Source organism: Lactuca virosa, chromosome 1, assembly GCF_052849685.1.
Source record: "Lactuca virosa cultivar CGN04683 chromosome 1, Lactuca_virosa_CGN04683_v6, whole genome shotgun sequence".
Taxonomy (NCBI): Eukaryota; Viridiplantae; Streptophyta; class Magnoliopsida; order Asterales; family Asteraceae; genus Lactuca; species Lactuca virosa.
In genome coordinates, this window is record NC_136426.1 from 246,710,110 (window position 1) to 246,782,198 (window position 72,089).

Consider the following 72,089-nt stretch of genomic DNA (forward strand, 5'->3'; position numbering starts at 1 on the left):
ATTCATATCTACTTCCATCATATGACCGACTGTGGATGGTTTGAATAACTTAATCATTCAGGAAGAGCGACTTAGTTATTCTGGAAGTCAAAACATGCAAAGTGAAACACAAGAATAAATGAATCAAATATGGTATCAAACCCTATGAATATAAATAAACACTTTTATTTATCACCATACTGATTACTCATTATTCATTGTTTCGGTTTTATCAACTTTATAATTGAATTTAAAACAATAGGTGTCCCATGCTCCAAGCATGTACACTATGTTTTCTAAACACTAGTCATGCCATACACCAAGTATGCATACTATGTTTGTCTATGATCTTTACTTTGTAAAATAGATCAATTGAACATCACTCCAATGATCCTCTTTTCACAGTCCCAAATCCTTACTGCAAATGCAAGAATTCCAAATTCATGCCATTTACTGAAATCTGTTAGATTCTAAACTTATATGCATTGATCCTCTTAATGATTATGCACAAAGTCAGAAAGACTTGACAACAATCATTACAGAGCATTCCAAAGGAGATCAGCTCCTTGGAAACATCCTTCTTTCATTAAGTTTCCTAATCTTACACAGATTGAATAATTTCTAACTTTGAAACATTTCCATATTCCATTTTGACTATCACTTCTGAACAAGAGTTGCCTCCTTACAGATTATGTCAATATGGTCCTTCCAGAATTAACATTATACTTCCAACTGTCCTTGAGCAACCAATCTTTGGTAAACCTTAGATTGTCCTCGACAATTCCTTAATCATTTTAGTCATATCCAATTCTAGACCTTTTCCCTTCATAATGCCCCAGGCATTTGGAAAATTTTAGAAAGGATGAATATAGCACATGTAATCAATCCTATATCCGAAGCATATAGGACACGATTCATGATGTCTCACATAAAGACTAAACCAGTCTTTTGCTATAATATTTCCATTTCAATTTCCCAAGTTCTCAAAATTCAGATTATGAAAAGGGATGCCGTAATCATAATCGAATTTTAGAACGCAAATAATGGACCCATATATAGAATTTCCTTATGTTGAGCCATTCCAACATGAAATTCATATATATATCCTTGATTAAATACGATAAAAATCTCAATCTAAGCTTTTTAGAATTAAAATGAAGTATAATTTCCTCTCCCTTAATTATAGCAAAACAACTTTTCCAACCCCTGCAACCTCACGAATTGAAACTTTTGTTTTCTATAATTAACATTGCTAACTTGCAACCTTTGTCATAATTATCATGCTCCCACTAACATGATGATTATTAGCATAACACTTATGCTCCCACTAGCTTTGACATGTACTCAGAAATCAGCTGACTTTCTTACCAAAGTTCAGATTTCTGATACTAGATTGTTTTGATAAAACTTTATCAAAATCATACACCTCTCTTAGATAGCTCACATGTGTGTCTAAACAGTTTTAGAACTATGAAAAGGGATGTCGTAATCATAGTCTCAATTGTTTAGACCTTTGCCACTTCTCACAAGTCCATGTTAGTGTGCCGGTAAACCACACACGCTCCACTAACGACTTTGAGAATGCAAATATCACAATTGCTATCTAGCTAAAATCTACTTAGTGAAAGTGTTTCCTCACCATCATTTTCATGAATCGGAGAGAAACCTTATGACACCTAGATTTAATAGTGTATGTGTTCTTATCCATGTGAATTTGTCAAAACCATAATCACAAGACAAGGTTAGTGACAAATCCAAACTCATATTGATTAAACTTGTGCAATCTTAAATTCTTGCCATTTGGCAGCTCAGGTGCCTGCCATTGCTTCCAAGTAGTTGTGCAACCAATTTAGAACTCTCAGAACTCCTATGCAAAGCCAACTTGAATAGGCACAAAAATTTCAACACGATAGGTTATAAACCTCAAGTCGTGTGCTAGTGAAGGACTTTAGGTTTTATTCTTGATTAAGTCCTGAAACTTTCAAGAGCTTTAAGACTCCCACTGTCCTCTTGACATATAAGACTCCCTTGTCAAATATTCAAGAGATAGTGCGGATTCTTTATCAAGACTAACACTTTACACAATTGGCCTAAGTTGGTCTCTGTTTTATCCAAAACATCACAACTTACCAATTTCAAATGTACAAGAGTAGATAACCTTTTACTCTTACATTTGACTAGTGTTAACAAACCCTCTTTAAGATATGTCACTCAAGTTACAATCTTGGAGTATGACTCTAAGAATTGTTTTGGAACGAAGTATGACTCATCTTTTTGATTTAACCATTTCAACAATTCATGACTCCTCTTCTTGACTTTAGAGGACCAATTGTGATATGGTATCTTAATCATTAAGATGATCATAAACATGATACTAAAGTACTCTCCCATCTTTTCAGATTTGAGAAACTTTTATCTTTCTGCCATACTTTGATTCTTCTTATTCGTTCTGTCTCACATTGAAACTTCTCCAATGCTACAGACTTATATTTAAACTTATAAGTATAACCATATTTACTGAACTTAAGTAAATCATGACGAATAGTCTTCTTGATCTTTTGTGGTGGACTTGACCAGTGCACAAGAATGTGTACTCGATCCCTTAGTCTTTTCCTTATTCACATAAGGAATTAGTCTTAATTTTCCAAGCTGAAAGTTCTCATTGATCATACTATACAACTTGCATGATTCCAAGTTTCGGTCCAATTGAACCTTGGGTGATGAGAATCTTTCCTTATTTGGTAATATTAGACACTACCACAACCGAAAGAATCAAATCCAATTTTCCAATATTGCTATCAATGGAATCTTATAAGCAACAACTTTTCACAAATGCCATTGTAAGGATACTTAAAATAAATAAAATCAAAACCTTTTTCTTTTATTTTAAAACTTTGCGGAAAAACTTATCCTTACAATCCATATGAAAACCTTGTTGTTATCTATTCCTAAGAAATATAAATATCATAACTCTTAAGTAATAGCCCAAAATTCTGATCACCGAACCATGCGATTGAAATCCATCTTCGCGATCAGAATCAGCATGTACTTAATAGAGTTAGACAATGGACTTTACCTGAAGTAGAGCCAAACTTATTGACTTTAACATCCTTAGGTAAATTTCGCAGCTTCGTAACCAATGCCCCTTCCTTTGGCAATAGTTACCTATGGATCCTTGATAATGGGACTATCTCAGACTTCGCCTCTCTCTTTACCATTGGGTCAACATAGTTGACTATGGCTGATCCCTTTCCATTAGGAAGAGAGAGCTTTACTGGATATCGAATGTCATCATTGTCAATGTCCATAGCGTTTTAGGAAGTTGATCTTAGCAAATAGATAAGATCATTAAGGGTCTTGTCTTAGTCCGTTTCATAGGATTCCCAAAAGAACTCACTATGTGACTTAGAAAGTAGTTGAGCCACCAACTTTCTCAAGACTTTGACACCCAACTCTCCCGGCTTGTCAATATGTGACTACATCTCCAAGATGTGATCACACCTAGACCTTGCCTTGCCAATAGGGCTTGAGTGACCTTAAACTTTTTAGGAACTTGTGGGTTAGGGAGAATAATTGGAGGAGGTGAAAGAAGTATGATATCCATGGGACATCATCTTCATTTAGGAAAGCTTGTTTCAAGAGATTTGGGAAGATCATAAATGTCTAGACCAGACATCTTTTTGGGAGATATTTAAGATAGTTGATTTAAAGTCCTGAATATGACACCCAATATGAAATATTAAGGCTAGGACCCAACAAACTATTTTTATAACTTAGAAGAGGGATGCCGTAATCCAAGCTATAAAATATTTGAAGGTAGGTGAATGACGATTCACCAATTGCCACCATGAAAAACGAAATAATTTATTAGGTTTTAATTGGATTTGAAAGTCCTAGATCTTTGAGATTCATTGAACTGTTCAAAGGCATGTTTCAATCTCGAGTGTGCCCTTCAGGTTTTGTGACTGGGATGCCGAGGATCACAAAACAAGGTGTGAATAACCATGCAAATATACTTGGTACCCTTAATATTTACCCCTTAATCAGTGTGCCGGTTAACCACACACGCTCCACCGATACTATGATAAATATTAAGTTACCATTTGCCTACCTTGTTAAGTCCAGGTTAGTGTGCCGGTTAACCACACACGCTCCACTAACGACTTTAGCAAACTGCAAAGTGTAATTTCATGGGTTAGCACCAAATTCACATTTTCCTAAGTAACTAAGATTGGGTATTAATAAGAGTTTAGTTACTTAGTATTTATCATTAATACTTTTAATGAAAGGAGAATTATCGTCCTTGTCCTACCCGTTCGGCTAACGACCCTCCACCAGTCAAGGAAGCGGTGGGTGAGAGTGGAAACCCATTAAACTGCCATTTTATAGGCAGTAACCTTATACCCCCCTTATAGACCGGCTTCCTGAATGAGTCCTACTAACGGTAAGACTGACTTTACTCTTATACATATATATAAATATTATTAACTTATAATATTATAAAGTACAAGGGTTGAATTTTAACTTTTAAAATTCTAAGGGCTAACTTGGAATTAAAGTATTCATAAGTGAAAACTTTTCAAATTCCAAAACTTGAGGGCAAGTTTTGAAACTATTCAAAACTAATTAATTCCATAACTTATGAGTTTAAAGTAGTTTTAATTATAAAAAAAAAAAAAAAAAAAAAAAAAAAAAAAAAAAACGCTTCAAGTTCCATAACTTGAGGACAAGTTATGGAAGACTTTAAACTAATTAATAAAAAAAATACCTTTTTTTTATTGTAACTTATGGAACTAATTAAGGTTACACTTTTTTTTTTAATTTAATGAAGAGACTCTTGAACCTCCATAACTTGAGGACAAGTTATGGAGTCATAAAACCATTTAATTAGAACTAGACTCTTCATTTTGTAACCTTTGCCAACTTTTATGAGTTTTATGATTCTTAAATGTGAATTTTCATATAACTTGAGGACAAGTTACAAAAACACACTTTGGAATCAACTCTTAGATTAAAATGGATTGAAAACAACTATTTCACACACCTTTTCTATTAATCTAAGAACCTCATAAGAACAAGATAATTCAAATCATCAATCTTCAAGAAATTAGCATGAACATACAAACTAATACAAATCTTGAAATTATGACAATTATCTTAGAAATTGGATTAGCATGAACATTACCACATCAAAACAAGTTTATAAGTCCAAAAACATCTTAGGGTAATGTTCCTAGTCCAATTCCAGCCAAAACAATCGAATATATATGCATCCAACTCGATTTTTCAGCTACTTTTGCAAGTATAACAAGAAAACAAACCTAGGCTCTGATACCACTGTTGGGTTATGAGCATTCTAACACTCCTAAGTGTACATGGAACCCTAAATACCTTGGATCTATGTTTTCTCTATTATACATACAATTATGAACATCCAAGGTATTATCCTAATCTAGCATACAAAATAATAAATATAACAAGATAGAATACATACCTCTTTGATGTAGAATGTCTTTATGAAGCTTGAGTGCCTAGTGCCCCAAGTGTGACACCTCAAATGGTTCACACAACACCAAATACACTTGGAATAACTTGAGAGAAACTTGAACACTCCTTGAAATCGTCTAGCCCTCACACTCACACATTAGTGCACGATTTCTTGAGCCATGGGATTCTTTTATATGGTGGCTATTAGGGTTACACCATGTAACTCATAACTTTACCCATTCCTTATGCTCCATTGATTTTAACCTCCATGAAGTATCCATGGGTCACCCCATGGACTTAGTCCAACATAAGGAATCTTGGATCACAAGCCCACATATATAAGAATGAATGATTTACACAATCAACCCATATATTTAATTAGTCTCCTTTTGATCACTTAATTAATTCCAAATTAATTCTTGATCAATACTAATTAAATAACCTTATTAATATATTAGAACTTATAATATATTAACCAACCTTAAGTGTTATTTCTCTCATTATAGTCTATCCAAATGCATGATGCCATGCAACCCAAATGGACCATGTCGGGTCGGGTCAAGTCTTACCATTTATAGTTATGGACTTAGACATTAATCCAACAACCTTATGGATGGGGTTTTGTCAAACAGTTGGGGGTATTTTTCTTTCATCTGATCTTCACGTTCCCATGTAAATTCTGGTCCTCGTAAAGAGTTCCATCGAACTTTCACTATGGGAATACGACTTTGCTTTAATCGTTTGACTTCTCGATCCATGATCTCAACAGGTTCTTCTACAAAGTTGAGTTTTGTATTGACTTGTATCTCGTCGAGACGTATAACAAGAGTGTCATCGGATAGACATCTTTTGTGATTTGATACGTGAAAAACATAGTGCACATTATATTTAGAACAACTATATCTCGGTTAACATAACTTTCTACGTTGATACTAATATACTCTCATATAGACATAATAGTAACGTATATACAATATTTAGCATGCGTTTTCCCTCGAAAATATTAGAAATTATATTATTAATGCAATGGATGATGTTGTTGCTTGTTTACTACTTTGCATTGTTGTGATAGTGAACCTGACGTCCTCCACCCCCGAACGTTTCCGCCGTTCCGGTTTTGGGGTGTGACAGATTGGTATCAGAGCATTGTTTATAGTGAATCGAGTGTATCAACCCATAAAAGATATACGAACTATAAACACAACGGGATTAAAATACTCTGATAAAGAGTTTATACTTTTAAATAATAAGATATTTAACCAAGTATACATACCTGCATTCGTACTAAAATCAGTGTCACTAGGACAAAACAAAAGTATTACGATTGTTGGACAGCACAAGTAGACTTAGAGACATATAGTCAAAACTGGGAAGATATAGCCTGATCAACTATATTATTCGAGGGTTGACTAGCATGTGCCTAAGTGTGGTTGTGAGGTTGCAACAAGTCTAAAAACTTACCAACACTACTACAATGAGAACCGTAGAACAGATCATAAACTTAAAATACTATAGGAGTATTTTGTGTTACTATTAATTACTTATCTGAGAATTAAAGGTCTTTATTAGTATGTCAATACTTGTTGAGTGGATACACTAAGGTTATATGCATCTAGGATATCATAGACTTAGAATCTGTGATCTTTGCTTCACTTCTTGTTGCTTGTTTGGTTGTGGGCTTAGAGTTAGGGTCACTTATTCGAATGTCTATCCTGTCTTGGTTACATATGACTTTTATGCACTACGTAAATGTTGAAGTAACTGATAAAGATCATCTTATAATTATCTAATTAGTGCGTATATTTAGTTATTTCTTTATCCCTTTTCTCGCGTAGATATCATGGCCGGATTCCATATCCCCGGAGATCCGTACTACCCCAACAACGGCAATGCAGGATGGCTGGGGGAGGAGCCAGAAGATGATCACCCAATCTCATTGGATGATCACGAATCTGAAGGCTTTTCTGTGGATTCTGACTCAGAGACAGAAGTCAACAACCTACCCCCAACTGCTCAGGACCCAAATGTTGGATTAATGTCTAATTCCATAATTGTATTTGGTATGTACTTGACCCGACCCGGCATGGTCCATTTGGGTTGCACTTCACCGGCACAATTTATATGGATAGTCTTTTGAGAATAGTATATTTATGATTTATATTAATATATTATAAGTTCTAATATATTAATATCGAATCATATTATTTAGTTAGTATTGATCAAGAATTAATTTAGAATTAATTAAGTGATCAAAAAGAACTAATTAAATATGGACTCTTATATATATGCAATGGGCCAAGTTCATTTAGGTTGGGTTAAGCTTTCATGGATGGTCCATGGAGCTTTTAACCCATGGATCCTATGTAAATGAAAGGTCATGGGTATTAGGGTTTACATGGATGTAACCGTAATCCTCCATAATATATAAAGGGGTCCTTGGCTCACAAAATTGGAACAAGTGTGTGAAAATAAGAGTGGGCCGATTTTAGTGTGCATATATATTCTCTCAAGTTCTTCCAAGGTGTTTTGGTGATTTGTGATTCCATTTGAGGCTTCCACGCTATTGGGGCTAAGCTCTTAAAGCTTGAAGACATCAAGCTACATCAAAAGGTATGTCATCTAACTAGAACTTTGTAGTATAGGTGCTTCATAATATGCTAGTTAGGATGAAACCTTAGAATAGTTAATATTTGCATGTATAATAGAGAAAACATAGATCCAAGGTTTATAGGGTTGCATGTACACCATAGGAGTGTTAGAATGCTCAAAACCCAACAGTGGTATCAGAGCCACAGGTTGTTTTCTGTTATATTGATGCAAATGTTTTATTTTCAAAGTTGGAAAAAAAAGAAAAAAAACATGACGTTTGTCAAATTTTAAGATAATTACTTGTTTTTGTGAAAAACTAATTATTTGTAAAATTTGAATCATTTGCTATATGAGTTGAATTAGGTCAAATTTAGTAAAAGATAAAATGATATGATTATTTTATTAGTTTTAAAAGTTTCATCAAAAGAGTTTTTTGAAACCTCCACAAGTTATGGATATGGAAAGGTTTTTAAAAAAAATTGATTCAAAGTTTTTATGGAGTTACAAAACTTGGTCTTAATGTTTTAAAGAATTCCATAACTTGTTCTTAAGTTATAGAACATGAAAAGTTTCATCATAAAACAAGTATTTAACTCCATAAGTTATGGAATCCAAAAGTTTTCAAGAGTTACAAAACTTACCCTCAAGTTTTGCAATTTGGAAAAAGTTTTTTTATGATAAAAAAAAGAATTGAATTCTAAAACTCTTGGGTTCATAACTTAAACAATTAATTAAATGGTTTTAATTTTGAATTTAATAACTGGAATTATGATGTTTTTATTGAATAATTCAATTAACTCTTATGGACTTTATTAATAGATAATTAAAGTGTTTAATTAAAAGAGAATTAATAATTCCATAATGACATTGTTTAAATTTAATTAAATTAAGAGTATAGTTTCATTAATAGATTAAACCACCAAGTATTTTAAATGTCTAAAATACACCCTTATACTATTATAATATTAAAAGTTTAATATATTATATTTATAAGAGCAAGTCGTCTTACCATTAGTAGGCCTCATTCACGAAGCCGGTCTATAAGGGGGGTATAAGGTTATTGCCTATAAAATGGCAGTTTAATGGGTGTCCACTCTCACCCACCGGTTCTTTGACTGGTGGAGGGTCGTTAGCCGAACAGGTAGGACAAGGACTATAATTCTCCCTTCATTAAAAGTATTAATGATAAATACTAAGTAACTAAACTTTTTATAAATTCTCAATCTTAGTTACTTAGGAAAATGTGAATAAGGTGTTAATCCATGAAATTACACTTTGCACTTTGTTTAAGCTGTTAGTGGAGCGTGTGTGGTTAACCGGCACACTAACCTGGACTTAACAAGGTAGGAAAAGGCTAACTTAATGTTTATCATAGTATCGTTGGAGCTTGTGTGGTTAACCGGCACATCGATTGAGGGGTAAATATTAAGGGTACCAAGTATATTTGCATGGTTACTTCACACCTTGTTTTGTGATCCTCGGCATCCCAGTCACAAAACCAGAAGTGCACACTCGAGATTGAAACATGCCATTGAAAAGTTCAATGAATCTCAAAAGAATCTAGGAGTTTCAAAACTAATTAAAACCTAATAATACATTTCGTTTATCTTGGTGGAAATTGGTGAATCGTCATTCACCTACCTTCAAATATTTTATAGCTTGGATTACGGCATCCCTCTTCCAAGTTATAAAATAGTTTGTTGGGTCCTAGCCTTAATATATCATATTGGGTGTTATATTAAGGACTTAAATCAACTTTACGTGAATTTCTCCTATTGTTGATGTCTGATTTAGACAACAATGATCTTCCCAAACCAAGCTTTCCAAATGAATATGACTTCCCGAGTTTGGCTCATGGAAGTCATACTTTTCTTCCTCCACCTCCTCCAATTATTCTCCCTAACCCACAAGTTCAAGGTCACTCAAGCCCTAATGGCAAGCAAGGTCTATGTGTGATCACATCTTAGAGATGAAGTCACATATTGACAAGCCGGGAGAGTTGGGTGTCAAAGTCTTGAGAAAGTTGGATGTTCAATCACTTTCTAAGTCACATAGTGAGTTCCTTTGGGACTACTATGAAACAGACTATGACATGAACCTTAATGATCATATCTATTTGCTTGGTGCTGCTGAATCAGCAATGATTTGGAACGATAGTAAAGCAAATTTGATTAGAAGATCAACTTCCCAAAAACTTTATGGACAGTGACAAAGGTGACACTAGAAATCCATAAAAAGCATTCTCTTCCCAATGGAAAGGGATTGGCCATAGTCAACCCGGTTGACCAAATGGTAAAGAGAAAGGCTAAGTCTGAGATAGTCCCATTACCAAAGGGTCCATATGTTTATTTTGCCAATGGAAGGGGCGTTGATTGCAAAGCTGCCAAATTTACCTAAGGATGTTAAAGTCAATAAGTTTGACTCTACATCAGGTAGAGCCCATTATCTAACTCTGTTAAGTTCTATTCTGAGATCCTCATTACATGATGTACCTGGGTCACATGTTGATGTTTGAAGAATAAAAGAATAGAGAGAAATCTTAAAAGAAGTATATGCTGATTCTGATCGCGAAGGTGGATTTCGATCGCATCAGAATTTTGAGCAGTTGCTTAAGATGTTATGATATATTGCTAAGGAATAGATAACAACAATTTTCCATGTGGATTGTAAGGATAAGTTTTTCCGCAAAGTTTTAAAATAAAAGAAAATTGTTTAATTTTATTTATTTGAAGTATCCTTACAATGGCATTTGTGGAAAATTGTTGCTTATATGATTCCACTGACAGCAATATTGGAAAATGGATTTGATTCTTTCATTTGTGGTAGTGTCTAAATTTTCCAAATTAGGAAAGTTGCTCATCACCCAAGATTCAATTGGACCGAAACTTGGAATCATGCAAGTTGAATAGTATGATGAATGAGAACTTTCAAGCATTGGAAAATCAAGACTAATTACTTGTTCATATGGATGTGTAAGTCAAGTGAAGGACTAAAGGGATCGAGTACACATTCTTGTGCACTGGTCATGTCCACCACAAAGCTCGTTAAGACTATTTGATTTACTAAAGTTTAGTAAATATGGTTATACTTACAAGTTTAAGTATAATTCTGAAACATTGGAAAAGTCTCAATGTATGGCAGAACAAATGGGAAGAATCAAATTAGGCAGAAAGATAAAAGTTTCTCAAATCTGAAAAGATGGGAGAGTACTTTAGTATCATGTTTGTGATCATCTTAATGATTTAGAAATCATATCACAATTAGTCCTCCAAAGGTCATCTTAGTGCATTCTTATGAATAAGAAGAGGAGTCATGGATTGTTGAAATGGTCAGATCAGGAAGATGAGTCATACTTCGTTCCAAAACAATTCTTAGAGTCATACTCCAAGATTGTAACTTGAGTGACATATCTTAAAGAAAGGTTTAAAACACTTATCAAATGTAAGTGTAAAAGTGTCCTGCTCTTGTACATTTGAAATTGGTAAGTTGTGATGTTTTGGATAAAACAAAGACCAACTAAGGCCAATTGTGTGAAGTGTTTGTCTTGATAAAGAATCCGCACTATCTCTTGAATATTTGGCAAGATAGTCTTATATGTCAAGAGGATAGTGGGAGTCTTAAAGATCCTAAAAAGAATTTCAAGAACTAATCAAGAATAAAACCTGAGGTTCTTCACTAGCACACGACTTGAGGTTTATAACCTATCGTGTTGACATATTCTGTGCCCATTCCAGTTAAAGTTGGCTTTGCATAGGAGTTCTGAAAGTTCTCAATTGGTTGCATAACAACTTGGAAGCAATGGCAGGCCCTGTACTGCCAGGTGACAAGAAGTTAAGATTGCATAAGTTCAGTCCATATGAGTTTGGATTTGTCATTATCCTTGTCTTGTGACTATGGTTTTGACGATTCACATGGATAAGAACACATAAACCATAAAATCTAAGGGTCATAAGGTTTCTCTCCGATTCATGAAAATGATGGTGAGGAAACACTTCCACCAAGTAGATTTGAAGCAGATGGCAAAAGGTCTAAACAATTGAGACTATGATTACGGCATCCCTTTTCATAGTTTTGAAATTGTTTAGACACACATGCATGCTATCTAAGGAAAGGTGTATGATTTTGATAAAGTTTTATCAAAGCATCTCGTATCAGAAATCTGAACTTTGGTAAGAAAGTCAATAAAGTATTGATTTCTAGAAGTCCAGCTGATTTCTGAGTACATGTCAAAGCTAGGGGGAGCATAAGTGTTATGCTAATAATCATCATGTTAGTGGGAGCATGATAATTATTGTTAGTGTTGCAAGTTAGCAATGTTAATTATATAAAACAAAAGTTTCAATTCGTGAGGCTGAAGGGATTGAAAAAGTTGTTTTGCTATAATTAAGGGAGAGGATATACTTCATTTCAGTTCTAAAGGCTTAGATTGAGACCTTAATCATCTTTAGACAAGAATATATATATATATATGAATTTCATGTTGGATTGGTTCAACTTAAGGAAATTCTATATATTGCGTTCTCAACATTCGATTATGATTACGGCATCCCTCTTCATAATCAAATTTTGAAAACATGGCAAATAAAAATATTCGAGCAGAAGACTGGTCTAGAATTATGTCTTTATGTGAGACATCATGAATTGTGTACCATTTGCTTTGGGTACAGGATCGATTGCATGTGCTATAATATTTGTCATTTCTAAATTTTTCCAAATGCCCAGAGGCATTAAGAAGGGAAAAGGTCTACAATTGGATATGACTAAAATGATTAAGCAATTGTCGAGGACAATCTGAGGTTTACCAAAGATTGGTTGCTCAGGGACAGTTGGAAGTATAGTGCTAATTTTGGAAGGACCATATTGACATATTCTGAAAAGAGGCATCTCTTATTCAGAAGTGATAGTCAAAATGAGAATATGGAGTTGTCTCCATAGGTGGAAGTTATCTGTGTAAGATTAGAAAACTTAATGCAAGAAGCATGTCCAAAGCAATGTACTTTGAATATGAGACTTAGTTTCCATGGAGTTGATCTCCATTGGAATACCTTATAAGGACTGTTGACAAGTCTTTGTGACTTTGTACATATTCATTACAGGAGGGTCAGTGCATATAAGTTTAAAATCTAAACAGATTTCGATAAATGATAGGAATTTGAAATTCTCACATTTTTCGATAAGGATTTGGGAGTGTGAAATTAGAATCATTGAAATTATGTTCAATTGGTTTATTTCACAAAGTAAGGATCATAGACAAACATAGAGTACATACTTGGTGTATGGCAAAGCTATTGTTTAAGAAAAACATAGTGTACATGCTTGAAGCATGGGACAACTAGTGTTTTTAATTCAAGTATATAGTTGATAAAACCGAAACAATGAATAATGAGTAATCAGTATGGTGATAAATAAAAGTGTTTATTTATATTCATAGGGTTTGATACCATATTTGATTCATTTATTCTTGTGTTTCACTTTGCATGTTTTGACTTCCAGAATAACTAAGTATTGGATTCAACCCGCGCTCATTTGAATCACTTCATGGATTTTATCACGAGTGATCATGAGACGATAATATCTTGTATTCTTGAAACCTAGAGATATGAGTTGTTACTATGAGTTGGTTATACATTGATTGCACGAAAACGCATTTGGTAACTCGATGTTATAAAATGTGCCTTTGTGTATGATTCAACAAGTAGTAGAACAAGCCATATGAGTCGAAGTTTATCCATTCCTTTTACCTTCGGGATAAAAGCGATATATGTGGGCCCCTCGATGATTTAGCGATGACACATGTGAGTGCTTGGCCAAGCCAGGACTGATTTGATTTGTTCAATCAGTCAGTCATCATAAATCGAAAATCGAGAAACAACAAATGGACAGAGAGAATGATTATAATCCATGTCTCAGTCCATATGATATCTAGAATGGAGGAATATATGATCCCTTATCTAATGGACAAGTCATTGACAAGGTCAGAGTTCGACAGCGGCTTTAAGAGCTACGATTGCCAGTTAGGTTTTGAAGTCATACTCAATAATAGTTTTAGACTTATCCAAGTGGGAGACTGTTGGATTAATGTCTAAGTCCATAACTATATTTGGTATGTACTTGACCCGACCCGGCATGGTCCATTTGGGTTGCACTTCACCGGCACAATTTATATGGATAGTCTTTTGAGAATAGTATATTTATGATTTATATTAATATATTATAAGTTCTAATATATTAATATGGAATCATATTATTTAATTAGTATTGATCAAGAATTAATTTAGAAATAATTAAGTGATCAAAAAGAACTAATTAAATATGGACTCTTATATATATGGAATGGGCCAAGTTCATTTAGGTTGGGCTAAGCTTTCATGGATGGTCCATGGAGCTTTTAACCCATGGATCCTATGTAAATGAAAGGTCATGGGTATTAGGGTTTACATGGATGTAACCATAATCCTCCATAATATATAAAGGGGTCCTTGGCTCACAAAATTGGAACAAGTGTGTGAAAATAAGAGTGGGCCGATTTTAGTGTGCATACATATTCTCTCAAGTTCTTCCAAGGTATTTTGGTGATTTGTGATTCCATTTGAGGCTTCCACACTATTGGAGCTAAGCTCTTAAAGCTTGAAGACATCAAGCTACATCAAAAGGTATGTCATCTAATTAGAACTTTGTAGTATAGGTGCTTCATAATATGCTAGTTAGGATGAAACCTTGGAATAGTTAATATTTGCATGTATAATAGAGAAAACATAGATCCAAGGTTTATAGGGTTGCATGTACACCATAGGAGTGTTAGAATACTCAAAACCCAACACCAAACCTGAATCCTCGTCCAGCATTTCAAGGACCCACACCCATGTGGGCCACAAACTTGAATCGATGGAGTCAGGAACAGGGTCAACCCATTCCCTACAATGGACATAGAAGCTTCTACAACCTCACTGAGGAAGGTTCAGCTGACAGGGTCTTACCCATCATGGTTCGTAGGATTGCTCGGAACACCGAGCAAGGTCGAGCGACTATCGACCGAGTCGTGGAGATTGACGCCAACTCTAGCGTTAAGACAGTCCGCATTCTCCAACTTGAGTCTGCTCATGAAAGGACTCAGGTCCGCAATGCAGTTATGCAAAGAGAACTTGCTGAAACCCAAGCTGAAGTCAGGGAACTTCGAGCTCAGCAAGCAAGATCTGATAGGCGCGTGAGGGACATAGAACGTCTTCTGTCGGAGGCAAGAACTCACTCTAGTAGTTCTCGTCGCCGTTAGAGTCTCATCGACTTCTCTTTAGGATATAACCTAGCTTGTGTAAAAACTCTAGTCTAATTTCCTATCTTCGTAAATCTTAGACCCGTTAGGTCTCTATTAGGTTGTACTCTGTCAAAATTTTCCCATATTGGTTGATGTAAGACCTACTTCTAGGTCATTTTCCCCGAACTCATTACATCTGTAATTCCAGTGTTATTGACAGATATCTAATCTCATGGAAATTTGTATCCCAATGCTATCATCTGTTAGTTCTAGATCTACATTCAATCGTGCTATTCATTTGTGCTGTTGGACTATGGAGAGTTAGTCCATGAGTCATTCTCATCAATTTTCCTATTAAATTCTTATCAATGTCTTCATCTTTCTAAACTTATAGTTGAAAGATGCCTCCTCGTAAATCGACAAGACGCGATCCTCCGATAACTACAACACCGCCTGCTCCTCAATTCGATACGGCAGCTCTAAATGCTACTGTAGCTGCGGCTGTGGCTACAGCCATGGCACAATATCATTCTTCTGGTTCCATTGGAGGAGGAACCCCCGTTCAATCTAATCATGGTGAAATCCCTGTGCGCTTGAGAGAGTCCTTCGACAAGGACTTCTCCAACTGCAAGCCAATGTCCTTTAAAGGGACTGGCAGAGTCATTGCCCTCTCGCAATGGTTCGAAAAGACGGAGTCGGTCTTCGAGATTTGCTCCTGCTCTGCAGCGAGTAAAGTCAAGTTTGTCGCTTGCACTTTCGAAGGGAAAGCCCTGACATGGTGGAATAGCCATGTCAAGTCACTAACTCTTGTAGTAGCAAACGACATGGGCTGGGAAACTTTGAAAGACCTCATGATTGAGGAATACTGCCCGAGTTGCGAAATCCAAAAGCTAGAGGAGGAACTGTGGAGCCTAACCATAAGGGCTCCGACATAGTCTCCTACACCGCCAGGTTCTGCGAACTGGTGGCCCCCTGTCCCAACATGGTTCACACAGAGGGAAAGAAGATTGAAAGGTACATATGGGGGTTGGTGCCTCCATTCTAGGGCAATGTTTTGGCTTCAAACCCCACTACATTTGATAGTGCCAAACGATTGGCACAGCGGCTCATAGACCATGGGGTTCGTACCCCGGCCGCAACAACGACCCTGGCCATCTCAGAACCCGCCAAAACCGCTGATTCCAAGCGGAAGTTCTGGGATGACAAAAAGAAGAAGAAGGCTGCCAAAAAGCAGCAGGTCGTGGCAGTTCATGGTGCGATAGCACCTGCCGCTGCTGCTCCGGTAAAGTAGTACGCTGGAAGTTTGCCTAAGTGCAACAAATGAAACTTGCACCACGTCGGTGCCTGCCGGGAAATGCAGTGTATGAACTGCAACAGGAAGGGGCACACAGCCCATTTCTGTAAAGCTCCGGCGAGGCTAATCAACCAAGTCCCCGACACAGGAGTGGGCCAAGCTTGCTACGGTTGTGGCGAGGTAGGCCACTACAAAAGAAACTGCCCGAAGGCAGGGAATGTCGGTGGAGTGGCAAGAGTTCTGGCCATTGGCCATGAGGAAGCGGTTGCCGACCCCACAGTGGTCATTGGTACGTTTCTCCTCGATAACTCTTATGCATGCATACTATTTGATAGTGAAGCGGAGAGGAGCTTCGTGAACCAAAAATTTGCTCATTTACTTAAGCAAAAATCACAAGCACTTAAAGAACCGTTCACCGTAGAAATGGCTAACGGAAAGACAGAGAGCACTAGCAGTATATTCATAGGGTGTACCCTAACACTAGATAGCCATTCATTTTCAATCGACCTCATGCCGGTCTCAATTAAAAGTTTTGACGTCATTATCGGCATGGATTGGTTGAGTCTTCATCGTGTTGACATCATGTGTTATGAAAAGGTTGTTCGCCTTAATCTACCGCTTGACGAAAATCTAGTAGTTTGTGGCGACAAACCCGGCACGAACCTTCGTATCATCTCGAGCATTCAAGCTCAAAAATTCTTGCTAAAGGAATGTCGCGCATTCCTTGCTCATGTGGTCGATGTGAGCCAAGAAACGAAAGACATTCAGAACATTCCAGTAGTACGCGACTTTCCCGACATCTTTCCGGAAGAACTCCCAGGATTACCTCCGCAACGTCAAGTCGAGTTCAGAATCGACTTAGTTCCAGGGGCTACCCCCGTAGCCAAATCGCCTTATCGTCTAGCACCTGCAGAGATGCAAGAACTGTCCTGTCAACTTAACGAGCTGCTCAGCAAGGGCTTTATCAGACCAAGCTTCTCACCCTGGGGAGCTCCAGTCTTGTTCGTCAAGATGAAAGACGGATCGTTTCGTATGTGCATCGACTACAGGGAGCTCAACAAACTGACCGTCAAAAATCGTTATCCTTTGCCTCGTATCGACGATTTATTTGACCAACTTCAAGGGGCGAAATTCTTTTCAAAAATCGACTTAATATCCAGATATCACCAACTACGAGTGCTAGGGGAGGATGTTCCTAAGACAGCCTTCCGAACTCGTTATGGGCACTACGAATTCGTAGTGATGCCGTTCGGATTAACAAACGCGCCTGCTATATTCATGGACTTAATGAATAGGGTGTGTCATCCTTACTTGGATCAGTTCGTCATCGTCTTCATCGATGACATACTTATCTACTCTCGTAGTAAGGAGGAACATAGTCAACATCTGCGACAGGTCTTAGAAACACTTCGTTCAGACAAGCTCTATGCGAAGTTCTCGAAATGCGAATTTTGGATCCGACGAGTCGAATTCTTAGGGCACGTGGTTAGCGAAGAGGGAATACACGTGGACCCATCCAAAATTAAAGCCAGTGAGAGTGGTCAGCACCGAAGACGCCTACATAAATTCGTCAATTTCTAGGCCTCGCTGGCTACTATCGCAGGTTCATTCAGAACTTCTCCCGCATTGCGAAACCTCTTACATCACTGACCCAGAAGGGCGTGGCCTTTGACTGGGAAGAGAAGCAGGAGAGAGCGTTCCAAACGCTCAAAAGAGCCTTGTGCACCGCACCAATACTATCCCTCCCCGAAGGGATAGAAGACTTTGTTGTCTATTGTGATGCGTCAAATCAAGGACTCGGATGTGTTCTGATGCAGCGAGGTAAGGTCATCGCCTATGCCTCGAGACAGCTGAAGACACATGAGCTCAACTACACTACCCACGATCTTGAACTAGGAGCAGTTGTGTTTGCTCTGAACATCTGGAGACACTACCTGTACGGCACAAAAAGCACTATCTTTATAGACCACAAAAGCCTACAACATATATTCGACCAGAAGGAGCTCAACATGAGACAACGACGATGGGTCGAGCTACTCAGTGATTACGAATGCGAAATTCTTTATCATCCGGGTAAAGCCAATGTAGTAGCTGACGCCCTAAGTCGGAAAGAATATTCTGGTCGTAGAGTCAAATCTTTGACTATGACTATCCATTCACACTTGTCCACACAAATTAAGGAGGCTCAGCTCGACGCTTTGAAACCTGAAAATGTGGCGGTTGAATCCCTGAGAGGGATGGATAAGAACTTGGAAGTCAAGGGTGGCGGAGCTTATTATTTCATGGATCGGATCTGGACCCCGAAACTCGGTGGTTTCAGAGACTTGGTCATGAACGAGGCGCACAACACTCGTTATTCCGTCCACCCAGGTTCAGATAAGATGTATCTGGATCTTAAAAAGCTTTACTGGTGGCCTAACATGAAAGCAGAGATTACTACCTTCGTGAGTAAATGCCTTACTTGCGCCAAGGTCAAGGTCGAATACCAGAAACCGTCAGGATTACTCCAGCAACCGGAGATACCTGAATGGAATTGGGAGCGGATCACTATGGACTTCATAAGCAAGTTGCCCAAGACAACGGGTGGACTTGATACCATATGGGTCATCGTCGACAGATTGACCAAGTCCGCACACTTCCTACCTATCAAAGAAACAGACAAGATGGAGAAGCTTACGAGAACCTACATACGGGAGATTGTACGACTTCACGGTGTTCCCATATCCGATTACAAAGTTCCCTAGGAACTAGGTTGGACATGAGTACAGCCTACCATCCACAGACCGACGGACAAAGTGAGAGGACTATCCAAACCTTGGAAGATATGTTGCGAGCCTGTGTGATCGAATTTGGGAAAGCATGGGATACTCATTTACCCCTTGTCGAATTTTCCTACAACAACAGTTACCACACGAGCATAAAGGCTGCTCCATTCGAGGCCCTCTATGGCCAAAAGTGCAGATCCCCTCTGTGTTGGGCTGAGGTGGGTGATACCCAGTTAGCTAAAGGACGAGTTCCATACAGCACTCTCACAGGTCCGGAAATCATACGGGAAACGACAGAGAAGATCGTTCAGATTCGTGAACGATTGAAAGCCTCTAGAGACCGACAGAAAAGCTACGCTGATAAACGAAGGAAACCATTGGAATTCCAGGTGGGCGACCGTGTTCTATTGAAGGTCTCACCCTGGAAAGGCTTGATACACTTTGGAAAGCGTGGAAAGCTAAATCAAAGATACATAGGGCCTTTCGAGATTCTCGCTAGAATCGGCCCTGTAGCTTACAAGCTTAACTTACCGCCCGAACTCTGTAACGTACATTCTACTTTCCACGTCTCGAACTTGAAAAAGTGTCTGTCCGACGAGACTCTTGTAATCCCACTCGACGAGATCGAGATCAACGAGAGCCTCAACTTCGTGGAAGAACGTGTAGAGATCATGGACCGAGAGGTCAAGCAAACGAAACAAAGCCATATCCCGATAGTGAAGGTTCGTTGGAACGCCAAGCGAGGACCTGAATTCACTTGGGAACGAGAGGATCAGATGAAACTGAAATATCCTCGTCTTTTTACTTAGTTATTTGTAACTACTTATTGCTTAAACTCTAATTTCAGGACGAAATTCCCTCTAACGGGGGGATGATGTGACAATCCGAAATTTTTACCTTAAACACTTATTCAAATAAATGAAGGTTAGACTCGTTTTGCTATCTTCTTGCACTTTTAGAGTCTATTTAAGTGTTCTAAACCTAGTACAATCAAGGTAGGAACCTAGAAATGGGATAAATCGATGCGTATCAAGCAAAATCGTGCCAAACACACCAACACAAGGTGTGTGCGGCCGCACACCCGAGTGTGCGGCCAACCAGCCGCACACAGCCGACCGCACACCCATCCCAGCCGCACACTCCCACCTATATATAGAACACTTAGTCATTTTTGAACACTTTTCCACTTCTTCAAAGCTAGAACTCGAAATCCTCTCAAGTATCATCCCAATCTTCATCTTGATTTTCATAAAAAGGGAGTAATCCTTCCTTTTATTTGTTGATATACGACCTTAACTAGCAAAAGACTTTGGTTTGATCCATCAAAACATCCTTTTTTAGTCAAGAACACCAAGAACACGCACTAGTTTTGGACCATAAACACCCTTTCAAGCCTCTATAACGTGTATACACTTATCATAACTTGTTATATGCTAAGAACACTTGATGATATGCTAGAAAAACATGATTTTATCATGTTCATGAAGGGTGTGTGGCCGCACACATCATGGTGGCCGCACACACCCTTTTTAGGTCCAAAAATGGCAATGAACTCCATATAAGGCTAAAGCATGAAGTAAGAAACCTTCCTAGATGATTTCTAAAGCCTTAAAATACGTTTTGGCACATTCCATAGGGAATGTGCGGCCGCACCCACACCCTGGCCGCACACCCTGGCAGCACACACACAAATAGTGTGCATTTTGACCATACACTCCCTTGTATAGCCATATACCCCTTATATACAATCATATATGGTTGTAACACTTCAAAATAAGTGTTTACTAGTCCCTTAGGTGGTCTCAATTCAATAAATTAGTTGTTTTAAGCACTAATTATGTTCATATATGTATCATTATATGTTAAATAGGATCCGCCTGTGTGTTCAAGTCTTCACTTGACACTTAGCATCCTATACCATCCGTGCATCCAAACCACTCACTACAGGTGAGTTCATACCCCTTAATTAACCTTTTAAATGTTTTAAATGTTTTTATGGGGGGGGGGGATACAAGTTGAACAATTATAGTTATTATATCAATCACATGTGATTAATAACTACCAAACAAGTGGATTTCTTACTTTTCAAACTGTGTTACCAAACTGTTTTACTTCAAACTGTTTTACAAACTCTTTTTCATACCAAATGCTTTTGTCAAACTCTTTTACATGTCAAATACGGTTACTTAAACTCTTTTAAACTTATATTCTATTAAAAGTGTATCTATATAGATATAGTTATATAAGTAGGATTGAAAGGACTTAGGACTGATAGCTCACCTTACTTCCTGTTCCTTGTTTGGTTGTGGACTTAGGGTATTAGGGTTATTTGTCCGAAGGTCGTTTGAATCCTAGTTATATATTATGTATATGTATATAGATATAAAAGGTTATTTCTTTCCAGTTCAATACCTTTGGGTAGCAAGGGTATACAAACATGTTCGTACGTACAAACAACATTACTAGTAAACTATAATAGGTATAGTTTAGGAAGTTACAAATCTATTACTAGACCAATGAAACATACAATGAGTCAGTTCATACATGTGTCATAACTTATAGTGATGAGAAACAAACATAACTTATAGTGATGAGAAACAAACATAACTTATAGTGATGAGAAACAAGCATAATACATAGTGAAGAGAAACAAACAATACCATACAGAGAGAACATACATACAGGCTAGACAGAGGAAGAACACACAATACAGCTAGCACATACATTACATATACATTATTACAGTTATGTGAGCCACGTAACGGGGCATGGCACCACCTGCCATGACCGTTTTGTATCCAGAATCTCCTAAATTGGGGAGCGTATGAGCTTGTGTATAGATCTATACTGGTTGACTATCCTACACCTTGCTGCTCACTACAGTGGGACTTGCAAGTCTACGGGTGCTAAACGTCATTTCTTACGATGTCTTACATCATCGTTTTTCTATGAGTCGGTAGCAGGGTACAGGCCGATCACATGGTACTTTAAATAACAATTGGTTTAAGGTAGTTAGTACAACAGTAGTTACTTAATACAACACTACAGTACTATTTCATTTTCCCATTACATTCACTTTGTGAACATTCACACAATGAACAGTAATGTAAAAACTATATTTTTGGTTAATGATAGTCAGATTTGGGAAAATACATACTCTTACAAGAGACACACACGCAGACACTAGATGTCTTGGTAGAAGGCTACTTTTAGTAGGAAACATAGGGTTTTCTAGGAGAATTCAAACTTTTACAAGCTTATACAAACATCTTACAAACATCTTATAAACATCTTACAAACATCTTACAAATGCTTTCATACAAATACAGACACTAATATACCTATGATCTCACCAGCTTTAAAGCTGATAAACTCTTTCAAAATAACTTGTATTCTCAGGTCACCAGTAGACAGGTACCGGTGCCAGGTTTTGAGAAGATGGAGCTCGTTCAATACTCATCTTTTATTTTGATACATATTCTTGGTCTCTATTTTACTTGATAGAACACACTTGTAGGAAATTATATTATTAATGCATGGGATGATGTTGTTGCTTGTTTACTACTCTGCATTTTTGTGATACTGAACCTGACGTCCTCCACCCCCGAACGTTTCCATCGTTCCGGTTTTGGGGTGTGACAGCAACCTCCATGGAAGATTCCGAATTCGAAACCGTAGGAACTCGACTCCTTACATCAGTAGCTCCCATGGTTATTTTTTGCTTAGGTGGGGAAAGATCAATCATGACATCAGTTCGACTCATCACACCTTCCAAAGAAAGAGTCTTTTCACCGCCTAACCCTAATTTTCTTTTAGGAGGCAAACTTTTCAAAGAAACTTTAACAGAAGAAGAAGGGGGTTTTTCGCTAGCACATTCCGCTTTCGCAACTTTCTTAGCCGAAGAAGGAAGAGCATTAATAGTGGGGTCAGAACCAGAAGCATTTATAGAAGAATCGATACTAGATTCATATCGGACATGGGAGTTCGGGATAGAAGTATCCTCACTACTTGCTTGGAACCAACAAGATGTTTTTATGTAAACGCTCTAGAAGGGTAACAATTTTACCCCTTAGGTTCTTCATCGACCGCTTCCCAATTCGAGTCCAATAAGAACTCAAACCAGCCATACCCAGCATGGTTTCATCAAGATCTGCCCATTTTATGAAAATTCAGAGAGAATATCAACAATCTTTTGTTCCTCAGTAGTCAGAATTGGGGTAGGATCAACAAGCCCATCGACCGAAATACCATAAGCCATGGCCTCTGGAAATACAGACATACAAACGAAGAAAAATTGCTCCTTCCACCTCTTGATTGAAGTTGGAAGCCCAATGCGAACATCTATCAATCCATAACATAAGGAAAAGGATAGAGAATTGCACTAGACATCGTCATGTAAAAATGACGAAACAGGGTAAGCATGGGTACGAAGTTCAAGGCAGAGTAAAGCATGACAATGCATATAACTTTCCAAAACCCATTCAGAGTAATGGATGCAACGTGAAGCCCATATTAGACCAAAACAACCCTTAAAAAATCAAATGCTGGTTGCCGGAGACCAGACTTAAAAAATACGCGATACACTCAAACAAATCCATCCGAAGCATCGACAATAGACACGCTGGACTCAAGGAGACGAGGATGGAACTTTGGATCGATATCATATTTCATCATGATATCAGCCAAAGTTTTTGAGGTAAGAAATGGTATCACAGTGTGAATGTTTAAAATATTTTCGCTAGCCATACTTGAGTTTGTTCGAACATGCAGTTAGTGAAGAATGGCGGACGAAAAACGATACTTATAGAGAAGAAGTGGAGCATTTATAGAAGAGACAACAAGGTGGTTACAAACTACAAACGCCTTTAAATGAAAAAGAATATGAATAGATATTTATCGTTATGATGATAAATGCTATGGCCACCAAACCATCATGTCAACTTTAAATCCTGATGGTCATACTTATCCGATTCCAATGGATACATCGTCGAAATATGAAGTTTGAATCATTACTTTCGAAAAAAGTAATAATCCAAACCGGGGGGAGGCTTAATATGGTATATAGCCTAAGAGCATGCATATACCCTCACCATAAAGATGGCCAAACCATGATGACGACCAAACCATAAAGATGATTGAACCATAAAGATGGTCTAACCATACGTAACATCCCAAATTTCGAGTCCAAAAATTTCATTTTAATTAACGGTTTATAAAACATTCATAAGAAAACTGCGTAACAATATATCATTTTGTGAATCAATGTATCATGTCTGAAAACCCAAAACATATAATAGCAACATGCCAGAGTACAATCCCAGAATATCTCAAGTGCGGAAAATCAATGCGTGTGTGTATGATGTGCCGCTACCGCGCCAGCTCTTTCCCCTTCGCTGAAGAGGTACCTGAAACCAAAACTGTAAACTGTAAGCACGAAGCTTAGTGAGTTCCCCCATCCTACCACATACCATACAAACATATAGCATTCATACTGCCGAGCAATTTTGGGGTGCCCGACCTACCCAGTACGACCATTCTGGGGTGCCGACCAACCCGTGTCAAGCCATTCTGGGGTGCTGACCTACCCATGTCAAGCCATTCTTGGGTGCTGACGTACCCTTCGGTCCTACCAATCGAGTATCGGGGACTATTCCACCTCCTACTGCTACTATCACATATATCATAACGTAAACATATTGTCAGACGTTTATGGGGTGTCCGACCTACCCTTCGGTCCTAACAACCAACCTTGGGGACTATTCCCTCCCTGGTACCACTATCACATATAACATATCATGCCAGCCTTTAAACATACCATCACATACTGTCAAACATATCCGGGGTGTCTGACCTACCCTTCGGTCCTAACAACCGAATTCTACTACTATCACATATAACATATCATGCCAGCATATAACATATCAGGTAGTAGCAACCAAGATGAATATCACAAAGACAATCATCCAACATACAACTCCTACTAGTAGGCCGGCATTGTGGCCGTAGACCCACCGCTACTGGAAGGTAACTCACCTCGAACGAGTAGCTGCTGATAATCTGTGCGGGATACCTCTGTCTGCTGCTGCTCCGGAAATCCTCCGGCTATAATCCCCACAAAACACTTAATTAGAGTCTGATATCCATTATTAGGGTAAAATGACCATTTTACCCCTAACCAAGTCCAAGTCAAGGTCAAAGTCAACTTCCAGTTGACCCGACTCGCCGAGTTGGGCCGCCAACTCGTCGAGTCCCTATCTTTTCAACTGTCCTCATCCACGACTCTACTCGTCGAGTTTAGTAACGACTCGACAAGTTCTCCTTCTACACAACCCCTAATGAACCTTCATCCGACTCGCCGAGTTGTATGAACAACTTGTCGAGTCCATCTTCATCCTATGAACACGTCATGTCCTCTACTCGGCGAGTTGTATGAACAACTCGTCGAGTTCATCTTCAAAAGTTGGGAGATTTCCTTGGACTCGCCGAGTCTGTTCATGGACTCACATAGTCCCATGAACTCCAGGTTGAAGGCTAAGTCTAGTACGTTGGGTCACTCCTTTGGACCTTCAACAACCCTTCTAACACCCAAATGTGCTCTTTTGACCCTTAACAGATATGGGGACTTTATGCCTTGGACTCGTCGACTCCTAAGAACGGACTCGCCGAGTCCATAACGTTCAAGTCCTATTTTCTCGATTTCTGATGTACAACTTTTGTCCACATGATAGATCCAAGCCCCTAAGCTCGATCTAGCACATAAAGTCATGAACTTTACGTGCATGCATGGGACTTTTGAGCCTAAAAGGCGCTAAAATGGCTCTTATGTTGCTTGGGACCTTCCTTGAGTGCAAAAGCAACCCCTAACTGCCTTGTGACCCTTCCATGGACCTAGATCCGAAGCTTCAACCCCCAACCATGCTTGCAATCATGGTTGGTTACCAAGAATGGCTTATAAAAGCCCTAAATCTCCCCAAAAAGGGATCTAACAAAGGAACAAGCAAGGTATAGACTTTATACCTTCTGAGAACAGCAAATGATGCACCAAACTCGAATCCTTCAGTCTCCTCTTGATCCTTCTATGCTCTTCCTTCTTCCTTGTGATCAAAATCCACAAAATCACAAAAAAGCCTTGAATATTGCACCAAAACACTTAGGGTTTGCTAGGGAGGGTTTCTGGGAGCAATAGGGACGAGTGGGGGCTGAATGAAATGATTAAACAGGGTGCAAACCCTCAGATTACGGTTTTTGTCCAGACAGAGCCTACTCGTCGAGTCCAGGATCCGACTCGATGAGTCCCATACTTAAACCCCGTGTTCTATCCCGCTTCGACTCGGCGAGTTGGGCCATCAACTCGCCGAGTCCCAGGCCAAAAATGTAAAATTACATAAATGAAATACATACCAGGAACCAGGTGCTACAAATCTCGCCCACTTATTTCAGACTTCATCCTCGAAGTCTGCTGCTCGCTCCGGATAATGCTCCATCATCTCATCTACCGGCTCCCAAGTCCATTCTGAGCCCTTCTGGTGCTGCCATTGCACCTTCACGAGCTCCACCCTCTTGTTTCTCAGATCCTTCGACTTCCGGTTGAGGATTGCTACAGGTCGCTCGATGTAGTTCAGGTTGTCATCGACCTGAATATCCTCTAAGGGTACCACTGCTGAGTCGTCCACGAGGCACTTCCGCAGCTGGGAGATGTGGAAAGTGTTGTGGATCTGGCTGAGTTCGGCTGGCAGATCCAACCTGTACGCCACCTTGCCCACCCGGGCTAAAACCCTGAAGGGTCCGATATATTTGGGGCCCAACTTGCCCCGCTTCCTGAATCGGATGACGCCCTTCCATGGCGACACCTTCAGAAGGACCATATCCCCGAACTGAAACCCCAGGTCTGATCGGCACTTTTCTGCCGACTCTGAGCAGTCTGAGGCCTGCTCCGGACCTGTTGAATCCTCTCCGTCGTCTTGAGCACCACTTCGGTGCTCCCCAGGACCCTCTGGCCAACCTCACCCCAACATATCGGGGTCTTGCACTTCCTCCCGTACAACATCTCGAAGGGAGGACGATCGATACTCACGTGATAGCTGTTGTTATACGAGAACTCAGCCAATAGGAGGTAAGTATCCCAGCTACCACCGAAGTCTAGCACACATGCCCTTAGCATATCCTCCAAAGTCTGGATGGTCCACTCGCTCTGACCATCCGTCTGCGGGTGAAATGCAGTGCTAAAGTGCAGACGAGTACCCAACTCGTTATGAAACTTCTTCCAAAACTTGGAAGTGAACCGCACATCCCTGTCTGAAATCACCGAAACTGGCACCCCGTGCCGCGCCACCACCTCCCTGATGTAGATGTCGGCCAACTTCTCGGCCGAGATGCTCTCCTGAATTGGAATAAAATGGGCGCTCTTGGTCAATCGATCGACGATGACCTAAATCGAATCCACTCCCCGCGCGGTCCTGGGAAGCTTTGTGATAAAATCCATTGTGATGTCTTCCCACTTCTACAGCGGGATATCCAACGGCTGCATCTTGCCGTGTGGTCTCTGATGCTCGGCCTTGACCTTCCTGCAGGTCAAGCACCGCTCCACGTACCATGCCACATCCCGCTTCATGCAGGGCCACCAATAGTCCACACGAAGATCCCTATACATCTTCGTCGCCCCAGGATGAATGGAGAATCGAGATTTGTGCGCCTCCTCCATCAGAACCTGGCGCACACCCTCGTGGTACGGCACCCACACCCTACGGTGGAGGGTCAACAGTCCTCGATTATCATAATCGAAGGAGGAAACCTGGCCTACAATCTGCTCACTCTTCCGATGTTCCTCCTTCATGGCCTCCTGCTGGGCCTTTCGAATCTGCTCCAACAGTGGAGTAACCACGGTCATCCTTATGCAGGTATCCCTAATCGGCGCTGCCTTGCGGCTAAGCGCGTCAGCCACAACGTTGGCCTTTCCCGGGTGGTGGAGGATCTCAAAATCATAATCCTTTACCACATCAAGCCACCGACGCTGCCTCATAATTAGATTTGGCTGGTCCATGAGATACCTCAGGCTCTTATGGTCAGTGTAAATGGTACAACGGACCCCATAGAGGTAATGACGCCAAATCTTGAGGGCGAATACAATAGCCCCCAGCTCCAAATCAAGCGTTGGGTAGTTTGCCTCGTGAGGCTTCAGCTGCCTCGAAGCGTAGGCGATGACATGCCCTCTCTGCATCAATACCATGTCCAAACCTGAAATAGACGCGTCGCAGTACACAACAAAATCCTCTACACCCTCTGGCAAGGCTAAGATCGACGCCTCGCACAACCTCTGCCTCAGGGTCTCAAACGCTGCCTGCTGCTCAGGCCCCCAACGAAAGACTACGACCTTCTTCGTCAGCCGCGTCAAGGGTACGACTACCTTGGTGAAATCCAGGATGAATCTCCGATAGTAGCCGGCTAATCCTAGGAAACTCCGAATCTCAGATGGAGACTTCGGAACCTCCCATCTCATCACGGCCTCCACCTTGGCCGGGTCGACCAAAATACCGTTCTGGTTGACAAGGTGTTGAAGAAACTACACCTCGCGCAACCAAAACTCACACTTGGACAACTTGGCGTACAAGCTCTCTCTCCTCAGAGTATCCAAAACTTGTCGCAGATGCTCCTCATGCTGCTCCTGCGTCTTGGAATAGACCAAGATGTCGTCAATGAAAACTATCACGGACCGATCCAGCATCGGTCTACACAGGCGGTTCATGAGGTCAATGAACGCGGCAAGAGAATTGGTGAGCCCGAAAGGCATCACCACGAACTCATAGTGGCCATAGCGCGTCCGGAACGCAGTCTTCTGTACATCCTCCTCTCTGACCCTCATCTGATGATATCCTGATTGCAGATCAATATTGGAGAACCAAGATGCTCCCTATAGCTGGTCAAAGAGGTCATCAATCCTCGAGAGTGGGTAACGGTTCTTCACCGTCACCTTGTTCAGCTCCCTATAATCTATACACATCCGATGCAACCCGTCCTTCTTCTTCACAAACAGAATCGGGGCTCCATAGGGGTGAACTGCTCGGTCTAATGAATCCCTTGTCTAACAGCTCCTGCAGCTGTGTAGACAACTCCTGCATCTCAGGAAGAGCCAACCAATACGGTGCCTTGGCTATCGGAGCCGCACCAGGGACTAGGTCGCTCTGGAGGTATCCCAGGGAGCTCCTCTGGGAACACATCTGCGTAGTCTCGCACCACCGGAACGTCACTCATCGTCGCCTTTCCCGCCTCCCGGGTATCCATGACATAGGCGACATCTCCTGCGCAACCCTGCTGAAGGTAACGCCTAGCCCTTGCTGCCGAACATAAAGCCGGTCCTCGCTGTGGCCTCTCGCCCTGAATCACCATCTTTCCCCCACTTGGGGTCCTGATCCGCACCAACTGCTGCGCGTAGTAGATCACCACCCGATTGGGGCTTAGCCAATCCATGCCGATAATAACCTTGTTCCCCCGCAAAGGTATGGGAACCAAGTCTACCAGGTAGCGCTCCTCGAATAATCTCAACACACAATCTCGGAATACCGCCGATGCTCGCACCGATCGATCATCGGCAATCTCTACCTCTAAAGGGCAATCCAACATGCCTGAAGAGTCGGGAAACCTCTTGTTGAGCGCAAGAGAAACAAATGATCGGGTAGCACCCGAATCAAACAATACCTGAACTGGGATACCGTTCACATGGAACGACCCTAAACATAGCACATAGCACATATCAATATCATAAACATCATATAAATAAATCAGAGGGAAAGAATCATACCCGTCACCACATCGGGTGAGGCGCGTGCCTCCTCGGTCGTCAACTGGAAAGCCTGGCTCCTCACCACTGGAGCCTCTGCCTTGCCCTGCCGGCCATCGGTAATCCGCAGGGTCGCCGGAGCTGGCGCCTTCACTGGCGCTGCTGCTGTCAACTGGGGGCAATTGGCCTTCTTGTGGCCCCTCTGGTTGCATTGGAAACACAGCAACTCAGATGTCCGAATAGTGGGTGCAGGGGCGGTACAATCCCTGCTGAAGTGCCCCGTCTTGCCGCACTTGTAGCAGCCGGACTATCCCAACCTACACGCCCCTCATGCGGCCTGCCGCATTTCCTGCAGCGCCCTGTCCTGACTGGCCTTTCGGCCTACCATCTGATCCCTTGGGCTTCTTCCGCGAAGCCCCAGTCACCTGCCCCTCGTCTACCTTCCTCTTCCGGATGTGCTCCAGATCAATCTCCCTTTCCCTTGACCTGACAATCATGGGATCCAGGGTAGGGCAAGCTGAAAAACTGACATGCTCCCGAATGTCGGCTCGCAACATGTCATGGTAGCGGGTCCTCCTCATATCCTCATCTCCCGCATACTGGGGCACTAGCAACGCCCTCTCCCGGGACGTGGCGTTGATCTCCGCCACAGTCTCCGTAGTCTGTCATGGACTCGCCGAGTCCCATGAACTCCAGGTTGAAGGCTAAGTCCAGTACGTTGGGTCACTCCTTTGGACCTTCTACAACCATTCTAACACCCAATTGTGCTCTTTTGACCCTCAACAGTTATGGGGACCTTATGCCTTGGACTCGTCGAGTCCCAAGAACGGACTCGCCGAGTCGATAACGTTCAAGTCCTATTTTCTCGATTTCTGATGTACAACTTTTGTCCAAATGATAGATCCAAGCCCATAAGCTCGATCTAGCACATAAAGTCACGAACTTTACGTGTATGCATGGGACTTTTGAGTCTAAAAAGCCCTAAAATGGCTCTTATGTTGCATGGGACCTTCCTTGAGTGCAAAAGCAACCCCTAACTACCTTGTGACCCTTCCATGGACCTAGATCCGAAGCTTGAACCCCCAACCATGCTTGCAATCATGGTTGGTTACCAAGAATGGCTTATAAAAGTCCTAAATCTCCCCAAAAAGGGATCTAACAAAGGAACAAGCAAGGTATAGACTTTATACCTTCTGAGAACAGCAAATGATGCACCAAACTCGAATCCTTCAGTCTCCTCTTGATCCTTCTATGCTCTTCCTTCTTCCTTGTGATCAAAATCCACAAAATCACTCAAAAGCCTTGAATCTTGCACCAAAACACTTAGGGTTTGCTAGGGAGGGTTTCTGGGAGCAATAGGGATGAGTGGGGGTTGAATGAGATGATTAAATAGGGTGCAAACCCTCAGATTAGGGTTTTTGTCCAGACAGAGCCTACTCGTCGAGTCTAGGATCCGACTCGACAAGTCCCATACTTAAACCCCGCGTTCTATCCCACTTCTACTCAGCGAGTTGGGCCATCAACTCGCCGAGTCCCAGGCCAAAAATGTAAAATTACATAAATAAAATACATACCAGGAAGCAGGTGCTACACCATAAGCTGCCAATCGACAATGACCGAACCAAGGTGGCATACCTCAATTAAGAGCAATCTGACACTCAAAGATAACAATTAAATACGGAAAATTGCCATTAAGTACCAAAGAACAATGGAACAAACAAAAATATAGGTTGTATCACGAGTGACGTTTGACAAATCCTTTGGATCTCAAAGAACAGTTATTAAATGGCTAAAAAGGACACACTGGCATACCTTTGGTCTACGAGGCCATTAACGCGATAAGACTTCACACCTGCTCGGTAGAGGAATATGTTATTTTTACCGCATCTCGACTACAAATATCATATCCACCCGATGTATAAGGTACGCAACACATACAACATTTTAACAAATGAATCTCATCATACTCCTCGATCGATCTCTGAATTAGGCATCAGAGCGTTGGCTCGGGAATGTTTTCGGTCAACGTTTGACGAATTGTTTGTGTTCTTAGGTTTCATAATCTTCATTAGTCCATCTGTGATACTCACTTACTGAAGACAGAACCCCGTGGCGCAATACCCGAAATTAGAAACTTCTCAAAACTGGATGTTACAATTCTCCCCCACTTAAATCGGATTTCCTCTTCGTCCTTGAAATCCATCTTTGCTAAATTTATAGAAAACAATTTCTTAGGCACCCCTCATGACCTTTTTTGAACCACTCATAAAATAAATGTATCCATAAAGGAGGGGATCACGAGACCATTCGGAAATGGAAACTCCCAATACTGCAAACACAACTCAAGTTCAACGGTAGACTTCCCAAGACCGGAAATCCATCAGTCTGAAACCCTAAAAATCATACTCTAAGATTGTCGTCCAATCTCCTGACAACCCATCCCCTAGTCCCTATAACTAGAAACACCTTCATACCATGTTGAAACGAGCACACTAAATGTTATGACCATAACAACCTAACCAATAACCGCCCTAGAAATTCATGAATGAGAGACCTTTGATGTACATTTGTCTTCCTGAAAAATAATCATTATCCCGTCGCTCCCACAAGCATAACCATGGTCAATACAAAAATATTGTGTGGCATCCAAACTCCCAAAAAATAGCTCACGTACATAACCATCTGAAAAATCATCCAAGAGATCTATATGAATTCTGTAACTGGTAACTTAACTCACACGAAACCATTCATATAATAAATAAGGATTTACTAATAAGAAACTCAGCAAGGAACTATTTAGACATAACCATGACCTTTCTAGTAAGTCAACATTCTACCATTACCCTATCAAAACCTACCAGCTATTGAGCCACCAATAGTATTACCATACGGCTTAAACACTCTACTATGCCAAAAGACTAACGAACCATGACCCGAAGGTCTCACTCACCTAAGTCATATCCACACTAGTTCACGATACGTCATGACACCATCTAATCGTCGGAATGAGAAGATAACATTACTACATTGTTCTTGTCGTCATTAAAACACGGGCCTGAAGACTGATGAACAACACTTAGTGGGCCTATAGTCACACAACCATTATCCCACTGACCTGTAGGAACCTATTCAACACCCCACTCAACACTTAACAAACACAACACGAGCCATACAATTCTATAAAACGCAAACCCTTCCACGGTGTAGACTACTAGCGTGGCAACAACAAACAAAAACATGGTCGTACGTGGCTAGAAATTAAGATAGCCAGTTGAATGATTGTCCCAACTCAAAAGAAATAAATAAAACAAGAACCATGACATAAATTCGAACCTTGTGTTCTCATGCTATCTTACACAATCCACACATATGCCTCACGACGACCTTGATGAACTGTCAAGATTACACACTCCTCAAGAGAACACACCGCACGCCTCAAGAAGAATGTGTTCCTTCTTCATCACAACCTTACAAAAAGGGTGCAATACCAATGGATCGAACTAAATGACAAACCTCAAACTCTAATAAAAACAAGATCCCAGACCTTAAATAAAGTGTACAGATCCTAAATCAATGGCTACTAACCAGTTAAACTCCAAAATTCAGTGGTAAAAATTCCAAGATCACTCATAAATGCTATCAGAACCCAGATCGGATCAAACTAAGTATACCAATTCTATCGACGTGACATCCCAAAACTGAACTCTGTGTAAACCCGAGGTCACACCTGGAAATCTGAACAAGGTCGCTCCGAAATCCGCACTTCCAATATATAAGGACAGCTACCAAAATTGAACCTGCTAGAAACAATAAGTTCTCGACCAAACAATCAGGGGTACATATACCCCAAAACCGATATATACACCTGACATAACTTGATGAAAGGTTGACGAACCAACCATACCTCCAACTGATATGGCTTGACACTTTCAAACTATTGGGTTTTATGTACTATAACACTCTTATGGTGCACATACAACCCTAATGCTTTGGATCTAAGTTTTCTCTAGTTATACATGCAACAAAAATTCATCCAAAGCGTGGAACCTATAACTAGCATACAACTTTGATACTTCAAACATAAAAACTAGTTAGAAGAATACGTCTTAGTTGTAGCTTGTATTACTTGGCCTTTAAAGAGCTTAGTGCCTCAAATTTTGCACCTCTAATGGAATCACAACACACCATGAACAAGTGCAGGACTTTGAGAGAGTGGTTAGGCACACCAAAAATTGGCCATATTCTTCATGGAATACACCAGTCACGATTTTAGGGTTTAGGGAATACATATATAGTGTAGAATTCCAAGAGTCATATGTAAACCCTAATTCTTACACTTAGGCTTATGATCCAATAACTCATATGGACTAACTCTTCATGGACTCTCACATAAACTTAGTCCCTCATGGATCAATAGCCCAAACCATATGTATCACTGATTTACATAATCAGTCCCCGTTAATTTAATTAGTCTCTTTTGATCACTAATTAAATCCAAACTAATTCTTGATCAATACTAATCGAATAATATGATTTCTCAATTTAATATATTATACTTATAATATATTAATAAATCACAAATAACCTCTTTCTCAAATATCCATCCTATCAAATTGCCCTGGTGAATGCAACCCAAAAGGACCATGCTACTCTCGGTTCAAATACATACCAGTTATAGTTATGGACTTAGACACCTAATCCAACAATATCCCACTTGGATAAGTCTAATAACTATAACTGCAAGTACGACTTCAAAACCCGACTAGCAATCGTAGCTCTTAAAACCCGTTGTCGAACTCTGACGCGTCCTTTAGATAAGGGATCATATATTCCTCCATTCTACAAGATATTGTATGAACTAAGACATGGATTATAATCATTCTCTTTGTTCATGTGTTGTTTCCCGATTTTTGATTTATGACGACTGACTAATTCAACAAATCAAATCAGTACAGGCTTGGCCAAGCGCTTAGGGTTGTCATCACTAAATCATCGAGGGGCCCACAGATATCTCTTTTATCCCTTTTAGGGTAAAAGGAACGGATAAACTTCGACTCATATGTGTGCTCTATTTACTCATCAAATCAAATACAACAATACGTTTTATAACACCAAGTTACTGGCGCGTTTACATATCATCAATGTGTAACCGACTTGTAAACTGCAACTATATGTATCCGTTTCAAGAATATAAGATATTATCATGTCACTAATCACTCATGATAATCCAATACTCATGAAGTCCATGAAGTGATTCAGATGAGCGTGGGTTTCATCCAATAGTCAAATCTTATTACAGGAGTACTCATGAACACTGCAGCAAACTTGTGATATGTCTTAACACTTTAGACAATCTATAGACGGATTCATGACAGTCTTACCTCAATACCTACTTCGAAAGTATGATCGACTGTGGATAGTTTGAATAATCTTATTATTCGGGAAGTCAAAACATGCAAAGGGAAACACAAGAGTAATCAAATTCAATATGGTCTCAAAACTTTTGAATATAAATCAAACACCTTTTATTTAATCACCATATTGATTACACATTATTCACTGTGTAATGTTTCGATTAATCAACTTAATACTTGAATTAAAACAATAGTTAGCCCATGCTCCAAGCATGCACACTATGTTTATATATGGTCCTTACTTTGTGAAATAGATCAATTGAAAACATTTCAAGTATTATCATTTCACAATTCCAAATCCTTGTTACTTAGTGTAAGAATACCTAATTCTTGCCACTATAAGAATGTGTTAGATTCTAAACTATCATGCAATGTATCTTTTGTAATGTCGAGGTACCAAATTCACAGAGACTTTACCAACGATGTTACAAAACTTTCCACGTGATATTGATACAAATCAATTCCAAGGAAGCAAAGTCTCATATTCAAAGTACATTCCTTTGAACATCCTTCTTGCATTACGGTTACTAATCTACACATAGATTCTTTATATCCATCTCCCATTATGGAAACATTTCAATGTATACCATGTGACAACTCATTAATAATAAAATCCTGCCTATTCATAATAATGTCAATACAGTCCATCCATTACTATACTTCCAACTACAAGCGATCAATCCTTAGCAAATCTTAGATCGTCCTTGACAGTTGTTTAATAACTTTAGTCATATTTGGTTCTAGTCCTCTTAATGCCCTAGGAATTAGGAAAATTAGAACACGTGAATATTATAGCATATGCAATCGATCCTATATCCGAAGCATATGGGACACGATTCATAACGGCTTACATAAAGACATGATACTTGACCATTCTTTTGCTATACTATTTCAATATATAGAATTTCCAATGTTAAACCACTTCAGCATGGTATTCATATATGCTCGTGACTAAGCTTGATTAATACTTCAATCGAAACTTTTAGATTCGAAATAAAGTATAAGTATCCTCTCCCTTACTATAGCGAAACAACTTTTCAACCTTTGCAACTTTGCAAATTAGAACTTTGTTTCCTATAAATAGTATTGCTAACTCGCAACACCTACCATAATAATTATGCTCCCACTAGCATAACAATTATTTTGTTACTAGCATAACATTTATGCTCCCACTAGCTTTGACATGTATCCAAAATCAGTTGGACTTCTAGAAATCAATTCTTTCCTGACTTTCTTACCAAAGTTCAGATTTCTGATACGAGATGCTTCAATAAGCCTTTATCTAAGCTCATACACCTTTTATTAGGAAGAACATATGTGTGTCTAAACTATTTCAGAACTTACGGCAGTAATTCTCTAATGTTCAAACTATTTGCCATTTTCTCACAATTCGAACTATGAAGAGGGTTGTCCTAATCATAATCGAATTTGAGAACGCAATTAACACAACTTCTATCTCCTTAAAATCTACTTAGTGAAAGTGTTTCCTCACAATTATTTTCATGAATTGGAGAGAAACCTTTGTCACTTAGATTTTATGGTGTATGTGTTCCTATCCATGTGAATCTGTCAATCCTAACCATTATCATAAAACAAGGTCTATGACAAATTCAAACTCATACGGACTGAACTTGTTCAATCTTAATTTCTTGCCATTTAGTAGCCCAAGAGCCTACCATTTCTTCCAGGTTATTCAGCAACTCGCCCTTACTGATCAATGAACTTTCACTGATTAAGATGCTTTTCCTTATGCAAACGGATGAGAACTCATAGAACTAACATGCATAGTCAACTTTAAGTGGAATGGGCACAGAAACAAGAATATGTCAACACGATAGGTTATAAACCTCAAGTCGTGTGCTAGTGATAAACAATAGTTTATTCTTAATCAGTTCCTCAACTTCTTCAAGATCTTTAAGACTCCCACTGACCTCTTGACATATAAGATTCTCTTATCAAGAAACATTCCTCGACAAAACAAATATTCAAGAGTTAGCGCGGATTCTCCTCAAGGAAAAACACTTCATACAATTGGTCTTAGTTGGTCTTTGTTTTATTAAAACATCACAACTACCAATTTCAAATGTGCAAGAGCAGGAAACATTTCTACTTAAGATATGTCACTCAAGGAACAATCTTGGAGTATGACTCTACGACATGATTTTGGAACGAAGTATGAATCTCCGTAATTGATTTAACCATTTGAACAATTCTCAATTCCTCTTCTTAGCCATACAAATGCACTAAGGTGTCCTTAGAGCATCAATTGTGATGGTTTTCATAATCATTAAGATAATCATAAAACATGATACTAAAGTACTCTCCTTTCCTTTCAGATTGGAGAAACTTTTATCTTTCTACCTAATTGACTATTCTTATTCGTTCTGTTATACATTGAAACTTTTTCAGTGATTCAGAATTACACTTAATCTTGCAAGCATAACCATGTTTACTAAACTTTTAGTAAATCATGATGAATAGTCTTATCGTTCTTTGTGGTGGACCTGACCACTGAACAACCAATTGTACCCGATCCCCTAGTCCTTCACTTGACTCGCATATACAACTAAACAAAGAACTAGTCTTAATTTCCCAAAGACAGAGGTTCTCATTCATCACACAATCCAAGTCGCATGATTCCAAGTTTTTATCTAATTGAAACTTGGGTGATGAGAATCTTTCCTTATTTGGTAAATTTTTGACACTACAACATGATGGGTTTTGAGCATTCTAACACTTCCTAAGTGTACATGCAACCCTAATAACCTTGAATCTATGTTTTCTCTATATACATGCAAATTTCTTTTTCAAGGTTATTTCCTAACTAGCATGGCATGGGGATTACATAAAACATAAAAACTAGTAGAAATACATACCTTGTTGTTGCTTGGATTCCTTCAAGACTTTGTGAGCCTAGCACCCCAAATGTTGTGCCTCAAATGCTTCACACAACACCACAAGACTTGGAATAACTTGAGAGAATACTTCTAGCACTCAAAATTGGTTATGCCCTCTCTAGTAACACTAGGTCCACTAGCTCTCCTAGGTCACCATTTTGCTAGCCATAGGGTTCCTTTTATAGTGTTGTCACAATTAGGGTTTACACATGAATGCCCTTAATTGTCATGACTCTTGATTTCCCATGACCCATGGATTTGTAACTCCCATGGACTATCCATGGAGCTCCATTTGGTTACATCCATAACCCATAAACCATGGATCATTAATCCACCATAAAAGAATTGATGATTGTCATAATCAACCCTATATATTTAATTAGTCTCACTTTGATCACCAAATTAATCCTAGATTAATACTTGATCAATACTAATTAAATAATACTATTATTAATATATTAGAACTTATAATATATTAATAATCATAAGTGCCTTATTCTCTCATTTAGTCTATCCAAGTATTGCAATGCCATGCAACCCAAATGGACCATGTCGGGTCGGGTCAAGTACATACCAAATAAAGTTATGGACTTAGACACTATATCCAACACAACAAACAAAAGAATCAAATCCATTTTCCAATATTGCCAACAATATATAAACACCAATTTTCATAAATGCCATTGCAAGGAAATATGAAACAAGATCAAATCAAAATTTATTTATTTATAAAATTGCGGAAAATCTTGTCCTTACAATGCAATTACAAATGAAAACTATGTCACTACATATATCTAAGCAATCTATCATAACTCCTAGCCAGCAGCTCAAAACTCTGATCATCGAATCATGCGATCAAAATCCATCTCTTCGCGATCAGGCTCAGCCTGCTCTTTCTTTAAGCTTCCTTTCTCTTCTTCGATCCTACGAAACATCAAAATGTGATCTCATCACATCATGTATTAAGAATACTCAAATAGGAACTTAATAGAGTTAGATAGTGGCCTTACCTGAAGTAGAGTCATACATTTTGACTTTACCATCCTTATGGTCCTTCAGGTAGATACGACAGCTTCACATCCAATGCCTCTTGTCTCGGCAATAGAAGCAAACAAACTCTTTCGGGACAATCTCAGACTTAGCCTTTCCCTTTCCCTTGGGAAGAGAAATCTTTTCTGTACTTCCAGTCTTTCCATTGTCAATGTCCATGGAAGTTTGGGAAGTAGATCTTCAAATCAAATTTGCATTACCAGTGCGCCAAATCATTGCTGATTCGGAAGCAATTAGCAAATAGGTAAGATAGATAAGGGTCACGTCGCGGTCTGTCATATAGTAATCTCTAATGAACTCACTATATGACTTAGGAAGTGATTGAAGAACCAAGTCAATAGCCAACTTCCTCGAGACATCGACTCCCAACATTCCTAACCTGTCAATGTATAACTTCATCTCTAAGACGTGTGCACACACAGACCTTCCATCTTTGTGTTTGCTTGCAAATAGGGCTTGAGTGATCTTGAACTTTTCAAGTCGATGAACATGTGGGTCAGGGAGAATAATTGGAGGAGGTGGAGGAAGTGAAGTATGATTTCCATTTTCATGATTGAAGCATGGAACATCATCTTCATGAGGGAAGCTATTTTTCAAAAATTCGGGAAGACCATAGTTGTCAAAATTAGACATCTACAAGGGAGAAATTCAATTTAATTGATTTAAGTCCTTAATATAACACCCAAATGAAATATTAAGGCTAGGACCCAACACAATATTTGACCATTCGGAAGAGGGATGCCGTAATCCAATTGCAAAATATTTGAAGGTAGGTAAATGACGATTTACCAACTTCGACCATGAAAAACGAAAGTGAACATTAGGTTTTAAATGAATTGAAATTACCAGATTTTGTGAGATTCATTGAACTTTTCAATGGCATGTTTAATCTTGATTATGCCCTTCAAGATTGTGACTGGGATACCGAGGATCACAAACAAGGTGTGAATAACCATGCAAATTAGCTTGGTACTCTCGATATCATTAACCACCTAATCAATGTGACGGTTAACCACACACGCTCAATTGAGCAATGATAATTCACGAGAAACCCATTGCCATCATTCATTAGTCCACATTAGCGTGTCGGTTAACCACACACGCTCCACTAACTGACCAATAAGGTGCAATGTGCAATTTCATGGGTTAGCATCAAATTCACATTTTTCCTAAAGTAACTAAGGTTAGGAATTTATAAAGTGTTTAGTTACTTTGTATTTCATTATACTTTTAATGAGGATTTAAGTGTCCTATCAAACCTGTTCGGCTAACGACCATCCACTGGTCAAGTGTGCGGTGGGTAAGAGTGGATACCCAATGGCGGTCATTTTACAGGATGCTTCCTTAAACACCCCTTATAGACCAGTTTCGTGAATGAGGCCTACTAACGGTAAGAATGACTTTTACTTATACATATATAATATATTAAACTTTTAATTGTATATAGTATAAGGGTGCATTTTACACTTTTAAAATACTAGGTGGTTTAATCTATTAATAAGTTAAACTATTAATTTAATTAACTTTAAACCATATGATTATGGATTTATTAACTTTCTCTTTTAATTAAACATTTAATCAATTTAATAAAGTCCATAAGAATGTAATTTGAACTATTCAAAGGAAACATCGAGCTTCTAAAGACAAAATTCAAAATTAAAACTATTTAATTAATTTTTTAAGTTATGAACCCAAGTGTTGCACCTTTTCAAATTACTAGGTTTTTTTTATAGAATTCAATGTTTCATAAATGAGACTTTTCAATTTCCAAAACTTGAGGGCAAGTTTTGTAACTCTTGAAAACCTTTTGAATTCCAAACTAGATGACAAGTTTTGTAACTCCAAAAAAAACTTTTTGAGTTCCAAAACGTGATGGCAAGTTTTGTAACTCCTCAAAAACAATTAGATCAAAATATAACCAATTAAATAATCATATTATATTTTACCAATATGACCTCTTAGTTACAATTCATGTAGATAAATCAAATAATAGAAATAGTTAAGTCATCATATAACTTGTAATTATATTAATATTTGACATTTATCTTTTAATTGGATGAGATTGATCACTACCATTTCAGAAAAAACAGATTTTATGATATAGAACAGCTCATGGTAATGATCCTAATCCAATTCTGGCCAAAAAAACTCGAAAAACTTCAACCATCCTATCCAACTATTCGAGTCAGATACGGGACTCGTCGATTTGGCTTGATTTGTGCTTGACTCGACGAGTCAGATCATAGGACTCATCAAGTCCACTGTCCAGAGAGCAGTTTTTCAAATTTTCCAGCTTTGAACAAATAACCAATGCATCTATATAACAGAAAACAACTCATGGTTTTGATACCATTGTTGGGTTTTATGTACTATAACACTCCTATGGTGCACATACAACCCTAATGCTTTGGATCTAAGTTTTCTATAGTTATACATGAAACAAAAAATCATCCAAAGCATGAAACCTATAACTAGCATACAACATTGATACTTGAAACATAAAAACTAGTTAGAAGAATACATCTTAGTTGTAGCTTGTATTACTTGGCCTTTCAAGAGCTTAGTGCCTTAAATCTTGCACCTCTAATGGAATCACAATACACCATGAACAAATTGAGGACTTTGAGAGAGAGGTTAGGCACACAAAAATTCAGCTATATTCTTCATGGAATACACCAGTAACGATTTTAGGGTTTAGTGAATACATATATAGCGTAGAATTCCAAGAGTCATATCTAAACCCTAATTCTTACACTTAGGCTTATGATCCAATAACTCATATGGACTAACTCTTCATGGACTCTCACATAAACTTAGTCCATCATGGATCAATAGCCCAAACCATATGTATCACTGATTTACATAATCAATCCCCGTTAATTTAATTAGTCTCTTTTGATCACTAAATTAATTCCAAACTAATTCTTGATCAATACTAATTAAATAATATTATTTCTCAATTTAATATATTATACTTATAATATATTAATAAATCACAAAAACCTCTTTCTCAAATATCCATCCTATCAAATTGCCCTGGTGAATGCAACCCAAAAGGACCATGCTACTCTCAGGTCAAATACATACCAATTATAGTTATGGACTTAGACACCTAATCCAACACAAACAACCTCAGCTGTTGACGATGAACGAAAAAGACAAACAATCGAAAATGGACTGTCAAACTCAACCGAATAATCTGACGTATGGTTGAACCAAACCCACATGAACATACACACGCCAAACTTTGAAGCTAATCGGTACATCAGACTGCCCATCCTTGACCATAGATAGCGGTCCATACTATGAGCTAACCAATCTATCAATACTTGATGCACAGCCTGAGCAAACCAAATGCTTCTTGGCCTAATGCTTGGCATTCCAGAGAGGAACTACTAGTCACAACGAGTTCCTTTCCCGATAGCTTGCTGCTATGAGGACATCGCATGTATTCCTGAAAACATAATTTTGATAGCAACTTGATCTACATTCATGATCTGACCAGTTCTTGAATTATTATGATCATGAAAAACTCGGACGGATCCTTGAGAAACATTATGAGAAAACTTCTTGAGCACTTCAATGGTAACTTACTTTCCTTCCTATGTAGAAATAAACCTGAACCAAAACCTCGCATACTTGAACCACAGATTCATTGAATTGTTTTATTGAAACCACAGGGTCAAACAGTATGGCGACCCCCTAATTAGAATAATTTGTTCTCCCCTACTTGGGTTTAAACTATCACCGATTCGCATGTGCAAACAACAGAGCCTCAGACTGGCTCAAACATATACATACTAACCTAGATTCTCATTAAACAGAATCAGATGAACCTCCAGATGATGACCAATCACTCATTCTCAAGGAAACTCTAACTCTCAGACGGAGACATCAGAACCTCCCATTGTGTAACCTAAAGAGACTCAACCCCCAAGACTTGCCCAACCAACAATCAACTTAAATGATAAAGGATTCACTAGAAAACATAGCAGTACACATGTAGAGAATAATGAAAGGGAAGAACAGAATAGATAGGTAAAATAAGTTCGGTAGACTACATACCATCCTTCTTTAAAGAACGTCACTCCCGAATCATGTGGCATCAGACCTTCCCTATCGTTTGCCAATATTGCGCTCATTGCATGCAAGGTACAATGGGCCTTGATGTAGCCCATCCGATCACAATGGTAGCATATCAACATATTCTACCTACAATCTCTACTTTAGTGCCCCTCCGTGCGACATCTATAGCATCTTGATCCTTGACACACTCCATCATGGGCTTTCCCACAGTTATCACACTTTGGAAAACCCCAGCTTCTTGATCATGGGTTGGAAACTTTGAGTCGCTTAACTGCCGGTTGAGTAGGGACCTGGACTTGAACATGCTTCCTTGTATCTTTCTTAATTCATGATCCCCCTTCTACAGTCACACTCTTGGTCTCCACAAAAAACGTTTGCTCCTCCTAAAATTGGATCGTAACTCATCCCATGTCATGGTCTCTATTTTGGCAACCGAAATAGACTGTGCAATCAAATCCTAACAACTCTTTGTTGCATGATGCAAAAAGTCTAAAGCAAACCTAATTGTAACGTCCCAAAAATACAGATAAATATTATGTTTAAAATTCATTCAAAACATACGATAATCATATCAAAACAGTCAAAGTGTATCATAGCAACATATTATCATAGTAAAAGTTCCCAAAATCTCAAAATGCATAAACCGTAGGGTGATGTGGTGCGATCAGGTCGGGCCCTTACCCTTCAAACTGGAAGTACGTGAAACATAAACTGAAAATTGTAAGCACAAAGCTTAGTGAGTTCCCCCAAAATACCTTATATCATACAAATATACAAGTAAGCATATATGGCTGCTTGCAGTCCCCTTCGGTCTATTTCAACTATATTTCAACCGGATATTGTCAAGCATATCTGGGTGCTTGCAGTCCACTTCTGTCTATTTCAACCGGATACTATCAAGCATATATGGGTGCTTGCAATCCCCTTTGGTCTATTTCAACTAGATACCGGGTCTATTTCTCCCTTACCACTGCCATATAATATCATACAAAGAATCACAGAGTTATCAAGCAAACACAAGCATAACTGACAGTTATCACGATGTCAACCATCATACTACAACATAAACTAGTGGCTCACATTGGAGCCTTCGACCTATAGATACAGTGAAGGAAACTCACCTCAGACTGAAGGTATCAAATCACACTCAGCTGATGACTTGTAAAATCCTCTCCCTAAGGCACAAGTATAAAACCTAATTACAAATTAGGCCAATATTCTAACCTGAAAGTCCAACCCTAATTATTGACTTAAGACAAAAAGGGTTTCTTCACCCTTGCCTCACTGGGCCTCCCTCCCACCAAGGCCCAAATCCATGCAAGCCCAAAAAGGCATTCCAAGCCCAGCTACAAGGACCATAAGGCCCAAAAATGTCTTGTTACAATAGGTGGTCCTAAGGCTCAATCCTAAACAAGTCGAAAGCCCAACAAGTCTCGATCCAAAAAAATATCCCAAGTCCACAGACTACGTACGCACGGCGTACATGGCTCGTACGTCCGACATATGCTGATGATCTGGAATCGGGGCACTGGCCCAATACGCGCAGCGTACTCTAGAGTACGCCCGACATACTAGTCAGTCAGCCCATTTTTGCATCCATGTCTTAATCCATTAAGCTTTAACGTCTAAAACTTAGATCCAAGCTCATAATAGTGTCTTAAGCCTTAAAGTTGCAAACTTTATGCTCTTGCATGCCTCATTGGGACTCGAACCATGAATTAAGCCATCTAACTCTCTTAAGTGGTCACCAACTCATGCATGGTTGAGTCTTAACCTTAAAGATATGATTTTTATGACTTCTTGCACTCCCAAGAGTCCAAAAGGACAGCTCAAATATCCTGGAGTAGCCCATACTCCAAAAGACCAAGTTATGGGACCAAAAGATGCTAAAATCCTCCTTAAACCAAGATCTAAGCTTAGAATGAACAAGTTTCAGACTTTATACCTTCAATGGGCTAGAAATGATGTACCAACTCAGGATCTACAAACTTCTTCTTCTCCTTTGCTTCACCTCAAGCTTCCTTCTTCTTCAAAACCCTAAAAGAACACCCAAGCACTCTATGTAAGCTTAAAATGCACTCAAGATGGCTAGGGTTTTGAGGTTAGCACTAAAATGCAATGGATACTGAAATGGTGATGGAATTGAGGGACTTAAGGACCTTAAATAGGGTGCAAACCCTAAAAATTAGGTTTTTCCCCTGACTTGAGTACGCCCCAGCATACGCCGGGATCACCTCGATGATGCGAATGCAAGGAGTACGTCGTGCGTACCTAATGTAGGCCCATCATACTCGTGAACCCTTTCACCACCTTTTAAGTGAATTAAATTGAATAATAGATTAATTTTATACCTGGCAACGCGCGCACTGCACGAACCTTTTCTTATATAGGATAGAGATTGGTGTGGAAGGCAACTTGCATTTCTCAATCCAACGCATGCTAAGAACCCTAACACTACTCCCATCAAATTTGGAGCGTTGATACACAACCATGTCTAGGAAAATAGCATCACCAACCGTTGACTTCCCCGATACACTGAAAGATGTCAATCTCTTATTAATCGTCTCATTTACTTCTTTCTTGATACTCCTAACTACAGTTGATAACCCCTCGAACAATGCCCTCGAGACTTTAGAACTAATGAACTCATGCAAGTCTGAATCGCTTGAACTCGATCCACCATTATCGTAAGGCCCTAAACCACTCCCCACTTGCCCTATCATCACCATTATGTAGATAAAAAGGAACATATTTAAACAATCCATCAATTTCAAAACACACTCACCAGCTTCGTAGTAGCCTTGTGACTTTTCCTGATCCTTATATGGATCTTGTGCTTCCGGTAGTCCGAGCCCATACTACCTTCCACACACTTATCCGTATTCGTCTTAGGAATCATCCCAAGTAGGGGAGAACTAACACACACCTACACACTCCGAAGAGCCATAACTAAAACTTCGTAGATTCTCATCCTAGGATTTTCCCCGACCACGCTCCTATACCGCTAGAAGTATCTACGAACATCGTTGGTCGCCTCGTGGATGCAACTCGTACATAATACATGATCGAATATACGGTCAAATCATAACTCTACCCTAATCCCACAACCAAACAAGGAACATAAAATAAGGATAAATCAAACATTATAAGGCTATCCAATCCTAATCATGTACAACTATAGATCATACACTTCGCAATTACTAGTATCAGTCTAAACTTCAAGTAGCACATAACAAGAAACTTCTACAAGGCATCATAGATATCAGGAAATTCTAACATCTAATTCCTAAAGAGATCCTTAGCCTATCCACTAACATGAATTTCTAATAGTCCACATATCAGCAGATCTATACAATAAATATGGATACTTTGGGAGTCACTTTACAGTTCGAGCTCTGGCTGACTGTACACATCACAACTTATTTCTTTCCTTTTCAAAAAGGTTTGTAAAAATTCTCAGATCCCTAGTTTGATTTTGGAATCACAAGATTGTTCATCCAATCCCTCAAACCAGGGCTCTAATACCAACTTGTAATGTCCTAATTTTTAGAATAAATTTTTCATTTTTAAACTAGAACTAATACGCATTTTCATAAAGATGTGTTCAAGGCAAAACCCTTTGTTCAGAAATTGTAGTTCGGAATTAGAGTTATAAGGACAAGTATCATGGAATCTCAAATCGTTAACCGCTTATGTATCTTGGCCATCAGCACAAAGCTGGACCGCCCTCCACCCACACGTAATATGTCGACATATACCAATAACATACAATAACCAAACAAACCGTCACATGAAATTATTAATAATCTACCTATCTAACATATCACTACATCATATTAGCTTCTTAACATACAGAGGATCTATATTGTAGTATAAAGTATAGTGAGAAATTCACCTCACAGATGAAAAAAGAAATCTCTTCAGCTCGTCACATGCAAATGCTGGTACAACACCCTCCTGAACATTAAATAAGGGTCAAACCTCAATTTATGACCTAAAACCCTAAAGTTTGACCTAAAATCAAACTTAGTCAAAAGTCAACCGTCGATTCACCATGTCATGGCCAACCCATGATCACGTCGTGGAAACACTAGACAAAATAGTCGCAGGACTCAACATGCAGCACGTCATGGCAAGGCCTCTATCGTATCGTGTTAACGTCCATTTCGGCTTAACTCATTAAGCTCTTAACCCTTATTTCTAGAGCTATAAAGCTTATATCTGGATCGATTAAGAACATGTACATAGGTTTAGAAGTGATTTTGTGATACTTTGAGGGCCTAGATTGTAACTTGTGGGGTATTTAATCAAGCATAACCCTAGAATATGGGAATCAAACCCTAATTGCAGCCACCAAGCTTTCTTGAGAGGGGTTCCAATTGATTTTAACTATTGGGAAATGTGGGAGTGATCAAGGTGAAGAATGAAGGAACTCTTGAAGCACACATGACGGAAATGGTTTTGTCTTCCCTCACTATCCTCTCTATTGTATTGCTCATAATTTTTCTAGAGGTTAGTATCGAAATCCCTAATGTCATTCTCTGTTTTGAATCATTAGAAACATGAATCATTCGGTTTGTTCATGAATTTGGTAACTTCTTATGAATGTCGAAATTTTGCACAACAACATTTCCCCAACTTGCAAGGGGTGTATCGACTAACCTGTGTAGAATTGGACTATACACTAGAGAGAGACAGTATTGGAGGAAATCGAGTCTAGTTTCCATAGACTCCGATATTAATCAGTGGTCGGGCTGGTAAATGATAGTTATCTTGTACTAAAGTGGTGTTTGTAGAATCTTGCCTTGTTCTTGGGGTTGTTCAAGACTTCCAGGAGGTTTGTACTCAATCCATAACTTATTTTTTGTATTTAGGTCATGGGAATTGGTAGAAATGAGTATGGGTTGATTAAATCAAAAACTAGAATGTTATATGAATTATATGGTGAGGTTTAACAATGTTAGAAATCCATACAGTTTCGTTGGCCTGTCTTGCAAGGGTTGCAGAGGCCATTCTGTTCTGAACTGGACAAAATCACCACAACATCAAAGTTGTAGGAAATCGAGTCTAGTTCCCATAAATTATAATTTCATTCCGTTTAAAGTTTGGGATTCTGTTTTATGCTCAAAACATTGAACAAGGGTCATGCTATGAAACTAAAAAAATACGAAACTTAGATTTTGTATTATGTTTTGTAATATGTTTTTGATGGAACCTTTGTGTAGTATTTTAGAGTAGTTAGTGCTTGTTAGAAGTGCTTCTCCTCTGTTCATAACCCCCACACATATCAGACAAGAGGTTAGTCAATCCATATGGAAATCTAAGTACCTTCTTAGGAAATTCCATATCTTAGATTGATTGGAATGAACCTAGAATGTTGTAGGATGCATGTACCCTAGTTTTAATTGGTATGTTTGTTGGAAATGATGATTCATTTCTGTTATTGTGAGTTTATGATGTATTGCATGCTAGACTTTTTATTTGGTATTGCGGAGTGAAAGGTGTGATAGGTCCATGATAGTGAGAGTTATATGTTGATTGTTTGTGAAGTTTGAATGCTATGATTTTCTGGAAATAGTTATCTATGATAATTAGATCAATGCATGCTAGTAAAATGATATGCCATAATGATGAAATTATGATATGTGCATGGTTTTATATGATTTTGTAAAATTCTTGAACTTGTATGACTAGTTGCATGTTTACATAATGAGTAACTTAAAATGTAGCGTGCCATTAATAATAATATTAAATAAGCATGATTACTTACGGAGGTTTAATATAAAATATCCTTGTGTAATGAAATAATAACTTGTTAATTAAAAAGGGGAATGCACTTAGTGGGGCAAGGGTAGCAACCTAGACATATGTGTGTACCCTACCTAGATTGTATGATGGCCTAGTAAGTTAGAAAACACCTATAAATTAAGCAACACTGACGTCAAGAGTGGTTTTTCTAAACAATCACTCGGGGCATTGTACAGGTTTTCCAGGACTGGAGTAGTGTTGATGATTGATGGAACATCGGCACAAACATCGCATGGGATTTGGGAGGTGTAACCTGATGAAATTGGCACCGCTTGTACCGATCCTTAACGACAACACACATACTACCATATGCATTGTGGGAGTAGCTAACACAATCATTCGGGGGCAATGTTACGGGTAGAGTCACATTTCACTTAGCACATTGGGTCGTACGAGTCACGTCAGTAGTGAATGGGATACTTACCTTGGGTTAGAGACGAATACATAGACTCGTAATAAAGAAGTAAAATGATGAATAATTAGAAAGACAATTAGAGGAGAGTGATTATTAATGATGAAAATGAAGAATAATATTATCTTATAATATTTTTGTAATGAATGAAGTGATAACTAGTTACAAAGATGAATAATGAAGTGTAACTAAATGTAAAGGCTCTAAAGAAGAATAATATTTAAGCATTATTGTGTTAGTTATATGATGTATCTGATGTCATGCTATGTGAGTGTTTGAATGAATGTTTATATGATGTATCTGATGTCATGCTATGTGAGTGTTTGAATGCATGTTTATATGATGTTTCATTTGACCCTATTTGGTATACGTACATTCCATAACATCATACTTATGATTTACTTACTTAGCGTATACTTACACTTGTTTCTCTTGCCTATCATTGGTATAGGTAGCATGATTTGATGGCTTGGTGAGGATGGGGACTTTTGGGTGGTTATATTTAGTATTACTTAGTGATGATACCATTTTGGACATGTCGTTCAGTTTTCATTTACATTCGGTTTCAAGAATCTGTTTTGGTGTTGGTTTTGTGAACTTTAATTTTGATGGAGGTTGTTATTAGTAATAAAGTAACATTGGTGATGTTTTCTTAATAATTAAAATAAGACTTCTGCTAACGTTTTCTGGTTAAAAAGTTTTTAAAATATAAAGATAAAATTGGGTGGAAAATCACGATGTTACACACGGAGCACATACAAAAACTCTCTCATTTAGCTTGCATGGAATTAGGAACTTTTGACAATTTTCAAATCACTCTTGTCTTGCCTTTTGGTGAAACATTTCACTCAATTGCAAATTCATTTCATATGTTCTCATGTTCACAAAAGATCCTTTTGGAACATTAAGGACATAGAGACAATGATGCAAGAGACCTGATTTGACAAACCTACATGTTTATGGGAATAACAACTTATTTAAAGTTGACGCATTATAGATTATAAGGGATATGCTTGTCGAGGACATCTTTCCCATTTTTTCAATCGAGGAAGATTCCATAGCAAATGAGCTATTACCGATAGTGAGAAGCTAGAATACACGAGGTGGTGAGACAGGGTTTCCATTTAACTTGTGGGAGAATGTTTAAAAAAGTCGATTTAATTCTTAATTATTAACCTAATTTAAATTAAGGCTAGGGTCCATATTTTCGATTCGTAATATGAAAAAAGATGTCGTAATCACATCACGAATCTATTTTAGGTAGGTAAAGCACTTTACCAATTTCAATTACAATGAAACTCCTATATCTCTTGAGATTCATTGAACTATCAATGGCGTGTTAATCTCGAATTATGCTCTTACATTGTGACTGGGATGCTGAGGATCACAAACAAGATGTGAATATGCATGAAAACCCATGTGACACCCTCATTTATGATCTCACATTGATATGTCGGTTAACCACACACGCTCCATTAATAATCACAAACTCGATTTGTCTCATCATTTCTACTTTTTTGTCCCAAATTAGTGTGTCGGTTTACCACGTACACTCCACTAATGACTCACAAAGAAACGATGTGCATTTTCATGGATTAACATACAAGTTCACATTTTTCCTAAGTAACTAGAGTGTGATTTTATGTTATACTTTTAACGAGATTTACGTCCTATCAGAACCCTTTCGGCTAACGACGATCCACCATACAAAAAAAGCGGTGGGTGAAAATGACACTTATTCAACAGTCATTTTATAGGCCGTTTCCTTATACTAATCTTATAGCATGGCTTCATGAATGAGGCATAGTCTTGATTCGACTGACGAATTGTTATTCTTTTACATATAGTATTATATACTCTTATAAATATATGTAAGGGTGTATTTTAAACGTTTTAAGAATACAATGTTTAAATGTTATTAACTTAATCAACTTTTAGTTAACTAATATTTAAACCATTTAAGATTTAATAATTATCTTTTAATTTAAAATTTAATTAATTATATTAAATCTTTTACGAATTAAACAATTATCTTAATTAAACTTTTAATTAAATAATAATAATTCTTTTTCACTTTCCTCAATTTTTGAAATTAGGATTTATCTAATTACCTAGTTTAAATGTTCAGTTTTTAAGAAATTAAAATAACCTTAACTAACTAGTATTTATACTAGAATTCAAAAAAGGCAACAAAATATGAGAGCTGTTGGAGGGTAGGGCGCGACGGTCCAGGGAGAGCGGCGCGACATGCCTGCGGTTCAACAGGTTTCTTCTTGGTTTTTAATTTTTTCAGTTTTTCACCAATACACGTATAAGAAAATCATAAGCTCTTATACCATTGATGGGTTTTCTAGGCTACAATAAGTATAAATACAATGTGGCAAAATTCATAAAATATTTTATGGGCAGCCGCAACCTAGAGACCTATGATTCAGATTAAATCTAATTATAAGAAACTATAATTCAGATTAGTAAACATACCTTTAAGTATAATCGCATGTACTTTTTCCTTTTATCTTCAATGGCTCATGGAAATCTAGCGCCAATAGTGTGAACGCCTATAAGGACTCACACCCAAAACCCTAGAACACTAGAAATCAAAAGGATAGAGGATGAAAGAAGTGAAATTACGATTTCACCTTCCATGTATGATTAGCCATGAAATTGGTAGCCAAAGGGGGTATTTATATTTGGTGGAAAACCCGGATTTAAATAATTAAATATTAGATTTAATCTATTCAAGACAGTTATCCTTATCAGTTACCAGGAGGCTTCCAGAAAACCTAAAAGAGCTCCATAGAATCGTCCCCTCTATAGAACCATCTAGAATTGTTCCTTTGCTTAATTAAGAACAATTACATTTCAACACTTGCACCTTTAATCAATTCTAATTAGTTACAAATTAATTATGATTAATAATTAATTAATTCGAATCATTTTCAATTAATTTATTAATCATATAATAATTAACAAATCATTTTATATTTCTCCTAATGTCATTTCTAGCTATTTGTGGTTATTAAGGGCAACCCAAAAAGAAATTTATTTTTATTTCATAAAGTTACACTAATTTAGTTATGACCTTTGTTGGGGTATGAAGTCTTGTCCAACATGGAGCACTTCGAATCAAGTGGAGCACTTGGATGGAGAATTTTGAGTTCATTTGGAGCACTTAGAACTCAATGGAGCACTTGAGGTTCATGGAGCATGTGACAAAGGAATAGATCATTTGAGAAGAAAATGGATCATCTGACAAAGGAACGTATCAGGTACCAAAGTAACGGATCATATAAAAGGGGGTTTGGAGCACCTGGAAGAGGCTTGGAGCACTAGGGAGTGATATGGAGAAACAAGCGAACCTTGTTGCGCCATATGATAAAGGGATGTGCCAAGAAGGATGTTGTTGCGCCATAAGCATTCCTTCTTGTGACATCCTTCTCCCTCTTGCACCATGAGGTATCCCTCTTGGGCCATGAGGTATCCCTCTTGCACCATGCGGTTTCCTCTTTCGCCATGAAGTATATTGTTGCGCCAATCATGTTCTTTTTGTGCCAAGGTGATGATGTTGCTCCAACCTAGAAGTTCTTGCTGATGGGTTTTTGTGACAACCCGAAATTTCTATTTTGTACAACATTTCAATTCAATAGAAGTGAGAATAGTTTCTGCTAACTTTCAAGCTTTTTGGAATAAGTTCTAGTCTTTTTAAGTTAGTACTTCAGGAGATACCAGGAGAGAGGATGCTCTAGGGTTTATTGTGAAACAATAAAGTCCCAAAGCTCCAAGAGTTTGGAGTTTACGGCCTAAACAAAGGTGTTTACGGCCGTAAACCCTAAATTGGGGGTATATATATGACACTTAGTCATTATTTACCATTTTTCACAAATTCAAGATCCAAACTCAATTCTCTCTCAAGTATCATCCAACAATTCTTCAAGATCTTCAACTTGTAAGTGTTTCTAGCCCTATTAAGTTGATATATTGCTTAATCTAGTGATTTAACACACTTCCATCCGTGAAATCATTCCAAAAGGTTAGATCTTCAAGTTTCACCAAGAACACCAAGAACACACACTAGTGTTCTTGGACTTTTAGCACCTTTTCAAGCCTCTATCTTGTAAGTACTTCTATCCTAGAGTATAATAAGGCTTGTTACACTTCTATACATCAAGAAAAAACCAAGGAAACCAAGGATCAAAGGTGTTTACGGTCCAAGAACACCTTGGACCGTAAACCATAAAAAGGGTGCCAAAGTGTGCCCTAGTCCCTTCTAAACCTTGGAAACTTGCATAGATCCCTTCCCTAATGAGTTAAGTACATGAAAACATCATAAGACCATAAACCATTTGGGTTTACGGCCGTAAACCCAAAGGCAAACGGTCCAGGGACCGTAAACTCCATTTAGGAGTGAAATGGTGCCCTAATCACTTCCATAGGCTTATACTTCAAGTGGAAATGCTTCTAAGGACTTGTAGAGCTTCAAAACAACACATAGTCAAAGAAGCATGAGTTTACAGCCGTAAACTCATGGGTTTACGACCGTAAACTCAAAGAGTTATGGTCACAAAACCGTAAACTCATAAAAAGGGTTCCCTTGAACCCTAAACTCAATAGCAATGTCCTACAACATTTAGATGCAATCCTTAGCACTTATAACACTTATATAAGATGTTTTTCATGCCCTAGGATGTCTTAACCTTGTTAATTAGTTGTTTAAAGACTAATTGGATACATATATGTGTTATTATATGTTAACTAGGATCATTGTGTGTGTACAAGTCTTCACTTGACACCTAGCAATCCTATATCATCAGTTCATCCAAACCACTCACTACAGGTGATTTTATACCCCTTAATTAACCTTTTAAATGTTTTTAAATGCTTTTATGGGGGGGGGGGAATACAAGTTGAATTATTATAGTTATTATATCAATCACATGTGATTAATAACTACCAAACAAGTGGATTTCTTACTTTTCAAACTGTGTTACCAAACTGTTTTACTTCAAAATGTTTTACAAACTCCTTTTCATGTCAAATACTTTTACTTAAACTCTTTTAAACTTATATTCTGTTAAATGTGTATCTATATAGATATAGTTATATAAGTAGGATTGAAAGGACTTAGGACTGATAGCTCACCTTACTTCATGTTCCTTGTTTGGTTGTGGACTTAGGGTATTAGGGTTATCTGTCTGAAGGTCGTTTGAATCCTAGTTATATATTATGTATATGTATATAGATACAAAGGTTCCTTCTTTCATTCAGCTCCATACCTTTGGGTAGCAAGGGTATACATACATGTTCATACATTACTAGTAAGCTACTATAGGAGTAGTTTAGGAAGATACTAATACTATTAGTAGAACAATGAAACATACAAAGTGTCAGTTCATACATGAAACAATACCATACAGAGAAAGAGATAACAAACAATACCATATAGAGTAGATAACAAACAATACCATACAGAGAAAGAGATAACAAACAATACCATACAGAGAAAGAGATAACAAACAATACCATACAGAGAAAGAGATAACAAACAATACCATACAAAGTAGATAACAAACAATACCATACAGAGAAAGAAATAACAAACAATGCCATACAGAGAAAGAGATAACAAACAATACCATGCAGAGAAAGAGACAACAAACAATACCATACAGAGAGAACATACAGGCTAGACAGAGGTAGAACATACAATACAGCTAGCACATTCATTACATATACATTATTACAGTTATGTGAGCCACCTAACGGGGCATGGCACTACCTGCCATGACCGTTTTTGTATCCAGAATCTCCTTAAATGGGGAGCGTATGAGTTTGTGTATAGATCTATACTAGATTGACTATCCTACACCTTGCTGCTCGCTACAGTGGGACTTGCAAGTCTACGGGTGCCAAACGTCATTTCTTACGACGTCTTACATCGTCGTTTTTCTATTGAGTCGGTAGCAGGATACAGGCCGATCACATGGTACTTTAAATAACAATTGGTTTAAAGTAGTTAGTACAGCAGTAGTTACTTAATACAACACTACAGTACTATATCATTTTCCCATTACATTTACTTTGTGATATTTACACAATAAACAATAATGTAAAAAATATATTTTTGGTTAATGATAGTCGGATTTGGGAAAATACACACTCTTACAAGAGACACACACACAGATACTAGATGCCTTGGTAGAAGGCTACTTTTAGTAGGAAACATAGGGTTTTCTAGGAGAGTTCAAACAATTACAAACTTTTACAAACATATACAATTACAAACTTACAAAACACTTTCATACAACTACAGATACTAATATACTTATGATCTCACCAGCTTTAAAGCTGATACTCGCTTTCAAAATAACTTGTATTCTCAGGTCGCCAGTAGACAGGTACCGGAGCCAGGTGTTTGCGAAGATGGAGCTCGTTCAAGACTCATCTTTATTTTGTATATTATTTTTGGTGTCTATATAACTTGACAGAACACACTTGTATGACAATATATTATTAATGTAATGGATGATGTTGTTGCTTGTTTACTACTTTGCATTGTTGTGATACTGTACATGACGTCCTCCACCCCCGAACGATTCCGCCGTTCCGGTTTTGGGGTGTGACAGTTTTGAGCACTATAACATCCCTAAGGTGCACATACAACCCTAATGCTTTGGATCTAAGTTTTCTCAAGTTATACATGCAATAAAATTATCCAAAGCATGAAACCTACAACTAGCATACAACTTTGATATTTGAAACATAAAATTAAGTAAGATGATTACCTCTTTGTTGTAACTTGAAGAACTTGTCCTTTCAAGAGCTTATCACCTCAAGTGTGATGCCTCAAATGTGTCACAAGCACCAAGAACAATGGAGGATAATGAGAGAGAGCTTGGAGGCACCAAAAAACGGCTAGCTTCTTCTTAGAATGCACATCTGTCGATTTTAGGGCTTATGGGTTACGTATGTAGTGTAGAATTCTAAAGGTCATTTGTAAACCCTAATACATTCACTTAGCCTTTTGATCCAACAACTCATTTGGACTAACACTTCATGGACTCTCACATAATCTTAGTTCATTACTAATCAATCATGGATCATTAGCCCAAACTGTATGTGTCACTGATTTACATAATCAGTCCCCGTTAATTTAATTAGTCTCTTTTGATCACTAAATTAATTCCAAATTAATTCTTGATCAATACCAATTAAATACTATGATTTCTCAATTAATATATTATATTGATAATACATTAATAAATCACAAATAACCTCTTTCTCAAATATCCATCCTATCAAATTGCTTCGGCGAAGGCAACCCAAAATGGACCATGCTACTATCGGGTCAAGTACATACCAATTATAGTTATGGGCTTAGACGCCTAATCCAACAGTCTCCCACTTGGATAAGTTTAATAACTATAACTGCAAGTACGACTTCAAAACTCGACTAGCAATCGTAGCTCTCAAAAGCCGCTGTCAATTCTGATCAATAACGTGTCCTTTAGATAAGGGATCATATATTCCTCCATTCCACAAGATATCGTATAGACTGAGACATGGATTATAATCATTCTCTCTGTCCATGTGTTGTTTCCCGACTCCGATTTATGACGACTGACAACAGACTACATTGAACACATCAACTTAGTCCAGACTTGGCCAAGCGCTTAGGTGTCATCACTAAATCATCGAGGGGCCCACAGATATCGCTTGTATCCCTCTTAGGGTAAAAGGAACGGATAAAGTTTGACTCATATGATTTCTCTATTTACTCATCATATCACACACAACAATACGTTTTATAACACCAAGTTACTGGTGTGTTTATGTATCATCAATGTGAAATCGACTTGTAAACTACAACTATATGTCTTTGTTTGAAGAATATAAGATATTATCATCTCACAATCACTCGTGATAAAATCCATGAAGTGATTCATGTTAGCGTGGGTTTAATCCAATACTCAAATTCTTATTTTAGAAGTACTCATGAACACTGTGTCAAACTTGTGCCATGTCTAAGCACTTAGACAATCTTCAGTCAGATTCATGACAATCTTGCCTCATTACTTACTTCCAAAGTATGATCAACTGTGGATGTTTGAATAACCTAGTTATTCGGGAAGTAAAACATGCGAAGTGAAACACAAGAATAATTTAATCCAATATGGTCTCAAAACTTTTAAATATAAATAAAACACGTATTATTTAATCACCATATCGATTAGACATTATTCATTGTATAATTTTTTCGACTAATCAACTTAATACTGGAATTAAAACAATAGTTATCCCATGCTATAAAAACATGCACACTATGTTTACCTATGGTCCTTTCTTTGTGGAATAGATCAATTGGAAACATTTCCAATGATGCTCATTTCACAATTCCAAATCCTTATCATAAGTGTAAGAATACCCAATTCTTCCACTATTAGCATGTGTTAGATTCTAAGCTATTATGCAATGATCATTTTGTAACTACTATGCACCAAAGTCACAGAGACTTTGCCAATTACAAAACATTCCATTGGAGATTGTTACAAGAGAATTCCATAGATACGAAGTCTCATATTTAAATTACATTCCTTTGAACATCCTTCTTGCATTAAAGTTTATAACTCACAAAAAGATTCTTAATATCCTATACCCGAAGCATATGGGATACGATTCATAATAAAGATATGATACTTTACCAATCTCTTGTTATAATATTTCCATACACAGAATTTTCTTATGTTAAAACATTTCAACATAACATTCATGCATGTATATGACTAGATTCTATTAAAATCTCAATCTAAGCTTTTAGATTTGAAATGAAGTATAAGTTCCTCTCCCTTAAATCCTACTATAGCGAAACAATTTTTTCAAACTCTACAACTTTGCAAATTAAAACTTTGTTTCCTATACATACCATTGCTAACTCGCAACACCTATCATAATGATTATGCTCCCACTCGCACAATATTTACATACTTATAAGCATATCACTTATGCTCCCACTAGCTTTGACACGTACCCAGAAATCAGCTGGACCTCTAGAAATCAATACTTATTGACTTTCTTACCAAAGTTCAGATTTCTGATACAAGATGCTTCGATAAGACTTTTTTGAGGCCTCTCAAACTCATACACCTTTTATTAGAAAGCTCATATGTGTGTCTAAACTATTTCAGAACTTACAACAACAAGTCCTGAATGTTCAAACTTTTCTGTCATTTCTCACAATTCGAACTATGAAGAGGGATGCCGTAATCATAATCAAATTTGAGATCGCAATTAACACAACTGCTATCTCCTCCAAATCTTCTTAGTGAAAGTGTTTCCTCACAATCATTTTCATGAAGTGGAGAGAAACCTTATGTCACTTAGATTTTATGGTGTATATGTTCCTATCCATGTGAATTTGTCATAACCATAATCACAAGACAAGGTTTGTGACAAATCCAAACTCATATGGATCGAACTTGTTGAATCATAATTTATTTCCATCTAGTAGCACAAGGGTCCTACCATTGCTTCCAAGTTATTGTGCTACTCACCCTTACTGATCAATGTACTTTCACTGATCCAGGTGCTTTACCTTATGCAAACAATTGAGAACTCACAAATCTCACATGCATAGTTAACACGATAGGTTGCGATCCTCAAGTCGTGTGCTAGTGATAAACAATAGGTTTACTCTTGATTAGTTCTTGAAACTTTTCAATATCTTTAAGACTCCCACTGACCTCTTGACATATAAGATTCTCTTTTCAAGAAACATTTCTTGACAAACAAATATTCAAGAGTTAGTGCAGATTCTTATCAAGAATGACACTTCATATAATTGGTCTCAGTTGGTCTTTGTCTTCTCCAAGGCATCACAACTACCAAATATAAATGTGCATGACTAAGAAAACTTTTCTACTCCACATTTCATGATGTGTTTATAAACCTACTTAGAATATGTCACTCAAGACACAATCTTGGAGTATGACTGTAAAACTTGATTTTGGAACAAAGTATGACTCATCTTCTTGATTTAACCATTTCAACAATTCTCGATTCCTCTTCTTACCCCTATAAATGCACTAAGGTGTAATTTGAGGATAAATTGTGACATGGATCCATAATCATAAGGATGATCATAAAACATGATACTAAAGTATTCTCCTTTCCTTTCAGATTGGAGAAAACTTTTATCTTTCTGCCTAATTTATTCTTCTTATTCGTTCTGCTACACATTGAAACTTTTTAAATGATTCAGAATTACACTTAATCTTGTGAGCATAACCATATTTACTGGACTTCCAGTAAATCATGACGAATAGACTTTATCGTCCTTTGTGGTGGATCTGACCAGTGCACATCAATGTGTACTAGATCCTTTATTCCTTCACTCGACTCACATACATATGTGAACAAGGAATTAGTCCCAATTTTCTCAAGTACCAAGACTTTCATACTTCACATTATTCAAATCATATGATTCCAAGTTTCTGTCCAATTGAAACTTGGGTGATGAGAATCTTTTTTACTTAGAAAATTACGACACTACCACAATAGATATGACTAAGAATCAAATCATTTTCAACATTGCTATTAATAGAAACACATAAACAACAATTTTCACAAATGCCATTGCAAGGAAATATAAAATAAGACAAAATCAAAAATTTTCTTTTATTTATAAAATGCGGAAAAACTTGTCCTTACAACGCAAATTCATATGAAAACTATGTTCCTATACATTCCTAAGCAATCTATCATAACTCCTAAGCAGTAGCTCAAATATCTGATCATCGAACCATGCGATCGAAATCCATTTCTTCACGATCAAATTCAGCTTGCTTCTTCTTTACGCTTCCTTCTTTTTCTTCGATCCTACAAAACATCAAAATGCAATCTTATCACATTATGTATTAAGAATCTACAAATAAGAACTTAATAGAGTTAGATAGTGGACTTACCTAAAGCAGAGTCATACATTTTGACTTTTACCATCCTTGTGATCCTTCAGGTAGATACGGCAGCTTCGCATCCAATGCCCCTTCTCTTGGCAATAGTAACAAACAAACTCTTTCGGAATGGTACACGGGACAATCTCAGACTTGGCCTTTCTCTTTACCATTTGGTCAAACGGTTTGACCTTGGTCGATCCCTTTCAATTGGGAAGAGAAACCTTTTCTGGACATCCAATGTTGCAATTGTCAATGTCCACGGAAGTTTGGGTAATTGATCTTCCAATCAAATTTGCTTTACCAGTGCGCCAAATCATTGCTGATTAAACATCAATTAGCAAATATGTTAGATTAATATGGGTCACGTCGTGATCTGTCATATAGTAGTCTTTAAGAAACTGACCATACGACTCAGGAAGTGATTGAAGAACCAAGTCAACGGCTAACTTCCTCGGGAAAATGACACCCAACATTCCCAGCCTGTCAATATGCAACTTCATCTTTAAGACGTCAGCACATACAGACTTTCCATCTTCGTGTTTGCTTGCCAATAGGGCTTAAGTGATCTTGAACTTTTCAATTCGACGAACACATGGGTTAGGGGAAATAATTGGAGGAGGTGGAGGAAGTGAAGTATGATTTCCATTTTCACGATCGAAACGTGGAACATCATCTTCATGAGGAAAGCTTTTTCCGAAAGATTGGGGAAGACCATAGTTGTCAGAACTAGACATCTACGAGGGGAGAGAAATTCAAGTGAGTTGAGTTAATCCTTAATATAACACCCAAATGAAATATTAAGGCTAGGACCCAACACAATAATTTACAATTCGGAAGAGGGATGTCGTAATCCAATTGCAAACTATTTGTCGGTAGGTAAATGATGATTTACCAATTCCACCATGAAAACAAAATTTAAATGAATTAGGTTTTTAAATGAAACTCCTAAATCTTTTGAGATTCATTGAACTTTTTAATGGGATACCTAGGATCACAAACAACCTTGTGATTGGGATACCTAGGATCACAAACAAGGTGTGAATAACCATACAAATTAGCTTGGTACTCTCGATGTCATTAATCATCTAATCAATGTGTCGGTTAACCACACACGCTCCATTGATCAACGATAATTTACGAGAAACCTATTGCCATCCTTCATTAGTCCACATTAGTGTGTCGGTTAACCACACACGCTCCACTAACTGACCAATATGGTACAATGTGTAATTTCATGGGTTAGCATCTAATTTACATTTTCCTAAAGTAACTAAGATTGGGAATTTATAAAATATTTAGTTACTTTATATTTCATTATACTTTTAATGAGGATTTAAATGCCCTATCAAACCCGTTCGGCTAACGACCCTCCACTGGTCAAGGGTATGGTGGGTAAGAGTGTATACCCAATGGCGGTCATTTTACAGGCCGCTTCCTTAAACACCCCCTTATAGACCAGCTTCGTGAAAGAGGCCTACTAACGGTAACGCTGACTTTTAACTTATACATATATAATATATTATACTTTTAATTTTATATAGTATAAGGGTGTATTTTAAACATTTAAAATATTAGGAGGTTTAATCTTTTAAATAAATTAGACCTTTAATTCAATTAAACATAAAACATTTCTATTATGGATTTATTAATACTCTTTTAATTAATTATCAACAAGGCCATAATTAAAAACTTTTAATTCTAAATTTAAGTTATGAAACCAAAGGGTTGTATTTAAAACATTTAAAATACTAGGGTTTTGATACTTAATATTTCATAATTAAGACTTTTCAAGTTCCAAAACTTGAGGGCAAGTTTTGAAACTCTTCATATCCTCTTGAATTCCATAACTTAAGGAGTTAATGTTTCATGAATGAGACTTTTCATATTTCCATAACTTAAGGACAAGTTATGAAACTCTTCAAGAAACATTAAGATCAAATTTAACTAATAAAATTATCATATAATTAATTATTTACCATGTTGACCTAATTTAACTCATAAAGCAAGACAATTCAAATCAAATAATACAAATAATCCACTTATTATCTTAAAATTTGATAATTTTCTTTTAATTGGATGAGGATAATCATTACCTTACCATAAAAAACGATTTTTATAAGTCAAAACAATTTGTGGTAATGATCCTAATCCAAAAACTGGCCAAAAACTCGAAAACATTGTCACTAGACTATCCAACTCGTCGATCCAGTGTACGGAATCGTCGAGTTCATCACCATATGATCCAACTCGTTGAGTCCCCCCATGGGACTCGTCGAGTCCAACAGTCAGACAGCAGTTTTTCAATTTTTTCAACTTTAAACAATTAACCAATGCATCAATATAATAGAAAACACCCATGGCTCTGATACCACTGATGGGTTTTGAGCACTACAACATCCATATGGTGCACATACAACCCTAATGATTCGGATCTAAGATTTCTCAAGTTATACATGCAATAAAATTATCCAAAGCATGAAACCTACAATTAGCATACAACTTTGATATTTGAAACATAAATATAAGTAAGATGATTACCTCTTTGTTGTAGCTTGAAGAACTTGGCCTTTCAAGAGCTTAGCACCTCAAGTGTGATGCCTCAAATGTGTCACAAACACCAAGAACAATGGAGGACAATGAGAGAGAGCTTGGAGGCACCAAAAATCGGCTAGCTTCTTCTTAGAATGCACATCTGTCGATTTTAGGGCTTAGGGGTTACATATATATTGTAAAAATCCAAAGGTCATTTATAAACCCTATGCCATTCACTTAGCCTTTTGATCCAACAATTCATTTGGACTGACACTTCATGGACTCTCACATAAGCTTAGTTCATTACTAATCAATCATGGATCATTAGCCCAAACTATATGTATCACTGATTTACATAATCAGTCCGCGTTAATTTAATTAGTCTCTTTTGATCACTAAACTAATTCCAAATTAATTCTTGATCAATACCAATTAAATACTATGATTTATCAATTAATATATTATCCTTATAATATATTAATAAATCACAAATAACCTCTTTCTCAAATATCCATCCTATCAAATTGCTTCGGTGAAGGCAACGCAAAATGGACCATGCTACTATTGGGTCAAGTACATACCAATTATAGTTATGGGCTTAAACACCTAATCCAACACTTGCGCCACACTTGATGCCTGTTGCGCCACCCTTGCACATGTTGCGCCATCATGGTGCAAGATTGGTCATTTTGGTTCCTTGATGAGCCATGGTATCCTTGATGAGCCAAGTTGCTATGAAGTCCTCTATGATGCTCAAGATCATTCAAAGATGCTCAGGAGTTAGTGTTGCTCAGGATTGCACCATTTTGTGCCACCATGATGGATGTTGGATCATTAGTGTTCGTGATGCGCCACCTGTGCATCATGATGCTCCGCTATGGTCAAGGTGGTCCATCATGTGTGTTGCTAATGCTCATGGGTTGTATAACATGGAATAATGTTCCAGAAAATGTTGCATGGCGTAATATTATTGGTTGTCACCATAAATGGCCCTATGGGCCAATGGGCTTGGCCCATTAGGGTTTTATGTCTAATCCCTCAAGTATAAATAGGCTCATACCCCCATCATTGTAAATTTCTAGATTTTTGTGAGAGCTCAAAGTGAGATACAATTTTGAGTGCATGTAATAGTTCCAAAAAGTTAATAAAATCCACTATCTCTCGTTCGCCCATGGACGGTGTTGCAAAACTCGGTCGAATACTCGGCCGGTTACTCGGAATCGGCCCTCCACCGAGGCGAGTTATGTGAAATCGGCAAAAAACTCAGATTAAGTCAAAATCAGTCAAAACTCGGTCAACATCTCTATAACTCGGGCCTACTCAGTATTACTCAGTCTTACTCGGGCCTACTCGGTCAACAAAGTCAAACTTCGCCAACTCGATCAAAATCGGTCAAACTAGGTCAAAGGGTCAAAATTATCATAAAACGAGAAAAAAATCAAGAATTTCAAAATTAATATGTATAATACACTTAATGATTTATTATTTAACACACACATGTGATTATTAATACATATATATATATATATATATATATATATATATATATATATATATATATATATATATATATATATATATATATATATATATATATGTAACATCCCGAGATTTTGCAGGTATTTCCAAATCCTCTTTTTTATTATTATTTTGTAATATGTAGTCCCTGGGGCTGGAAGAGTCAAGCCATGAGAAGCCTAAGGGCTAAAGTTGCAACTTTGAGGTCAATAAGAGTGCGCTAAGCGTACGTACGATACGCTGAGCGTACTAGGCGCGCCCTAGTATGCTGGGTGTACACTTGTGTACGCTGAGCGTACTCACGTCAGATGGAAACCCTAATATTTAGGGTTTGGGTGCTATATAAACGTCCTTATGAGCTCAAAATCCTCCATCACCTCAGCCTCCATAGATTTGAGCCATTTTCCCCAAACCCTAACCCCTTTCTTGAGTGTGTGAGCTAAAAGTATGTGTTTTGAGTAGTTGGAGAAGAAGGTGTTGCATCAAGGAGTTGGAGAAGGAGGACAAGCTTGTAGATCTGAGGTTTCCTTGTGCTCTAGAAGCTCCAGGACATAAAAAGCTCCAACCTTTATGCTTGTATGACGTAGATCTTGCCATATTAGCTTTATGAAAACATTTCTTGTCCCAAAAGTCCCAAGTTGGTGCATGTTATGTTTTGCACGAGATAAATTGTCCTTTCAGACCCTAGAAAGGGTCATAAGTGATAAAAATGATGTCCCAATGGCTTAAAGTATCCCATGCATGTAAAAGAAAGGTCTTAATGGGTTAAGAAAATGTATTAAGAGCTTTTTGGACGTCCAAAGTCTTAAAGTTCAAGACTTTATGGTTCTAAGACACATTTGGTCGATGGATCTGGAATTTGGGCTTAAGTGCGTAAGCCATTAAGCACTTATTAGAGTTTTGGTAAAGTTTACGTACGCCCCGCGTAATTTCTGTACGCCCAGCATACTAAGTCCACCACCCCTATGGTGGTCAACGCAAGGGGGAAGTACGCCCAGCGTACCAGAGGAGTACGCCCCGTGTACACCCTCTATTGGGCTTTTGACGATTTGGGCTTCGGGGTTGGGCCACTTTGGGCCAAGTTTGACATGGGCCTTGCTAGACTTTCTGAATATTTGTGTTTTGGGCCAGTTTGGATTTGGATCTTAAAATAAGGCCCAATTAGTGAGTTGGGCCAAATTGGGAAAATTCGGCCATTAATGGGCTTTGGATATATAGACTTTTAAATCATGGAATTGGGATTGGGCCTTGGCCCAAATTAGAGAAAAGGAAATAATGGATAATTACCCTACGTGGGACCCTTGGTCAAGATTGATATGCCAATTGTTGACTTAGTATTCATTATTTTGGATAGTTCGGGATTTTCGGTGAGACAGCGGTCGGAGACTTTCAGTCCAGTTCTGCACTACTTGTGACGTGGGTTCTTCTCACTATATCAAAAGGCTCTAAGGCACCAAGATCGGCCCTTTATGGTTTATATCATGGTTATAGGACTATGCTATGTTAGTGATTTGTTAGATCTGTATCCTAGTTATAGGATGATGCTATTGTTGGATTAGTGTCTAAGTCCATAACTATAATTGGTATGTACTTGACCCGACTCGGCATGGTCCATTTGGGTTGCATGGCATCGGAACATTTGGATAGACCGTTTATGAGGAAAAGACATTTTGTGACATATTAATATATTATAAGTTCTAATATATTAATATGAAATCATGTTATTTAATTAGTATTGATCAAGAATTAATTTGGACTTAATTTAGTGATCAAAAGGAGACTATTTAAATATATGGGGATTGATTGTGTAAATCATTCATTCTTATATATGTGGGCTTATGATCCAAGATTCCTTTATGTTGGGTTTAACCCATGTGGTGATCCATGGATACTCCATGGAGGTTAAAACCCATGGAGCATAAGGAATGGGTAAAGTCATGAGTTACATGGTGTAACCCTAATAGCCACATTATATAAGAACCCCTTTAGTTCAAGAAATTGGCACTAGTGATACATATTTTGAGGGCTAGCCAATTTGAACATGTATGTCTTCTTCTCATGGTTATTCCAAGAGTTCATGATGTTGTGTGAACCATTTGAGGTGTCACACTTGGGGCACTAGGCTCTCAAGCTTCATGGAGTCAAGCAACAACAACAAGGTATGTATTCTATCTATTTTATTATCCTAGTATCAATGTTTTGGTATGCTAGTTAGGATAATACCTTGGATAATCATATTTGCATGTATAATAGAGAAAACATAGATCCAAGGTATTTAGGGTTGCATGTACACTTAGGAGTGTTAGAATGCTCAAAACCCAACAGTGGTATCAGAGCCAGGTTTTTTTTCAATTATACTTGATGCAAATTGCTGAAAAATGCTGAAAAAGTCGAATTTCGGGCATTCTGGGCACTGGACTCGCCAAGTCCACTGATGAACTCATCGAGTTCATGAAGAAAATCATCCTACTCGGCGAGTAGGTTGATACACTCGACGAGTAGGAGCCCCAGACAGCATATGTTCGAGTTTTTTGGCTAGAAATGGACTAGAAACATTACCCTAAGATGTTTTTGAACTTATAAACTTGTTTTTGATGTGGTAATGTTCATTCTAATCCAATTTCAAAGATAATTGTCAATAGATTCATGTTTTGTATTAGTTTAGTGATTAGGCTAATTACATGAAAAAGTTTGATTTGAATTATCTTGTTCTTATGAGTTGCTTAGATTAATAGAAAAGTTACTTGATTATGTGTTTTCAATCCATTTTAATCTAAGATTTGATTCTAAAATGTGTTTTTGTGAATTGTCCTCAAGTTATATGAAAAGTCACATTTAAGTTTCATAAAACTCATAAAAGTTGGCAATGGTTACAAAAATGAAGAGTCTTGTCCTCAAGTTATGGAGGTTCAAGAGTCACTTCATTAAGTAATAAAATGTGTAACCTTAATTAATTCCATAAATTACAAAATAAAGAAAAGTTACATTCTTTTATTAGTTTAAAGTCTTCCATAACTTGTCCTCAAGTTATGGAACTTGAAGAGTTTTTTTTTAATTAAAACTACTTTAAACACATAAGTTATGGAATTAATTAGTTTTGAATAGTTTCAAAACTTGCCCTCAAGTTTTGGAATTTGAAAAGTTTTCTCTTATGAATACTTTAATTCCAAGTTAGCCCTTAGAATTTTAAAAGTTAAAATTCAAACCCTTATACTATTATTATAATTTTAATTATATAGATGTGTATAAGATAAAGTCAATCTTACCGTTAGTAGGCCTCATTCACGAAGCCGGTCTATAAGGGGGGTATAAGGTTACTGCCTATAAAATGGCAGTTTAATGGGTGTCCACTCTCACCCACCGCTTCCTTGACTGGTGGAGGGTCGTTAGCCGAACGGGTAGGAAAGGACTATAATTCTCCCTTCATTAAAAGTATTAATGATAAATACTAAGTAACTAAACACTTGTACATTCCCAATCTTAGTTACTTAGGAAAATGTGAAAAGGTGCTAACCCATGAAATTACACTTTATACCTTACCAAGTCATTAGTGGAGCGTGTGTGGTTAACCGGCACACTAATAAGGACTAGTAAGAGTGGCAAAGGGTAACTTGACTCTATTATAGATCGGTGGAGCGTGTGTGGTTAACCGACACATCGATTAGGTGATAAAGTTAAGGGTACCAAGTCAATTTGCATGGTTATTCACACCTTGTTTGTGATCCTCGGCATCCCAGTCACAAACTTGAGAGGGCACAATCGAGATTCAAACATGCCATTGAAAGTTCAATGTATCTCAAAAGATCTAGGAGTTTCAAATCCAATTAAAACTTAATTATATTTCGTTTTTCATGGTGGAAATTGGTAAATCGTCATTTACATACCTTCAACTATTTTATAACTTGGATTACAGCATCCCTCTTCCAGTTATAAATAGGTTGTTGGGTCCTAGCCTTAATATGTCATATTGGGTGTTATATTAAGGACTTTAAATCAACTCTCTTGAATATCTCCCAAAAGATGATCTTCCCAAATCTCTTGAAACAAGCTTTCCTAAATGAAGATGATATCCCATGGAAATCATACTTCTTTCACCTCCTCCAATTATTCTCCCTAACCCACAAGTTCCTGAAAATTTTAAGGTCACTCAAGCCCTATTGGCAAGCAAAGGTCTATGTGTGATCACATCTTGGAGATGTAGTCACATATTGACAAGCGGGGAGAGTTGGGTGTCAAAGTCTAGAGGAAGCTGATGATCAATCACTTTCTAAGTCACATAGTGAGTTCCTTTGGGACTCCTATGAAACAGACTATGACAAGACCCTTAATGATCTTATCTATTTGCTAAGATCAACTTCCTAAAACTTTATGGACATTGACAATGATGACATTGGATATCCAGTAAAGCTCTCTCTTCCCAATGGAAAGGGATCAGCCATAGTCAACTCGGTTGACCAAATGGTAAAGAGAATGGCTAAGTCTGAGATAGTCTCATTATCAAGGGTCTATTGCCAAAGAAAGGGGCATTGGTTGCGAAGCTGTCAAATTTACCTAAGGATATTAAAGTCAATAAGTTTGACTCTACTTCGGGTAAAGTCCACTATCTAACTCTGCTAAGTTTCTATTCTGAGATTCTTGATACATGATGTGACTGGGTCACATGTTGATGTTTTTAGAATCAAAGAAAAAGTGAAGAAACTTAAAGAAAGAATATGCTAAATCTGATGGCATAGATGGATTTATATCGTATAGTTTGAAGATCGGATTCTTGAGCTACTTCTTAAGAGTTATAATATATTGCTTAGGAATAAATAACAACAAAGTTTTCATGTGCTTTTGCATTGTAAGGATAGTTTTTCCGCAACGTTTTACAATAAAAGAAATTTTTTTTTTTGATTTTATTTATTTTAAAATATCCTTACAATGGCATTTGTGAAAACTTATGTTGCTTATAAGATTCCATTAAGAGCAAGAGTGAAAATATGAATTTGATTCTTTCATTTGTGGTAGTGTCTAAATTTACCAAATAAGGAAAGATTCTCATCACCTAAGTTTCAGTTGGATAGAAACTTGGAATCATGCAAGTTGTATAGCATGATGAATAAGAACTTTCAAGCATTGGAAAAATTAAGACTAACTACTTGTTCACATGGATGTGTGAGTCAAGTAAAGGATCGAGTACACATTCTTGTGCACTGATCAAGCCCACCACAAATAATCGTTAAGACTATTCGTCATTATTTACTAAAATTCAGTAAATATGGTTATACTTACAAGCTTAAGTGTAATTCTGAGACACTGGAAAGGTTTCAATGTATGGCAGAGCGAATAAGAAGAATCAACTTAGGAAGAAAGATAAAAGTTTCTCAAATCTGAAAAGATGGGAGAGTACTTTAGTATCATGTTATATAATCATCTTAATGATTAAGAGACCTTATCACAATTCATCCTCTAAGTGCATTCTGGTAGCTAAGAAGAGGAGCTATGAATTGATAAAGTGGTTAAATCAAGAAGATGATTTATACTACGTTCCAAAAACAATTCTTAGAGTTATACTCTAAGATTGTAACTTGAGTGACATGTCTTAAAGAAGGTTTAAAACACTTGTCAAATGTAAGAGTAAAATTTTTCTACTCTTGTACATTTGAAATTGGTAAGTTGTGATGTTTTGGATAAAACAAAGACCAACTAAGGCCAATTGTGTGAAGTGTTTGTCCTGATTAGAATCCACACTATCTCTTGAATATCTGACAAGAAAGTGTTATATGTCAAGAGGACAGTGGGAGTCTTAAAGGTCTTGAAAGTCTCAAGAACTAATCAAGAATAAAACCTGAAGTTCTTCACTAGCACACGACTTGAGGTTTATAACCTATCGTGTCGACATGTCTGTGCCTATTCAAGTTGGCTTTGCATAGGAGTTCTGAGAGTTCTCAATTGGTTGCACAGCTACTTGGAAGCAATGGCAGGCCCTTGAGCTGCCAAATGGCAAGAATTTAAGATTGCACAAGTTTAATCCATATAAGTGTGGATTTGTCAGTAACCTTGTCTTGTGATTATGGTTTTGACAAAATTCATATGGATAGGAACTCATACACCATAAAATCTAAGTGTCATATGGTTTCTCTCCGATTCATGAAAATGATGGTGAGGAAACACTTTCACTAAGTAGATTTTAGCTAGATAGCAATTGTGATATTTGCATTCTCAAAGTCGTTAGTGGAGCGTGTGTGGTTAACCAGCACACTAACATGGACTTGTGAGAAGTGGTAAAGGTCTAAACAATCGAGGCTATGATTACGGCATCCATTTTCATAGTTCTTAAAATTGTTTAGACACACCTGTGAGCTATCTAAGATAAGGTGTATGATATTGATAAAGTTTTATCAAAGCAATCTAGTATCAGAAATCTGAACTTTGGTAAGAAAGTCAATAAAGTATTGATTTCTAGAAGTCCAGCTGATTTCTGATTACATGTCAAAGCTAGTGGGAGCATAAGTGTTATGCTAATAATCATCATGTTAGTGGGAGCATGATAATTATGATAAAGGTTGCAAGTTAGCAATGTTAATTATAGAAAACAAAAGTTTCAATTCGTGAGGCTGCAGGGGTTGAAAAAGTTGTTTTGCTATAATTAAGGGAGAGAAAATTATACTTCATTTCAATTCTAAAAGCTTAGATTGAGGTTTTAAGTCGTATTTAGTCAAGGATATATATATGAATTTCATGTTGGAATGACTCAACATAAGGAAATTCTATATATGGGTCCATTATTTGCGTTCTAAAATTCGATTATGATTACGGCATCCCTTTTCATAATCTGAATTATGAGAACTTGGCAAATAGAAATGGAAATGTTATAGCAAAAGACTGGTTTAGTCTTTATGTGAGACATCATGACTCGAGTCCCATATGCTTCGGATATAGGATCGATTACATGTGCTATATTTATCCTTTCTAAAATTTTCCAAATGCCTGGGGCACTAAGAAGGGAAAAGGTCTAGAACTGGATATGACTAAAAGGATTAAGCAATTGTCGAGGACAATCTAAGGTTTACCAAAGATTGGTTGCTCAAGGACAGTTGGAAGTATAGTGATAATTCTGGAAGGACCATATTGACATAATCTGTAAGGAGGCAACTCTTGTTCAGAAGTGATAGTCAAAATGGAATATGGAAATGTTTCAAAGTTGGAAATTATTCAATCTGTGTAAGATTAGGAAACTTAATGCAAGAAGGATATTTCCAAGGAGTTGATCTCCTTTGGAATGCTCTGTAATGGTTGTT